At 55.1% G+C, this 50,751-nt stretch overlaps 3 protein-coding genes across 7 annotated transcripts; 2 read left to right on the forward strand and 1 right to left on the reverse strand.

The window, feature by feature from the left end:
• The first annotated feature begins 3,952 nt into the window (after positions 1 to 3,952).
• Positions 3,953 to 16,001, forward strand: KIAA1614 (KIAA1614 ortholog). 4 transcript variants are annotated; one of them, XM_054073678.1, is made up of 10 exons: positions 4,832 to 5,222; positions 6,832 to 7,449; positions 8,006 to 8,069; positions 9,275 to 9,427; positions 11,753 to 12,996; positions 13,072 to 13,192; positions 13,933 to 14,137; positions 14,587 to 14,699; positions 14,799 to 14,983; positions 15,354 to 16,001. In XM_054073678.1, exons 1-10 carry the CDS (start codon positions 5,177 to 5,179, stop codon positions 15,545 to 15,547), a joined length of 2,943 nt encoding a protein of 980 aa, XP_053929653.1. In that variant the 5' UTR covers positions 4,832 to 5,176; the 3' UTR covers positions 15,548 to 16,001. The 4 variants fall into 4 exon arrangements, with proteins under 4 accessions (XP_053929652.1, XP_053929650.1, XP_053929653.1 ...); XM_054073677.1 differs by lacking the exon at positions 4,832 to 5,222 and adding an exon at positions 3,953 to 4,058 and having other exon boundaries at positions 11,753 to 13,192; XM_054073675.1 differs by having other exon boundaries at positions 4,830 to 5,222; positions 11,753 to 13,192.
• A 1,093-nt stretch (positions 16,002 to 17,094) lies between these two features.
• Positions 17,095 to 31,922, reverse strand: STX6 (syntaxin 6). 2 transcript variants are annotated; one of them, XM_054073681.1, is made up of 8 exons: positions 31,774 to 31,922; positions 28,760 to 28,929; positions 28,073 to 28,167; positions 26,374 to 26,436; positions 24,060 to 24,182; positions 22,626 to 22,732; positions 20,938 to 21,036; positions 17,095 to 18,997 (listed from the first exon to the last, which is right to left on the reverse strand). In XM_054073681.1, exons 1-8 carry the CDS (start codon positions 31,893 to 31,895, stop codon positions 18,841 to 18,843), a joined length of 936 nt encoding a protein of 311 aa, XP_053929656.1. In that variant the 5' UTR covers positions 31,896 to 31,922; the 3' UTR covers positions 17,095 to 18,840. The 2 variants fall into 2 exon arrangements, with proteins under 2 accessions (XP_053929656.1, XP_053929657.1); XM_054073682.1 differs by having other exon boundaries at positions 18,857 to 19,381; positions 20,942 to 21,036; positions 31,774 to 31,921.
• An 11,691-nt stretch (positions 31,923 to 43,613) lies between these two features.
• On the forward strand, positions 43,614 to 44,791 carry IER5 (immediate early response 5). The gene has a single exon (XM_054073139.1). The coding sequence runs from the start codon at positions 43,737 to 43,739 to the stop codon at positions 44,367 to 44,369; it is 633 nt and encodes a 210-aa protein (XP_053929114.1). The 5' UTR covers positions 43,614 to 43,736; the 3' UTR covers positions 44,370 to 44,791.
• The last annotated feature ends 5,960 nt before the right edge of the window (positions 44,792 to 50,751 follow it).

A 50,751-nucleotide genomic window follows, 5' to 3' on the forward strand; every position in this document is an offset into this window, starting at 1 on the left:
CAGAGGTTACTGGTAATTCTTCCTTTCAGAGGGAAGATAGAATGCAGAGAGGCCTTCTGAAGCGATGCCGCTGCCCTGGGAGCGCTCTGCTTTCCTGAGAGGGGCATGGCTGGTGGCCTGTGTCCTCTGCTGCTGCACTGCCCAGCCACCCCTGACCTGATGGAGAGAGGCAGGTTGCGAGTTACTAAATTCTTATTCTGTAATTTATCACATCCTTACGAGAAGCAAAAATTCAATGTATCTCTCTGCTGCTCTGATCTGTCTCCTCTGTTCTGCTCTTTCCTTTCCCTTTTTCTCTGCTTTTACTGTCAGGAGAAATAAGGGGAAAAGCGGGAGCTGGTGTGCTACAGCTAGCAAACTTCTCCTAAAATAAAACACCACTCTTTGGGCAATGAAGATGCTCTCTCTAGGGGAAGGAGCACTGTTGGCCTGGCTTTTAAAGGCTCCCAGTTGCCCAGTGCTGTGCCTGCCTATTCCCTCCCTCCCAGAGATTTCTGAGAAATCAGGCGTGCAGATTCTTCCTGAGAGCGAGCACTAAAGCCGGGATGGCTCTGTGTCTACGAGAACATCTGGCCAATAAAGGGAGACGTAGTGAAGCTGAGCAGATGGTGAGAGAAAATAGCCCCGTCGCTCCTTGTGAGCAGGGTGAGGGAGCAGGGACAGTCCCGGGTGGCTTCGTTTTGTGAGGGGGCTTAGCTGATGGGTGCTTGGAAACAGTCCTGGAGGGAAAATTACAGGGTGATGATCCAGGAGTATGGACAGCAGAGTTAAAAGGAGCTGGGATCTTTTATCCAGTGCTTTAGTTGGGATATAGCGGGATGGAAAGTGGAAGCTGCGGCAGGTCTGTGCTCTAGTTGCTGTGAAGCTTTTGGGTGCTGAGCTCTCCTCTTTTGGCGATTTTGTGTGCCAGAGGCTTGTCGGAGGTGGTGTGTGGCTCCAAGGATGGTGGGGAAGCTGCTTTTGTCTGGCTGAAACTCTTGCAGAAATTCCTATTTAAGGGGAAGAGAGGCCACAGTGTCACCAGTGAATTTTGGAAATTCCCTTTGAACTCGCTCTGTATTGATTTCCCACTGCTTTCCATCCTTCCTGCTCTTCCAGGGGGTTTTGGGTTGCAGGGGGTTAGGATTGGCAGCATCTGGAGTTTATTTGCTAGCTGGAGTTCGCTCTGCAGCTTTGGCCATATCACCAGAACGCCCATGGCCTTCTGCCTGGGAAAGGCAGTGCCATGAGCGAAGTGGCAGTGGGACAGGTTTGGGCTTTATGGACTCAGCAAGCAGGAGCAGGAGCCGCTGCATCAACAGGAACAAATGCTGTGCCCACCATGTTTTGAAAGCAATGCGTTCGCAGCCCTCGGCCCTGTATGTATCAAATAAGCTCCTACCTCTCAAATCCATGCTCATTCCCAAAGGCAGCTGTTGCTCATCCTATGCCTTTCCCTGCCTCGCTCCTTGCCCTTCTTGTTCTGTCAGTGTCTTTGTGATTTGTCCGAAGCCAATGATAAGCAGGGCACATGGAGATGACCGGCAGCAGCCTTCGGTGTGAAAATCTTGAGGGGAGAAAGTCCATTGTGGAGCAGAGTTGGATCCTGCAGCAGCATCCCTAATAACTTTTTGTGCTGCTTGTTCTGCTTCCTGACCGGTGCTCGGCCACCGCAGCCGTGTGGGAGGCAGGGAAGGGAAGCACGGTCCTAGTTCAGGAGATAACAGTCCCTGGGGATTTTACTGCGGATCTTCCAAGGAGCAAGTGCGACGGCACAAAGCCTTTGAGCTTTGCCTCTGTTTAGAAGAGCCAGGGGAATGTGACCTTCTCCTTCTGCCCTGCTTGCCGTGACTCTGATGAGGGGGGTTTAGCAGCCCCGACATGGGACCGGTGTGTGGGATGTGCCCTGGGACTCAGGCATGGCTTGCCTTCTGTTGGGAAAACACAAAAGCCATTTTGCTCATAAGCTCGCTTCCGTGCTGCATCCCATGTCCTCCCTCCTCTCCTCAACCGTTCTGCTTTGCACTCGCAGGGGGAAGATGATCTTCTGCCTTAAGCATTATTATTTTTTGTTTAATTTTGCTTTTAATTCCAGAAAGCAATTGGATTGTTTTATCTCCTTGGAAAAGGGGCTGGGGCTCCTGGGGGAAGAGTGGAAAATCCCTCCGGTAACTCTGCAGCAGTCGCAGTTGGGCTTGGTGGCTGTCGCCTCATTAAATCCTGTCTCCCTTACATGATGCCATCCCCAATACCGCACCTTGGCATGAGCTGTCAACTCACCACCACCGTGGGGTTAAACTGGTGTGTCGGCATCCCTCGGGGATTTCAGTCTCTGTTGCGGCGTCCTGGGTCCAAGAGAAATGCAGGTTTTGGGGGGAGAGAGCAAAAGGCTGGTGATACTGGGTGTACCCAGATGTTGATGCCCCAACCCTGTTCCTGTTGGGAATTGGAGGCTCTGGTCCCAGCCCAGCCGTGCCGCGGTGGGTGAGAGTCACCGACCCTGCCCGGGAAGACATCCTGTGGGCTGACAGTCCCTCAAGCTTTAGAAACCAAATTGCAAACTCATTTACTCCAGAGGAGAAATTGGGCAGCCTGGTAGAACTTGTGATGACCTCTCCGTCCCGTAGGTCCTCTTGGCCGAGGATCGGCATTTGGAAAGGGCCTGGGGTGGAAATGCCAAAGTTCCTCCCAGTCCTGCTGCCGTCTTCCTCTCCCTTCCCTGCTGTGTTGGTCTAAATGATCTTTCTATGAAGCCCTGTAGATGTCAAAAAGTAATTATGGAGTGTGGTTAGTCCTCTGTGGGTGCTTTCTTTCTTTCCTCCTCCTTTCTCTTTTGCTATCCCCTTCTCCACTCCTCATTTTTGGCTAAGTGGAAAAGGTGAGGACAAAGAATTGCCGCTTGCTTGGACTCATGATGTATCTGTGACTGCGCTATTAGCTGTCTCCTCTTTCCTCCCCAAATGGATATAATTTTTGAAGTGTGGAATACCCTTCTTGATTAGTAGGTTTTAAGACAAAAAATAATGCACAATGTGATACTGTTTCATAGTTTCTAGGTGGTTGTATAAAGCAAAGTTACTGTGATTGTGTTTTTCAAAGGAAAAAGTGATTGGTTACGAAATCTGTCCTTTTTTCATTATTACAAGCTCTTTGTTTTCCAATGATCTCTTTTTTCCATGGTCTGTGTGTCTTTCTTCCCACATCCCGCCCCCGATGCTGCACCCACTCACACGGTGCCTTTGCCGCTCGGTGAAGATGCTGCTCTTGCACCCTTGGGAGATGCGGGCGGGCACTGGTGGCCTGAGGTGGGGGCCGTCTGCATCCCAGGAGGAGGTGGAGGTGCTTGGCGGAGGGAGAGGTTTGAGAAGGGGTTGGAGGTGGGCAGGAAGGCTTCATGGGAAGGTGCCCAGGGCTCAAACCCAATGTGCTGGGAATGATGCTGGAGGAAACCTCCTCCCCAGACCATTCCGTGCTCGCTAAAGGCTCTTGTTTTTTCTGGAAGCCTTTGGTTGCCTCTCTCCCACTTGTCTCTGGTCCAAGGCGTTGTCCTGCCTGCGCAATGGGTGACCGGAGGCTAAGCAGCCCAACTCTGGGTTGTCTGGGGTCTTTGCTTTCATTTCACTCTCTTAAATCTCTTCATCATCTCTTGCAATCAATCTTCCTCCAGAAGAGAGCCCAACGCCTTGAAATCATTCCAAGCCTGTTGCTGCTCACACCAGCCGCTTCCCAGAGTTTTAATCCTGCTGTAAAGCCTGACTTTGCTTCTTTCTTTGCCTTAAACATTTTGTCTGAGGGCTGGCCATTTGCACACTTGTTTTGTGGCGGCGGCAGCAACGAATAGCGGAGGGGGTGCAGCAGCGCGGCTCCCCGAAGACGGAGCTTGGGGTGTACCTGAGGGTCTCGGCACCGCTGACTGCGCTCAGACCCCATGTGCCGATGGGGGGCAGGGACTGACCTGAGTAAAGGAGCCACGTGGCGCTTTCACCCACCGCTTCGATGGGACCAGCCTGGACCACACAGCCTGGAAGAAGCTGCGTCGGAGACCACGTATTCACAAGGAGCTGCTGCTGCCCATTGATGTGGGGATTCCTTCTTTTTCCCTTCTCTCTCTCTTTCTTTCTCACTTTCTCTCTCTCCCATTCCCTTACTGCTTTCCTGATGTGGTATCGTTGGGGGGTGTGAGTTGGATCTGAGTGACCTTGGCTGGGTTCGCGGATCAGATTGTGACCTGAACAGGTTGGGATTTGTTTCCTGCCACTTTGGGAAGTTGCACCCCTACTTCTCGCCCATGCACCCAAGTATTTTGGTCTGTTTATCTTTGTGGGAGCTAGAATAAATACTGCTTTTGATTTGTGCCCTGAGAGTGACCTTGTCGGCCTCTGGATTGCTGCACAGATAAATGAAACCCCCCCCCCATATCAGCGTGTGGCTCGTGGATCCGGACTGTGACACTTGGCTGGTGGCAGGAGCCCGGTTGCCTTTGCTTTGGAACCTCACTGGGAGGATCTGGGATGCTGGATCTGTCCCTGAGATCTGCAGCTGAGGGAACTGGGGCTGTTTAGCCTGGAGGAGGGTGAGGGGAGGCCTTATTGCTCTCTACAACTGCCTGAAAAGAGGTTGTGTGGAGACGGGTGTTGGTTTCTTCTCCCAAGTGACGGGTGATAGGACAAGGCGGAATGGCCTCAAGCCGCGCCAGGGGAGGTTTAGATTGGACATTATGAAAAAATTTCTCCTCAGAAAGGGTTCTCGAGCACTGGCAGAGGCTGCCCAGGGAGGTGGTGGAGTCACCATCCCTATAGGGGTTTAAAAAGTAGGTAGATGAGGTGCTTGGGGACATGATTTAGTAGTAGACAGGTGTGATTGGAGTTGATGATCTCTAAGGTCTTTTCCAACCTAATGATTCTATGATTCATGGAGCAAGGAGTCATCCTGGTCAGCCCCGATGCTGCTGTGGGGCAGGAAGCCCTTGGGCTCAGTTTTGGCCGCAATGGGGCCCTCAGGGGTGGTGGAGGACATTTTAAGAAGATAAAAGTGATTTCTTGCCGCTTGTGCTAGTGGGGGGCAGCACAGCCAGAGCCGGGAGGATTAAAACAATTTCATAATCCTGGTGATTTCCTTTTGATCGGGATTATGAAACCAATCACGAATATCAAAAGCCACGGCTTAAAGCGGCAGCCGGCGCGGGGCCGGGCCACCCATGGCTCCCGCAGCACCCCTGGGGACGGCAGCCCCAGCACCCCCAGGTAAGCGGAGCCTGCCCGGGGCCCTCATCCTGCCAGATGAGCTCTGTAGGGTCTCGAGGGAGGCGGGTGGGGGTGCATGGGGGGCTCTGCAGGGGTTGTGCTGCACGCTGGCCTTGGGGGGGTTGATGTATGGGTGCCCGAAGCTCCGCTCCCACTGCCCTCCTGCCTGGGGGTGCTGGGTTGGCGCTGCTCGCCCTGGGGTCCAGGCAGGATTTGACCTCTGGGAAAGCAGGAAAATTTAACCTGTCTGCAAACGAATGATGCTTACAGAAGGGTGTCTAAAGCCAGCAGGCTTTGCTGTGGATTTGAAGGCTGTTGGAGAAAACACTCCAATCCTGGCGGGATGGCATCTGCGTCCCTTTGGTGCCTCCTGAAGCCCCAGCCCTGGCGCAGGGCGGGCGACTGCCGCTCCCCACAGCAGGCCCATGGAGCTGGGCTGCCGTCCCTCTCCTCTCGCCTCCCAAACCCGCAGCCCAGACAAAGGACATTCCTGAGAGCCCGCCAAGGCGGCTGGGCTCCCCTCTGTCCCGGGGCGTGGGGTTCTCCTCTCTGGCGGGGTCCCCTCCACCCTCACGCCACAGTGGCTTTGTGCGTTGGGTCCAGGCGGTGTGGGGCAGGCGGTGTGGGGCAGGCAGTTTGCCTTTGGGTTGGGGCAGGACTTGGCTGGTGCCTCGGTGTGGGGTGCGCAGAGAAGGAGGAGGAGGAGGAGGAGGAGGCAGGGCTGGCCACAGCTCCACAGCCCAGCCAAGCAGCTGAGCTGGGGCTCTGCTGAAGGGGCTGGGATTTGCTGGTTTGGCCTTTTTTTTTTTTTTTTAATTTTTTTTTTTCCCTTCCCTGCTTCCTTCCCTTCTTCCGCCTTCTTCTCCCTCTCCGCAGCCCTCTCCCGGTGCTGCTCTTGGGGTAAGGACAGCCTCCACCTCCCACCCATCCCGCTGCTCTGCCCTGGGGCAGTGAGGCTCTTGGTGCCTCAGGGGGTGCTGGGGATCTGGGGGGGTCCCAGAGATGCTGCCGCAGCCTCAGCCATGCAGGAGGCTCTTCCAGGGGTACCAGTAGAGATGGGATGCTCCCAACGGGATGCAGGTCTGCCACCGGGACCACGAGGCTGGTGCAGGACACAGGACACACGTGACCTTGGGAGCTGGGTGGCAGCGCGGGGTCGGTTGGGGTCTGGCTGGCGGCATCTTCAGTGGGCTGCAGCAGTGAGGGGCTTCTGTCCTGTGGAGTTCTGATGCCCTGATTTGGCTCAGAAATTGCCCCTTCCTTCTTGATCACCTTACTGGGTGCTTCGGGGCACCCAAAAGAGCAGGGGCAGGCACCCACTCTCCTGCTCAGCCCCTGGCCACCGGCGGCAGGGAGCCACCGCTGCCCCATTCCACCTGCCCCAGGGGCGCTGGTGTGGCGTCAGTGCTACAAATGGTTGGCCACATCCCTGTTCCCTTCCCTGCTGGACTGTTCCCTGCGGTGGCATCCCTCATCTTTGCCCCCCGGGATGTGCGGCTCTGTTCCTGCTGTCTGCAGCGCCTCGGGCAGGCAGAAGTCGTGCTGTTTACAGGAGGTGCCAAGGTGGGCACAGAGAAGACACTCAGCCACCCGGGTTCTTTCCCCACAGGGCACATGGAGGGGGGCTCTCCCCCTGATTCGCGGCGGGCACTGCGGCCCCTCAAGCAGCACAGCCAAGCCCCAGACCTGCTGGAGCACCACGAAGCCACCCACAGTCCCCATGCCATCCTGGAGAGCAAGGTGAAGGCGCTGAAGGAGAAGCGGGGAACCGGCAGGCCAGGGACCCCCACGGCCACCCCAGAGCACTCCTCATCCAAGAAGCCCCGACCGCGACGGGGAAAGTCGGGCACGGATGCAGCAGCGGTGGAACCACGGGCTCAGCTCCGCACGTACCTGACGGATGGGCTACTGAACGGTGGTGGGGAGCCTGCGGCCACCAGCCCCCCAGCGCCCCGAGCCGGCATCCCGGGGCTCTGGCGGGTGCCGACACCTCGGGGAGATGTGCCGGGAGGTACCGAGCTGCCACGAGATGAGAGCAGTGGGTCCCGGGGCTCTGCTTTCTCCCGTGAGAAACCCAAGGAAGATGAGGCACAAACCTCGCCGCGGGACCAGGGGACTCCATCTGTATTGCCCACCACGGTGGAGGGCTGGGAGAGGCTCTCACTGGCCGAACGGGTGGAGAGGAACCGGCGGCTGCTGCAGGAGGTGCTGGGCCTTGCCGTGCTGGGTGCGTACTTTGGGCAGACAGGGACTGTTCCAGTAGAGCCAGGGGGAGTGGGAAGAGAAAGCCTTGGGGTGCAAGGGGGGTCCTCGATGCTGTCCTCCATCCCCCTGTGTGTGCTGCACCCACTTCACCAGCAGCTGTAGGAGATGCCCACAAACAAAATAGGGTTCTTCTTCACTGGGATTCTCTGGGCCCTGCCAATTCCCTCCAGCATCCTGGTGAGGAATTTCACTGCTAGAAGCCAGAGCAAGAAACCCACTTTCTGGGGCACTTGATATCTGCAGGCATTATCTTCCCTTTGCAAGCTGTCACCAGAAAAGGGAATTAATTTATCCTTTGGAAACGTCTGCCCTGATGACCCTGTGGTCCCCCACCCCCACAGCCGCACTCCGCATGGGTGCTGTTAGCCCATGTCCTGCTCCTCTGGGCTCTCTCCAGAGCTGAGCAGCTGGGACAGCCCCAAAAAGGGTGTTTGTCAGTGGAGCTGTGGGGCTGGGGGTACAGGGAGGGGGGCTGGGCTGGGAGAATCAATCTGACCTTTCCCTGTCCTGTGTTTCAGAGGTGCCAGCAAGCGATGGGGACTGGGACACAGGCGTCTCGCTACAGGATGCCAAAGGCTGCAGGTAGGTCAGACCCAGCGTGGCAGAGATGGATATTTCCCTCTTTCCCCTTTCCCAGTCTTGTGTTTTAAATGCACCCCATGAAGCTGCTCTGGGGCTCAGGAGGGCTCCTGGGTGTCCTCCAGCCTGGCAGATGATGGGGGGAACGAGGAGAGGCTCCGGCAATGCTTTGCTACAGGTGGGGCAGGAGGGTCAAACTTGAGCGTGGTGACCATGGGCACCTGGGCACAAGGGACCCAGCCAGGACCGCTGGGTGGGAAGGGAGCTGAGGGAGAGAAATTCGCTCTAGGTGCTTAAGAGGATCGAGGCAGCAGACGTGTGTAATCTTGTTGAACTAATGATAAACCTTAGAGATACAGACTAAAAATACAGAGATGGGACAGGCAGGTGAGCCAGGCAGCGGCACGCGGGCTGGGGAGCAGTGCGGGGGGCTCAGGGGCTGCGTGGGGGAAGCCAGTGAGCAGGGAAGAACCCCCTGTGTTGTGGTGACTGGTTCTGCTCCGCTCTGGCAGCCGGAGTGAGCTGACAATGGCTGGGTGAGGGTTGAGAACTGGGCACGCTGTGCCCCCCGCGAGGGGCAGGAGGCTGGACCACCCCGACCTTGCGCTGGGGTGTGGCACGCACCCACCTTCCCGCCACAAAGAGGTTAAGGCCAGACTCCCCGAAGTGACTGCCTGAGCTGATTAAAATAATCAGGGGGATTAGGGCCATGGCCAACGGGGAAGGCAGCGCTGGAGCAGGGCTGTGCCCTCCCATAGCTGATGCATCCTTCACCCTGTGGCTGCTGGGGCTGGGGGTGCTGGGAAAGATGCCTTGCAAGGAAGGGAAGGCAGCTGAGCTGGGGGGTCACCCCAAACCTACCTGTGTTTACTTCACCGTGGGACTTACAGTGCTGGGGACTGGAGACAGCGTCTGCCTCAGTTTCCCCATGCACCTCTCTGCTGCCTGTGGTGCAAAGTGCTGCCTTGGTTAAACTGGTGCCTGAGATGTGCAGGCACTGAGCCTCCACCAACATCCCCAGTGCGAGCTGTGACCCCTCTTTCCCTGCCTGGCACTGGCGGGCATGGCAGCTCCTGTGCGTCTGTGCCCCAGCACGGCAGCCAGCCGAGCCCCGCTTTCTCTGGGCAGAGCAGCCTGGTCGTCACTGTTAAACCACGTCTAATCCCTGTTATTTTTTCCTAATCCCCCTCCCCGCTGTGGGGCTGCAGGGCCTTTGTCCCCCAGCCGGAGCTGGAGCTGAGCCCGCGGCACGAGCAGGCCAAGCAGCTGCTGCAGCGCGCCCGTATGAAGGCTCGGACGAACCCCCTGCGTGCCAGCCACGACATCCTCCTCCTCTCCACTGCTGCTGCCCCGCGCCCCAGGTCAGTGCCAACCTCCCTGGCCGCATCCTGCCACCCGACTCTCTGCTGTGGTGCACTTGGGGGTGAATCTGGGTTTGATGCGTGTGCTGAGTGTGCATGTGTGTGCAGAGCGTGCACTTGTGAAGCGTCTGTGTGTGTGCAGGTATGCGTGTGCAGAGCAGGTATATGTATGTATGGAGCATGTCCATGTGTGTGCAGAGTGTGTCCGTGAGTGTGCAGAGCAGATGTGTGTGTACGGAGCGTGTCCATGGCATGTCCATGTGTGCAGAGTGTGTCTGTGTGTGTGCAGATCATCTCTGTGTGTGTGCAGAGCATGTATGTGTGTGCAGAGCATGTATGTGTGTGCAGAGCAGGTATGTGTATGTATGGAGCATGTCCATGTATGTACAGAGCATGTCTGTGTCTGTGCAGAGCATGTCCCTGTGTGTGCAGAGTGTGTCCGTGAGTGTGCAGAGCGGATATGTGTGTGTATGGAGCGTGTCCGTGGCATGTCCATGTGTGCAGAGTGTGTCCATGTGTGTGCACAGCAGGTAGGTGTGTGTGCAGAGCAGGTATGTGTGTGCATAGCAGCTACATGTGTGTGCAGAGTGTGTTCATATGTGTGCACAGCAGCTACGTGTGTGCAGAATGAGTCCATGTGTGTGTATAGCAGGTACGTGTGTGTACAGATTGTGTCCACGTGTGAGCAGAGCAAGTACATGTGTGTGCATAGCAGTTACGTGTGTGCAGGGCAGGTATGTGTGTGCAGGGCAGGGACACGCGTGTACAAAGCAGGTACACACATGCAGGCACATCCGCAGAGTGTGCACACGTGTGTGCAGAGCCAGGGTCTGACCTGCTGCATGCAGCCTTGCACGAGCAACCTCCTGGTTGCCGGAGCATCCCCCTGTCCAGACATGCACGAAGTCTTTGCAGTGAAATATTTGGGGGTGTTCGTTTGATAACGTGGAGGCATTAATGGTGTGCTCCTGGCTGACAAGGAGTGCGTCCCCAGGGGAAGCTCAGTGCTGGAAGGCTCTATCACAGCCACAGCTCACCGTGTGTGCCAGGTCATAGAATCATAGAATCCCTTGGCTGGAGGAGACCTTTGAGATCATCAAGGCCAACCATACCTGAAAAAAATCATATCCCCAAGCACTTAATCTACCCAGCTTTTAAATACCTCCAGGGTTGGGGACTCAACCACCTCCCCGGGCAGCCTCTGCCAGTGCCTGAGAACACTTTCAGTGAAGAATTTTTTCCTAATGTTCAATCTGAACCTGCCCTGGTGCAACCTGAGGCCATTCCCTATCACCTGTCACTTGGGAGAAGAGCCCAAGACCCATCTCTCTACAACCTCCTTTCAGGCAGTTGTAGGTGGTGATAAGGTCTCCCTTCAGCCTCCTTTGCTCCAGGCTAAACAAACCCAGGTCCCTCAGCTGCTCCCCATGAGACTTGTCCTCCAAACCCTTCACAAGCTCTGTTGCCCTTCTCTGGACACGCTCCAGCACCTCAATGTCTTTCTTGTAGTGAGGGACCCAAAACTGAACCCAGTGTTCGAGGTGCAGCTTCACAAATGCCGGCTCTCTCCAGTACAGGGGCAGAATCCCTCCCCTGGTCCTGCTGGCCACACTGCTTCTGGTACAGGTCATGTGCAAGTCAGGGTTCCCAGACTGATTAACCACACACCTCGGTGTGAGACAAAGGCGGTGGAGGTTGGGCTGTGTGAGTGGGACGTTGCCACAGCCTCTCATCGTTCCAGCTTCAGGCAGCCCAGGCAGAGGGCTGGAGGGAAGCAGGGCTGCAAAGACCATTGAGTGGACTTCCCTCCTGCCTCATCTTCTGGATGGGGCTGGAGAACAAGTCTTACGAGGAGCGGCTGAGAGAGCGGGGTTGTTTAGCCTGGAGAAGAGGAGGCTGAGGGGAGACCTTATTGCTCTCTACAACTACCTGAAAGAAGGATGTAGAGAGGAGGGAGCTGGGCTCTTCTCCCAAGTGATGGGGGACAGGACAAGGGGGAATGGCCTGAAGCTCCACCAGGGGAGGTTCAGGCTTGACATCAGGAAAAAATTCTTCACGGAAAGAGTCATCGGGCACTGGCAGAGGCTGTCCAGGGAGGGGGTCGAGTCACCTTCCCTGGAGGTGTTTAAGGAACGAGTGGATGAAGTGCTTAGGGACATGGTTTAAGGAAGTGTTAGGAATGGTTGGACTCGATGATCCAGTGCGTCCTTTCCAACCTGGTGATTCTATGATTCTGCACTGGGTTTCCCCATCGTGCCCTGCTTTCCCAAGGAAGCCGGGCAGCCTTGCAGCTTGTCTGTGTCTGTCTGTCTGTCCCCATGCCAGGGAGACCAGCGGGAGGCCAAGCATTGCCCCGCGGGATGGCGGGAGCCTGAGCGACTCATCAAGTGGGGAATCAAGCTGTGGGCGCCCAAGACGGCCCCGGGGACCCTCCCCATCCCGTGTCCGCTTTGAGGACGAGTCGGTTCGAGACGCTGAAGTGCGATACCTGGAGCGGCTGCAGCTGCGGCACCGACGGGCACTGGGATCGGTGTTCTCTTCCTTGGAGCCAGACGATGGTGGGCAGCCAGGGAACAACGGGGCTGGCCAACCCAAAGCCCGGAGCAGCGACCTCGTGGTTGGGGGCAAGTGCAGTGCTTGTGGCTCTTTCCTCGGTGCCACCACTGGCCGGAGTGTGGATACACCAGCAGCAACCGACACAGTTGAAAGCAGCCCTGCGGCACAAGGAAGCGTCCCAGGGGACGGCGGGGAGCCGAGCGCTGCCAAGGCAGAGACCAAAACTAGGGCTCTGGGCCCCCGTGGGTCTCCCCTCTGGATCCTCCCCTCCCGGCAGCGCATCCACACTGAGAAGATCAAGGAGACGTACATTGGGGATGTCACGTACATTGATGAGGTGGACTCAGCTCTGGAGAGCACGGACACCTCCGACAGCTGCCGGACGGACAGTGAGGAGGCAGGACCCCGCAGCCCCCATGCCCAGGGGCACCGGGACCTCCGGGCTCACGGGCACAGGGCCCCTCGTGCCAGCCCACAACCGGAGACACGGGCTGGGAAGGGGACATCCGTGTCCAGTGGTGGCCCCAAAGAAGGAGATGGAGGTTTGGGCTGCACTGCAAGTCGTCCAGGAGCTGTTTGTCCCCTGACACTGAGCAAAGCTGGCAGCCAGGAGCACGGGGAGCTTCACCAGCGTCGGGGGAGCAGTGAGAGGGTGGGAAATGCTGCTTGTCCCCCGCACAAGACCCCGGACCTCTCCTCGCAGCAAGGGGCCAGCACCCCAAAGCCAGGTGCTCACCTCCCTACTCCCCCTTCCACCAAAAAGGCCTGCTCCCAGGTGCCTTGCAGGAAAGCCCTCTTCTCCGGCAGTGGCCGCCGGGCATCGAGCCAAGGAGCCAGGGGCCCAGACCCCGACAGTGAAAGCACTGGGCACCCCCAGCCTACCAGGTCAGGGGAGCGACGGGGTCCCTGCAGCCCCAGGTGGCTCCCAGGGAGTCCCCTCCGTGCCTTGTCCACCAACAACTGCAACAACACCCACGGACAGGACGGGCAGGATGCCCTGGGGATGGGCAAAGGTAAGAGCCCCATGCACAGGGTGCCCCAGGGGTCCCCAGCAAGGCAGGGATGTGACTTCCTCACTGTGGTTACAGGGGCACCGTTGCAGCCCACCGCTGTGCCCATCACCCCAGTGTCCCAGGAGGCTTCCCCCGGCGAAAGTGCTGGAACCTCTGGAGCACAGCAGCATCACCCAGCCAGGAGCACAGCACACGGGTGAGTGAGAGCAAGGGGCTGCTGCCATCCCACACCACACGACAGGTCCTGCATCCCTCAGCATCCCTCCTCAGTGCTGGCCCTCCCTGAGGGTTCTCGGTGGGATTCTGCCTCTTGGCATCGAAGACCTCCCCAAAATCGCAATAAGGAGGTGACAATTTTGTATGTGTGTTCAAAGTGGGTTTTGGGAATTTATGTTTCCCATCCTCAGCTTGTTCTGCGTAGGGGTTCAGCAGCAAGTGTGATGGTGCGTGCCCTTGGAACTGTTTAGCTCAGTGCCGGGTTCATCGCTTTGGGGAAAATCAGCTGCTAAGCTCTGCCAGCCCCAGAGCTGCTTTGGGGCTCACCAAACACTGTCCTGCTGGACCTGCGCCTGGGCGCAGCGTGTCTCAGCCTGGCAGCAGGATTTGGAGACAGTGCTGGGTCTTTCAAGCCCCTTGGCAGGATGCAATCCCTTCAGGCAGAAAGTGGGGGAGGTCTGAAAGGTGTTAAACCCCTGTAATTATGGGGAAAATGGATAGGGAGTGCTCTCTGGCTCCTGAAGCCATCCTTTGTGCACGCTGGGTTGGTGAGGAGGTGGCTGCGCCCTGTTGCACCCTGCACCCCAATCTCGCCATGCTGCAGCTCACAAGGCTGGCAAGGTGGGCGCAGGATGCACCCCCAGCCCCGAGGTAGCTGCCAGTCATGCTCCCCACCAGTCACGCAGCAGATGACCATCATCATCATCCCTCTCCATCCAGGGACCTGGGGAGGCCAGCAAGCCGCAAGAGCAGCAGTGCCTCAACGTCGGGGCTGAAGAAGCTCCTGTGCAGCCTGAGCCAGAGCACCAAGCAACGCCTGGGCCGCTTCCGCTGCTACAGCATGGAGCAGCTCCCGGTCCCCGGGAGCACCCCTCCGGATGGCGCTGGCATGAAGAAGTCACCCTCCCTGCAGTCCCTGCAGCTGGTGAGCCAAAATGTACCCCCAGTGCGGAGAGTGTCTGGAGGGGAGGGAGTCCCGCTGGAGGAGGGGTGCTGGGCTTGGGTGAAGCAGTCCTGAGTGTCAATTTGTGGCCCCGGAGCCAAACGGAGAGTGGGAGGAGGAAGAGGGCGTTGGAGGAGGTAGAGTGGAAGAGCAGATTTGGGGAGGGCAGATGGGGTGATTTGGTTTTGGGTCATGGCTTGTGTGCCCCAGCCAGCTGAGCAGTGAGGTGTGTCCCCAAGAAACCTGCTCCTTAAGTGGGTGTCCCATCCCGGCCCTCTTCAGCAGTAGTTTGGGGATAGCTTGGGTCAGAGGACAGGGAGGTGGGATACTCCCATGCCTCCTGCTCCCTGGGGGCATGCTGACAGGTGAAGGTCTGTGATGCCGCACAGCGTTCCTGGTTGTCCCTATCTCAACTGGGTGCTCTTCCCCAGGTGTCACCCTTCTGCCAGCCCCAAAAAGCCTCCTCCATCCAGAACCTGCGCCCCTTCCTGGGCAAGGCGCCCCGGGCCAACGCCTACCTCCTGCCCCAGACCGCAGCCGACAGGTAGGAAGGGACACAGTCTGTCCCCAGGAAGGCTGTTTTGGGGTGCTTGGGGACCCCATCACTTGGTACCCGCTCACCTCATCTCTGCTCTCCCCACAGGAAGGGGGGCTCAGGGCCACGGCGCTCGCTAAGCGTGGAGGACATCGGGGTGCCTGGCCGGCTGCGTGCGGTGGGGCGCGTGGTGGAGGTCTTCCCTGATGGCACCAGTCAGTTGGAGCTGCAGCGACCCCCTCATGGCGCCTTTGGGTTTTGTGTCACCTCTGGGCACGGACGGCCTGACACAGGTACAGTGGGGCTGTCCCAAAGTGTTCCCTGGACCTCAGGGGAGGCACCGCTCTGTCCCTCCATGGTGCCTCTCATCCCTTGCTAAGCGTGAGCCTGGGGATGGGTGGAGAGGGTTGCTTCATCACTGCAGCGCCCCAAGGGGGTGATGGTGGATGGGGGATGGATGCGGCCACGTGTGCCTTTGGCCACACAGCATCTGTGTGTCCATCAGCCCTTGGCTTGGGACACGCAGCCCATCCCAAAAGCCCTTGATAGTGAATCGGTTGGTGTTCACAGACCCAGTGTACAGCCCTTGCACATTAGGGGCACGGCCCCCAGCCATGGGGTGCAGGATGGGGGATGTTCACTCACACCTGTCCATCTCCATAGGTGTCTATGTGCAGGAGATGGCGGACGCTGGCACAGCCAAGCTGTACGCGGGGCTCCTGGGCGTCGGGGACGAGATCCTGCAGGTCAACGGGGCGGCTGTCTCTGGGCTGGGGCTGGCCCGCATCCGGGAGCTGCTGCTCTGTGAGGACACCCTGTCCCTCCGCGTGCTCAGGCACCGTCCACCACCCCGGTAGCACCAGCATGGCTCTTGGAAAGCCCAGAGGGAAGAGAAGGACAATGTCCTGGGATGCTGCAGGATGGTGCAATGTGGACCAAGCTGCCCCACTGCGTTGAGCTCTGCCCTGCTCCGGCGCAATACAATACTCGGCTCCCTGCTGCAGTGGAAGCAGGCAGGTTTTCCAGTCCCAGGGAAGCAGAGTGGGACCAAGAACCCTCCCAGAGAGTGTCCAGTGATTCCAGGAGCTGCCCCGAGTGTGGGGACAGGGACTGCTGCGGAGTCAGGGTGGGTCTGTCCTGTTGGTCACCAAGGTGGCCAGCGCAGGGATGCCCCATCCCTGAATCCCCAGGAGGTGTGTGGTTCCCTGCTGGTGCTGGAACCCTGCGTCCACGGGCTGGTGGGTTTCTGTTAAATTATTTCGAACAACAACAAAAATTATATATATATGTAATCATAAACCATGGTGCCCTTGGCTGGGGCTGGGAGGTGACACTCGGCTTCAGGGGTTTGACGTGTCCCAGCCCCAGGGTTTGGGGCTCCTGGAGGACGAAGGAGCTGGGGATGCAGGTGGGTGCTGGGGAGCGTGCGGGTGCATTCCATGGGGCTGAGCACCCCCAGGGCCAGTATAACCCCAGTGGGCAGCTGATCAAGGGCACCAAACACACATCCTGGCTGTGGGATGGCGTAGTGTGTGGTCCCAGGACAGGCTGATGGGATGCTGTCAGCTGAGGGCAGGAGCTCTTTGGGGCCCAAGGACCTGTTTGGTGTGTGGGGTGGGGAAATGGGGACAGGGCAGGGGGTTTCTCCTGGGGTCAATGCTCCCCAGAGAGCTGTGCTGGGGAGCGGGGGGGTGTCTCCTCATTGCCACCCCGAGGCAGCCTGTGTTTTGGGGGTAGGTCTCTGCCTGGGCTCTGCTGCTGGAGGTCCCATGGCCCAATCGCCCCAACAGCCGCCTCCTGACCACGTTGGGATGCTGGGAGGGCTCAGGAGGCAGCTGGGGGGCTCAGCTGCCCACAGCACTCCTTCAAGAGCAGAATGACTCCCATTTCTGCGCCAGTGAGCAGTGTGGTGGGAAGCATGGGGTGACAGGGCTGCTCTCCTCTTCCTGCCAGCACTGCGCGGCAGTGGGGCCTGTAAGTATCCATCACTAATTACAAAGGGGTCTGTGCTCCTGCTGTTGCTTTGGGGATTTTCTGTTTCCCAGCCGCAGAAGGCGACACTCTTGCTGTGGCGCCAGGGTGGCTGTGCAGGCCGGTGAGTGGAGCAGGCGCCTGCACTGGAGGGACCATAGATCCCTCCCGCCGGCTGCTCTTCCTGCCCTTTGCACGGTGGTGCCCCCACATCTGGGCAGCAGCTGCTCGCGGTACAGAGGGGACCCCAGAAACTGCGGTTGTTGTTTACGCCTTAAAAGCCAGGAGGGGTGATGTTCGGCAGATGCCGGTGGGAGCTTTTCCTGCTGTGCGGCGCCAGCAGATCTCCCTGCTTGTCCCTGAGCAAGGGTCACTGCAGGAACAACCGGTGATGTCTGCTGCACCGCGCCGGGCAGCAGCAACGCATTTATTTAGTGTTAAACAGAGGGGCACCACCAATAGCAGAAAAAGCAAATGTACACAGGAAAAGGACCAAAGACAGTTTGGTGGCTTGCAGTGATGCCAGCAGCTCGGCCACCCTCTGACAGTATGCCGGACTCACGAGGGAGTCATTCCCGGAGGATGCACAACCATACTGAAAGCAGCGCAGGGACTGGAGTTGTGCAAATACTGGCTAACTGTGAGCTCTGCTCCCTCGTCAGACTCGCGCTCCCAGGAACCTGCTCTTGGAGAGGTATTTAAGCCCAAGGAGCCGCACAGAGACTGTGACGGCCAGCCCTGGAAAGGAGACACGGTGTACTTCTTGCAGCATAACCAAAAGAGAAGAGGTGCTCTGCAAGGATGAAGAGCAACTGCTGAATAATGAGCACGGCCTGGCACAGAGGGCACATGTGCGTTAACGAGAACACCCGCCCAGGCCTGGCAGGGCAGCTCGGTCTCAGCCCCGGTCTGGCGCCCAGCTGCGGAAGGCACAGTGCCACCGGCTGTCGGCACCTGGCGCCTGTTGGGGGGACAGCAGATCACACAGCCGCTTTGAAGGCAACCACAAACGCGGTGGGGAGGAGTGTTCTGTCCGGGCTATGCATCCCGGAGATAGAGCTGTCTGGTGGTGAGCTTCCTGCTCGGGAAAGACAATTTTCAGGGGCGATTAGCAATTTCAGCAGAAGTCTTAGCGTCAGCACCAATTAACTTCCTCCCCAAGCCCCAGCTGACAGCCAGATGGGGAGGTGTAAGCAAGCCTGTCCTGAGTCTTTTGGTATTTGCAGCTTATAAATGGGAACAGGCTTTAGCAAGAAATCGTTTTTGCTCTCCTGAAGAGTCACCCCATATTCCTGCAACTGGTGTTTGAAGCACGGACCCCTGGTCCACTTCTCTCCTGAGCAATGTCACCAGGGTGAGCTTTCTTCACCACATCTGGGGATCGAGCCCCTGGCTAACACCTAGTTTACTGTACAAGGGGGACAACTAGGCTATCCAGGACTGCCGAGACAGCTCGACTGACAAACAACTCCAAAGTAACAAAAAGACTGGGAAGTAATACCGAAATGAGACTAGCTTTCAAACTCTTGCTTTTGGCTGCTTACAACGGAGGCATCCAAAAAAATAGAGGCTGGGAAAAATTAAGACATCCTATTTACAAGTTCATATGCACTGAAAACACATAATTGAGCCCCATTTCTTTGACAATGAGGGTTGTGCACCCGCAGAGAGAACGTGGCTCAAACGGTCATCAAAAAATCTTTAAAGTTTTTTTTTTTTTCCTTAAAAAAAATAAGTTATTTTAGACCTGACAAATCACTTGCCAAAGGGAAGCAGCTGTTAAACAGAAGCAGTTATACAAGGGCAAAGAAAGCATCAGTCAATGAGCTTTAGAGGCTTGTACAACGAAGGAGGCAATTTTAGAAGCTTTAAGAAACTCACTCTCCGGCTAACGGTTGTTTGCCAGCTTTCAGCGTGCACCAACAGCCCAAGTTTAAAGCTCTGGGGTCTCTAATCCCACCAGGCCGTCGATGGCAGGATGCTGCACTCTCCGGCTCACTGGCAGGCAAGCTTTCTGCTGCAGGGCACTGGCTGTGAATGCTCTGCTGCAGACTCACTGTGGTCAGTGGCACAGAGCTGCCCGAGGGAGGGAGAGAGGCAGCGTGGGGCAGGGGTGTTCGGCCAGGGCTCTCCTCCCTCGCCGTGGGGGTGCAGAGTTTCACCGCCCCAGCTCCTCCCATTAATGCCTTTGGCCAGCAAGCACCCGTGGGCTGGCGAGGTGGTTTGTAATGCTCAGTGAAATCATTAATTCCTCCCTGCCGTCCCGTCCTCCCCAAGGCTCGCTGCTCTGCGTCCACATCCGACCACAGGCGGTTTGGGACCGCTGCAACCGGCTCCTACCTGCGTGGGGTGGAAGCACAGGGGTCAAGTCCCCCTCCAGCTGCCAAGGTCCAGACCTGGAGTCCAGGTCTGGAGGGCACCACACCGGGGGAGGAGGCAACTCCAGTCCTCTAACCCCTCTCCCCAGGGCCAGGTGAGACATCGGTGGAATCGAGCCATGGTCCTCAGAGGAAAGCAGTGAGAGCTGGGTGCGGGTTTTCTTATCGGAGATCTCTGTGGGCGGACGGAAATGCTCAGAGGTTAATTTCCCCGTGCTACGGGGACGAAGGGGCGGGGAAGGGGCATCCGAGGAAGTTCAGTCCGTCACAGGACAAAAAGCAGGATGAGCACCACTACCAAGATGATGAAGAGGACGATAATTGCACACCACTGCCGTCGATCTGGAAGAAAAAGTATGTATCAGCGTTCCTGCTTTAACAAAGAAGGAAAATAGGGGGAGAGCTTTCCTTTGCTGTACTGCTAGGAGCCCAATTTGAGCTTAAAGAAGGCAGAAAAAGCCAAAGCAGCAGCTCCTTTGGCAACACGCCCCACTGCAGCTCATGGGGTGACAGCGTTACTCCTCCAGGATATACCTGATTTTGAGGACAACTGTGGGAATTTTGAGGCTTCTCCCCAACCGAGTTCAAACGGATTTGATAAGCCAGTTCAAAAGCAATTGGGAGGAACAAGCAGGGAGCTGCTGCGTGTGGCTGCTCATTCACGGAATAACCTGTTTGCTAGAGGAATAAGAAGGTATTTGGTGAAAGCTGCCTGAACGAGCTCTGCCAGGAAGAGCAGCGGCAGCTCCTCTTAGAAGAGTGCTGGGAATGAGCTTTCCCCTGGACATCCTTCCACCTCGCTGGCCCTGTGTATGCTCCACAGAAGCACAACGCTGCATCACCTCCGAGAGCTGCCATCTCTCTGTGGCTACATCTGCAATGGCAGAAAGCAAACCCCTGTGAGGCGATGGTGCACCCGACTCTGAGCACGGCAGCTATCCCAGGAAAAGCCCCAGCATGGGTGATAGCAGAAATGCTCTTTGAAAACCATCAGAAGCTCTCTGCAATAACAGAAGCATTTTTCCCAGAGGAAAGCAGAGATATGCAGGGTTTGCCAGTGGTTACACTGCTACTGGAGACTCAAAGTGCACTGTCAACACTCCAAACAGTCTCTTTAGGGCTGTATTTCCACAACTCCATGAATGCCCCCGCCAGCCTAATCCTGCAGAGCAGGAACATTTCTCCTCTCAACTTGTTGCTGGTACCCATGGTTAGGGTAATGGAGAAGGCGACCACTGGGGAGAGGCAAGCGGTGGCGGGGGACTTCCCGGCAGGCACGCAGGGCTTCCTGTTTGCTCTGCCCGTGGCGCCCTGCCAGCCCACCAGCTTCGCACACAGCCTTATAAGGACTTTTCTCATGGGCTCAGCCTCCCCCTTCGTGCAGAAATCGCCTCTTTCCTCCGCCAGCTGAGAGATATATCTGACTGACAACACCCCTGCGTCCCGCAGGCGCCAGCAGCTCCAGGACAGGTGGGAATTGGGAAGGGGCTTGCCAAATTGAGCATTCACTGCCCGGGAAGCCACTCGCGGTGGTGAGTGTTTTATGGCACCTTGAAAGTTTTTGCTCAGCAGGCAGCCCAGGAAACTGCAGCAGAGCAGGAGGCTGCAGAGCTTCCCCTCCCACCATCCAGAGGGGGATTTTCCCACTGTGGCACTAGCAGCACAAATAGAAAAGTATCTGTAAATAAAACAAAGGCAGAGGATATGCTGCAGAGCAGTGTCTGGGCAGGAGCAGCTGCAGGGCTTGGAAGACTTCCCCCCTTTTTTAAGCACAGAGAGCTGCTGCCTGCCCTCTGCTCGGGTGTGGGCTGGCTGTAGGTGGGAGCACATAGCATCCCAGTCCTAAGATCCAAGGGCTTGTCTCTCCCTTTGCAGGGCTGGATCCCACCTTCCAGGACCTACCGCTTGTCATGTGAGACACTTTGGCCAGCTTCTTCATGACGTTATCCAGCCGTGAATGAGTGCTATCTAACTCGTGGGAGAAGTCATCCAGCATCCTAGGGAGAGAGAAGCACGGCACTCATCAGCAAATAGCACAGCCTGATCACACGCACTGATCAAAGCAGTGATGGGATCAATGTATCACACCTTGGTGGAGAAACACAACTTGGCCCGGTCCCCTGAAAGCACTCATGGCAGGGAAACATCCTGCTGAAGTAGCAGCTTTGCTTTGGTGGAAGGTGGGAAGCCATTTGGGACTCCTGTTGGACTGGTCCCCTCTGCGTGGGGGGAGCTCTACATACCCCTGCAAGGTGAGGAGTTTTTTTTTTTTCCCTCCTTTTAAAAGGAAAGTCTCATTTATAATCTGTGATTAGCAGAGAATGATTAGATAGATCAAGGTGTCAGCTTGGACTTCATCTTCTTGTTCAGGGCTTACAGCTGAAGCTAAAATCTCGTTCCAGTCATGTATCAAGTGGGAATTGGACTTGCAATTGCTTTTAAGGTGCTTTTTAAGCTCTGCATGGAAGTTACCCTTCTACTTCCTCCACACAGCAACTGTAAAGGATCTAATAGCATTCCCAAAGCTGTGTTCTGCCAGTGCCAAGAACTCATCTGAGGAGAAATGAGCAGCTCCAGAATTAAGATACCTATCCAATCATCTCTTCCCAGCAGGAATTTAAAGTTAAATATGTTTAAAAGAACATTTTCCTTCATTTGGAGTTCTAGGGCACTTGTTAACCTTCCTTCAATGGGGAAAGAGTTATCAAAAACTCATCGCAGGAGGTATCTGCTATGCCTAGCAAGCATTGATGGGTTATGTGATCATCTGGAACCAGACACATAACATTAGTGTGTTTCCATGAGAGCAGAGGACTCTCTTGAAGCAAGACTGCAAGACTTCATACAGGAGGTAGGTTTAAAGTTCCTCCTCTCCATCAAAGGAGACATCACAAGGGATATAGCCCTCCAGTCTCCTATCAGCCAGGGGTTTTAGGCATGAACTCTTCAAGACTCTCCAGGAAACAGTAGCTGTTAGTCTATATAACTGGAAACTTTATGCACTGGTTTGCAAAGGACGCTGAATTGGGAAAGAAATCTAACTTATGTGTAAACGGTAGATGCAAATGACTTTGTGAGCTACCCTTTAACCCCTTGCGTGGGTGAAGGTTATTTTTAGCTTTTAACTATGAATAGCAGCTCTGTGCCGCATGCTTCAGAGTGGAAGGGCAGAGCCGACAGCTCCTGGGTCAAGCAGCTATCGAGGGCCAGCACAAAACTCTGTGGAGTAGGAAGTGCCCAGTCTCTCCATCACGCAGCACCTCCCCTCATCCATTCGGCACTGCTGGCTGCCTGAAGCCAAGGAGGTAACTGTGTGCCGGAGAAGGAGTGCATAAAAAGGAGAGAGAAGGAAAGGTAACCTGGCAGCTAAGCCTGCCCTCGGTGCAGGGTTTCAAATGAATGAGACTGCGGTTGGATCCTTGGAAATGCTCTCCACTGCCTAAAAGCAAAGGCCAGCTAGGAAGACACTGGCTGAGGGACTAGAAAATCCAAGGCTCTAACAGGGGCAGAGATAAGTGTGTGAGGACCCCATGCTGTGCTGCTGGCAGCCCCATGCTGAGTTTTTGGTGCCTTGTCTCACACTTACACCGCTTGCTCCTCCAGCTCGCCGCCAATGCGCTGGGACATGTTCTTCAGCACCCCAATGCTGCCAGAGACCAGCTCCAACTGCTCATCTTGCTGCTCCACAATCAACTGGGGCCAAAGAGAAGGGAAACCAGAAATTCATTACAGGTCTGCCACCTCCAGCAGCTGGGTCGGAGCCAGCTGAGCTGGTGGACAGATAGTCGCTGCTCAGCCTACATCAGCTGCAGAGCCTGGGCACAGACCAGGATTGAGGACAGCGTTCCTAAGAAATACTGGAGAAGTGATTGCTGCAGGAAGGCCTGCCCAGCATGGCATCCCTGCAGCACAGCAGGCTGCGGTCTCCTGATCTCCCTGTAAATCCAGCCTCAGCTCAGCCATGTCCCTCCCTTCCCTGCTGCATCCACCGCTAAAATGATTCTTGAAAACCACAGGGCCTGGTCACTGAAACCTCCGTGAGCCCCTCTGCCCGCAGCAGGCATGGCAGCAGGCACCAGGGAGCCATGATGATGCTGTGCCTGGGAAACACAACCTGGAACATGCTCCAGCTAATGAAGCGTTAATGTGAGTAAAAGCCTGTTGATGCTTCAACAGCTAAAAATAGCAAGCCTGGCTCAGAATGTGCTAAAGGAATAGGTCTGTTGATGTTTTAAGTCATTTTCAGGGCACAGTCACGCTAAGGATTAGATTTACCCTAGTTACCTACTTCTGAATCTATTTATCTTCCTAGAGTCACTAGGTAAAACCCATCTGAAAGCCGGGGCAGCATCACAGGTCAGGAGCTCAAGTAGAGTTTGCCACCTCCAAGAAGCTGCCTGTTTAAAGGCCTGCGTCTGGGTGGGCTGCTGCAGGCAGGTTTGCATGCTGCTTGTGCGGTTCTCCACACAAATTCCCTGGCGATGGGGAAGCACCTTGCCAGGGTTCTCGCAAAGCCCTCGCACGCACAGGCTTTCTCACAAATCTCATGTTGACAAAGGCAGGAAAAGGAAGCAGGCACGTGCTCCTGCTCCCAGCCTGTTCTGATGAAGACACACAAAAACAACAGCAAACATCAGCTCATTTTTTTAGCCAAGGGGAAGTTGCACAAGAGAAACAGGCACTCTTATCGACTGCAGTGCTTCTACTCTTCCAAGGAATTCAGCAATCCTTGCTGTACTAAAACTTAGCGTTCTACATCTTCCAGATCATGTTGTTTGCCTTCTGGACAGAGCAGAAGCAAACCTCAAGCATTAAGATCTCTACTCTACGATGCATCCAAAGCTGTGCTGTAGGGGAAATGCATGCACAGGTATACACGGCAAAGAGGAAAGCTGTCAGGCTCCTGGACCCACACCAGCCAAGGATTGGACTTTTTTGGCTCTTGCAGCCTGTACCTTGTCCCCTTGGTTCCCATCTGGCAAACAAAGCTACTCAGTCCGTGCAGTGCCATCTGCCCTACCTGTTGTTGAGCTTGCTGCTCCTCGATGAAGTGTGAATTTGCTAATTGCAGCTCCCGGTCCAGACGGCTGTATTTGTCAGCTCCAGAGCTCCAACTCTGACTTCCGCTTTCTCCCAGGAGCGCCTAAACAGATGCAGAGAACCCTTAACAACATCCTTGTGTCTGCTCATAGCCCATCTACAGGGTACAGTGGGAAGGCAGACGAGGTAATGCTCATGTACACATGGACACAACATCCTTTTCCTCCCGTTTTATTGCTACCCAGCCAGAGTGCTGTCATCAACTAAACCAATGCAAGGCCAAAACACCAGCCTGGAAGCCTCTGTAGCCCGACACTGCCGATATGCCTCTCCAGCAACAGGAGTATGACTGACAGTCAGTGTAGGCAGAGCACAAAGGACTAGCAAAGGTCTGCTATGACAGGTAAGCTAGAAAGTATCCCAATATATTGTGTTAACAGATGTATAGCTCAAACTGAACACTGTGCTGCTAGTAACAGGGGCTTAAGAGGGGCTGGATAAAAGTACTTAATGAGGGAGCTGACAGTAAAATACTGCTATATATAACCACAGCAGTCTTGTAGGCTCATGTTCTTTGATTCAGGCTACCTATTCCTCTGGCATACAAGATTAACCTTGCTACCTGGTCTACAACCCAACCAGAGAGGCTTGCGCAAAGCCAGCAGAGACGTGGCTTTCCTGCTGACTAACTCTGGTCCCTGGAATGGGTATGACAAGAGCAACAGATACTAGAGGATGAATGTGGCCTGCAGGTGAGGAGCTGCACCTTGCAGCACTGAAAATGGGATGGGGAGCTCTGCCCACCAGCGTGAAGGTGAGGCTGACTCGTAGAAAACTGCCCTGCAGCTTCTGGTCGTGGGCAGGAGAGGACATCTGAGTATTTGTGAAGAACAGCAAAACAATGATGAGGCTGCTCCAGCAAGCTAAATAGAAGATGATCTCTATGGTTCATCTGCCTTATGAGGTTCAGAGACGGGTGAGGAAAGCTGATGGACTGACTGTGCAGAAAGTTAGCAGGACATCTTGCTTTGTCTGCCCTGCGACACTGAGTAGCTCTTGGTTCTGTCCAGTTCATATCAAGTACAGCTACTGCTTATTTTAACATGTTGCATCAGTCTCGCTGCAGTTTCAACAGAAAGCCTGTTTGCCGGCCTCAGGCTGCGAAGGTCAGAGTCACTACCAGTGACAGAGGCACGCTGAAAAGCTGCTACAGCCCAGCACAAGCTTCGAGGTCTGGAGGGAAGGTGAGGGGCTGGGGAAGGGAGAGGAAGATGACAAGGGGAAGTCAGCTTTCCTGACCAGATGTAGCCGTGAGAGCTGGACCACATGGTATCCTGCAGCCAACAGGAACTTCACACAAAGGCAAGCAGTGAAATGCAGAGACAGCTACAGACTTGTTTGAGCAAGGGTACAAGGGACTTCACTTCTTCAAGTGTTTGCCAAGCACATTAATTAACCCTATAACAAGCTCAGGAATCAGCTCTGGGCTTCCCAGCAGCTTGTTGCAGTTTATAATTTTTGCCCCATGTGCCAAGATTGATGCAGTCAGATAAATTCCTTGTACGAACTGCACACCAGCTTTTACTGAGGCAGCTCTGCAAGTCAGCTCTGAGATCTCCTTACAGTCGCCCCATCTGCCAGGAGGGAGCACAAGCTGCATCTATTTCTATTCCTTAGATTACAAGTGCGACAACCTGAGACTCTTTGAGCTTCTTCCATCTTCTTACATGGCTAACTATTACGAGAGGCAGCTGTGTGAAAGGATATTGCAGCATCTTGGCTCCTAAACACAGCAGAGTGCAGGATTACATTCACTGACATGGATTCTCAGTCTGTTTCCCCTGAGGAGGAGGGAGATTCCCTTTTCCGCAGGATGATGCAACACTGACAGTTGTACACAACCAGAGCTGAAGACAGAGACAGATGGTGAGTGCTGACTTACTGCTTTGAGAGAAAGGCTTGGAAGAGGGTGGTAGCAATGTGCCCGAGACAACCAGCTCTCTCAGGTCAGCAAAACAGACACAGTTCAAACACCCAGCTTCACTGCGGCGCACAAGCCCCTTCCCAGAACAAAGGATTTTAAGGGAACGAGCTATCGAGGGGATATACATTGCAATTACAACTTCTACGCTGTTTTGATCAACGCTATACATTCAATGTGGGGCCTCAGAGCAAGTGAAAATGCAAGTTTCACCTAACATATACCTTAAGACAACAGCTGCTAGAGCTGAAAAATCCTCTTCTCAAAGTACCAGACACTGCATTCACCTAACTTGCCCACTTCTGGTTCTCACCTGTCTGCTTCTCCTTTCAGCCAGCGCTTGCACAGAGGAGTTTGACATCTGATCCTTCATTTCCTGTTTGTTTAACAAAAGAAGTAGTATGTGAGCATTGGATTTGAGGCAACAGGCAGTTTCAGCATGCTACAGGGCTGTCAATAGCCAGCAAGGCTTCTTTAGGGGGACTGAGGGACAGGAAGCATGCTTTTAAAATGTACAGTATTGAAGAGCCTGAAAGGATGTTGTAGAAAACTTCACCACAGTTCATTGTTTTACTAACACGAGAATCAACAGCTACGGGAAACTTTGGAAATATTCTTTATTTCCTGCTCATTTTGCTCCACTACAGAAAGAAAAAACTTTCATTTGTTTAATAACAAGCCAATGTTCCCTCTGACAGATGTAAGGAAGAGCCGTTTGGTTTTATACTGCACAGGATGAGACAGATTTCCCATCCAGCGGCGTCCTATCCAACTATGCCTACATTTTCTCTTTTATCAATTAAGTTTTGCTGTTGAGTTCCTATGGGAGAATGCTACCCACAGAAGGCTCCTCATCACAAGGTAAAGCAGTCTAGTTTTTATAAGGTAGATTAGCAAGTAGTCAATGCAATCTAGCAGGGGTTGATCCACCAGCACAGCTCTGATGTCAGCAGAATGTTTAGAAGTGTTTTACCGTTTTACCGTTCAGAGACGTGGAATACGTCACTTAAGAACACCAGATCCCACAATGCCACTAATGAATTTAATTTAACAGTAAGAGACGCTGCTCCAAAACCCATTAGCCAGCAGTTTTCAGCCAGGAAAAGAGGACCAGAGAGCGGGCTTGCCTGATCCTGCCCGCTTGGGAGTGGACTACACTGAGAGCAAGGTAGTGAACACACACCTGCTACCTGGGGCCAGTGTGGTTTTGGGATCCGTTCCCAGGCAGCAAGCCTTCGGAATTCCATCCAGACCACAGGACTGCAGGTAGGGTAACAAGCTTGCTGCCAGCCACAGCAATGCATTTTGTGAAGCAGGAGTATCAGAGTCATGAGGGGCAGCAGAAACCAAGCTACTCTCGATGTAGCTATTAATAGGGAGAAAACTTCCTAACTAGCAGCTTGCTACCAGGCACTGAAGTTCTGGGGAAGATGTTTCTTCTCTATATATTACCACCAACTTGTTAAAATCCTCCTTTTGCTTCTGAAGTGTGAGTTTAAACTAAAAAATCTCTTCCGAGTTAAAAATAAATCTAGTTGTTGTTTGGGTAGTTTTGTAGAGGTAGGAAGTTCAAGTCACCGCATCAATACTGCTGGGCTTTAACCATCTGCTGGTGTTCAAAGTGGACTCAAAGTGTTTTTAAATACTAGAGCTGCAAAAGCACAGGACAGTCACGATTTCCTTCAACTGTGAAGGGAGGTTCCAGCCACCCCTGCATCGCAGCAGGGTCTTTACTCTTCCTTCCCAGTTCTGAGAGGTTCACAGGTTCGCTGTTGTAAGCGAGGTGTGAAACCCCAAGGGGCAGCAGCAGCAAAGGGCGGTTCGTCATGGGCACCTGCACTCCCACAGCCCCAAACTTGTCTGGGCAGCCCCAGGAGGGAAGAGGAGGAAGCTCCGGAGAGCAGGTAGCAGGTTTATTCTCCGCTCCCCACTTCCACATGGAAATGGCCACAAGTTTTCCTTTTTTTCTGAACCACTGAATCACCCGCCTTGCCTTCCTCCACGTTCCTTACCCTGACCACCTGCCGCGTGCTCGTGATGAAGGCTTTCCTGATACCCAGCTCCGTCGCATCGAGGTTGAATTTCCGTGGGTTTGCCTCAACGATGCGTAGGCAGTGAGTCAAGGAATCTCTGTTAGCAGTTCTGAGTAGACACACAGACACACAAACCTCGAGTGTGCCGCTGCGGGCAACTACCAAGTGACCACTGCGCTGTGCCTTTTCCCAAAATTTGATTAGGAAAGTGTGAAACACTGGAGGAAAAAACAGGCATGGCAGGAATGTACTGTGCAGTACACAAACCAGTGTGAGTCTTCTCTCTCCTATTTTTTGGTTCTCTGATGCTATGCAATGCTTTCAGGAGCATTCAAACACAAGGGAAAAGGAATAATTCTGGAAGCCAGCCTAGAGTACGACTGACTACACAGAAATCCAAATTCATACAACACAATAGGCTTTCCAGAACAAAGCATCTTAGAATATACCTTATCAAAAGGAAAACAAAAAGGGGAAAGGAAAACCCTTTTACTGAAAGCATTTGCCTTAATTTCTCACTTGCAGTTTGAGCAAAGCTGGTGTAAATGCAAAATTCAATCCCAAATAGCCCCGATTTCTGCAAAAAGTAACTACTGCCCAGCACTGGCGCTTGGCTACTTAGTTCAACTTGGGACCTGCACACCCAAAGGACCACAGAAAGGATATTAATTGTTTCATCCAAGTCTTCCAGGTCCCACTCAATGCTCCGCAGGTTATTCCTGAGCTCATTAGTGGTCCAGTCGATTTCTTCTCTTGTAGCGATGGAGGGATCTTGCAAGAGCTCTGTCCACCTCTGGAAGAGCCCTTGGGCGGTGTTCACGGCTTTCTGCACCTCCCTGCAGCAGGGGTGAATAAAGAGAAGCAAAGGGACTACCATCACTGGCTCTACAGCACTCATGGTGGGATGGCCACGTGTCCAGCTGTGCAGGGAAGCACAGCTTTCTCTCACCTGTCTTTCCTTCAAACAAATTTTAGTTTATTTTGTAAAATAAGGATTTGCCATTCCTGCTGGACAATCCCGACTCTTGCTGCAGCACAAAGTGCTGAGCAGCAACAAGTTACAGGACGGCTGTTACTGAAGGGACCTGTGTGTTCATGGGAGGTTTCTATCAGGTGTCACACAGGCAAGCCAGGACAGAGTGTCTCAACAAGGCAGCTCTTTGGCATTTAATCTTTTGCATTCCTCTCAACAGCTTTCCTCTGAGGACTCTTGACTACCTATGTAAGGTACCCCAAGGGCACAGAGAATTACAGGAACCGTCCTCACAATACAGCCAGGCAGACTGTTGAATGCAGCACTGTTTGTTTTAATTCAGCACTTAAAAAATACACAGTTCCACCACACTGGCTTAGGGAACAGAAGTCTTTTCTGCTGCTCTAAGCTTTTTGGAGACACGTGCATTCACAGCCTAGGAAGGCAGGCTTTGCTGACAGCACTGAAAGCTGCTTTGATGGCTTGGAGCAAGCAGGTCTGTAAGTTTGGGTCACAGTTTGTTGGTGTGGTTACTTATCTTTACAAACTCTGTAGTCCTGAGCTGTGAATCAATCCTCCATGCTCCAGGGGAGCCAGGATGAGGGACGGAGAGGAGACCAGACTTTGCTGGTGGAAAGGGGCTACCACGAGCCCAAGAGCTTGCACACAGCATCCACATAAGATGCAGGAGCTTGTTTCCAGTGAAGAAAAGCTGTTTATCGGCAGACAAAGCCCAGGACAGATTAACTGGGCCTGCATCCAGAAGGGGTGCCAGGACTGCTGCTCTCTTTGTTACAACTCAGCCTGAAGTATGCAACTTTGATGTCTAAGGTACAGTCTCTCAGCACCCTGAGGCACGTCCCTCCTTGGTCCTGTTCCCTCTCTTGTGCTAGCACTAACGCCCTTGTAGCCCCACAGCAAGCCAGAACCAAATCAAGAAGCTCATCCAAGTTGAAACGGATCAATGTATTTAGGCAGATCAATTTTCTGTCCCAGGTGACTGTTCAAAGCTGTCTAAGGTGCAGTTTCTCAGTACCCTGATGCACAGAATCGTAGAATCACTAGGTTTGAAAAGACCTTTGAGATCATCAAGTCCATCTGTACCTGTCCGCTACTAAACCATATCCCTAAGCACTTCATCCACCCATCTTTTAAATACTGGCGGGGATGGGGACTCCATCACCTCCTTGGGCAGCCTCTGCCAGTGCCTGAGAACCCTTTCAGTAAAGGAATTTTTCCTGATGTCCAATCTGAACCTCCCATGGCACAACTTGAGGCCATTCCCTCTCGTCCTATCACCCATCACTTGGGAGAAGACACCAACACCCACCTCTCTACAATCTCCTTTCAGGCAGTTGTAGACAGTGATAAGGTCTGCATGTTCCTCCTCGTCTTGCACACCCACGACTCTGAGTCTCCCACATTGAGTGCCCTGAAGTCAGCAGCCCACACTGAGGATCTGGCAAGCTTCATTCCCTCCGCTGTTTGCTAGCAGAAGTTTGGGGGGATGTACCCACAGGCAGGAATTTGAAGCAGAACTGGATGTCCTCCAACAGGAGGAGTTACAAACACCAGGAATGCAAACTAAATGTAACGCTGGTGGCTCCACCACCAGCTCTTTCCACCCCAACCTGTTGGGTAATAATTAACGCTGGGAGCGGGAAGCTCTCCGGAAAGCATGACAGGACTCCCCACCCACAGCACCTGGTATTTTTTCCCCTTAGCACCAGTAGGGCCTGGCAGAGCGATTTGCTCTCCCTGGATGTACCAACCCCCTACCCACACCTCTCCTGCTCACGGGGCTTCTCCCAGTGCTTCCCTTAGTGCCCTTGTGCCGCTTCCCTGCGACACAGGGCAGGTGAGCGGCCTGTGGCAGAAGCTGGGTGGTTTGTAGAGATTACGGTGCTTCTCACTGTATTAATTAGAATCATACAATAGTTTGGGTTGGAAAGGGCCTTAAAGCCAGTTTCAGCCCCCCTGTCATGGGCAGGGACACCTTCCACTGGATGAGCGGCCTCAAGCCTCGTCCAACTTGGCCTTGAACTCCTCCAGGGATGGGGCAGCCAAAGCTTCCCTGAGCAACCTGGGCCAGGGCCTCTCCGCTCTCAAGAAGAATTTCTTCCCAACATCTAATCTAAATCTTCCCCCCTCCAATTTAAAGCCATTCCCCTTCATTCTATCACTACACACCATTGTAAAAAGCCCCTCCCCAGCTGTCCTGGAGCCCCTTTCAGTGCTGGAAGCTGCTCTAAGGTCTCCCCGCAGCCTTCTCTCCTCCGGGCTGAACAACCCCAACTCTCTCAGCCTGTCCTCACAGCAGAACTGCTCCAGCCCACGGACCACCATTGTGGCCTCCTCTGGACCCGTTCCAACAGCTCCACATTCTCCTGATGCTGGGGATTCCAGCACCGGACACAGGAACCCAGGTGGGGTCTCAGGAGAGCGGCTCAGAGGGACAGAAGGATTACAATGCCCGTCCCCTTCCGCCTCGGTCGGAGCTTTTGTCCGGGCCCAGGCCGCAGCCTGTCCCCAGCGTGGTCCCCGCTCCCCACACGGAGCCCCGGGGCCGCTCCCCCCCGCCCCGGGCCTCCCTGCTGCGGGCCGGCAGCGCCCAGCCCCTCCCGGCTTGTGGCCGCCCCCAGCGCCCTCCCCGGCTCCCCTCCCCAGGCCTGCGGCGCGGGGCTCGTCCCTGGGGGCGGGCGCTCACCCCTTCACCACGAAGAAGGGGTCCTCCATCGACATGGCGCTGCCGCCGCCACCGCCGCCGCCCGACACGCCCCCAGAGGCCCCACCACAGACCACGCCCCCGACCGCTAGGCCGCGCCCCATCCAGTGAGACGTCGGTTCACGCCCACCACGCAGACCACGCCCCCCACGGCCGCACCGCCCACCGTCAGGCCACGCCCCCTGTGGCGAAGTTATCCACTCAGGCCCTGCCCCTCAATTAGACCACGCCTCCTGAAGGCCATTTAGTCGTCAGAGCACGCCCCTTGGCAGCTAGGCCACGCCCCTACCCAGCCGCACGGCCCGCCGCCAGGCCATGCCCCTTCAATGCAGACGGTCGCCTATCGGATCGCGCCCCTCAGTCAGGCCACGCCCCTGCCCATCAGGCCCCACCCCCTGCCCGTTAGGCCACGCCCCAACCAGACGCGCTGCCCACCTCCAGGCCACGCCCCCTCCGCTAAAATGTTAACTGTTCAGGCCACGCCCCGTCCGCTAAGATGTTATGCAGTCAGGCCACGCCCCTCAGGCCACGCCCCATGTACTCCACACCTCCCTCTAGGCCTCGCCCCCTCTGCTAGGACACGTCCCGTCAGGCCACGCCCACAGCCAAGCTACAGTATCCACCTCCAGGCCGCGTTCCAGCAAGGCCCCGCCCTCTTCGCCAGACCACGCCCCTCACCGCCGAGCTTCATTACTAGACCGCGCCCCTTTGTCCCAAAGCCCCGCCCCTTCCGTCAAACCCCGCCCTTTCTTCCCGCCTGGGGTGGTCCGCGTCGCGGGTGTCCGTGGGAGCTGCGAGGCTGCGGGGTGCGCTGCTGTAACGGGGACCGTCCCGGCTCCTCCCGAGGGCTTTTCCTGCCCCGGGCAGCCCGGACTGCTCGGCACCGATGGGCGCGTCCCGTCCCGGCTGCCGGGTGTCCGGCAGGAGTGGCTCGGCTGGGCTGCGTTCCCACCCGGCTGGGGAGGAAGAAGGGGAGAGCGACAGGCAGTCTGCTCTGCTGCCGCTACCCTTCCTGCCCCGGGAACCAGCAGGCACCGCTTCCTTCCTCCTCTCCCTTCCGCGGGGCGACAGCATTCCTTGGGCTCTTGGCTTTTGTCCATGTCAGGGTGAGGACACCCATTCCCTCGCTGCCCCTTCTCGTGGGGTGAGAACAGCCCTTTGGCTCTTGGCTTTTGTCCGTGCCAGGGTGCGGACCCTTTATTCTCTCCTTTCCCCCTCTTGTGGGGTGAGAATAGCCCTTTGGTTCTTGGCTTTTTTCTATGCCAGGATGAGGACACCCATTCACATTCCCTCATTCCCCTTCTCGTGGGGCGAGAACAACCCTTTGGCTCTTGGCTTTTGTCCATGCTAGGGTGAGGACACCTGCCCCCTCCCCGCCCCCCAGCCATTCCTTCATTCCCCGTTCTCGTGAGGCAAGAACAGCCCTTTGGCTCCTGCCAGGGTGAGGACCCTCTATTCTCTCCTTTCCTCCTCTTGTGGGATGAGAATAGCCCTTTGGTTCTTGGCTTTTGTGCATGCCTGGATGAGGACAACCCTCATCCCCCCCCCCCATTCACTCATTCCCCCCTCTCATGGGGCGAGAACAGCCCTTTGGCTCTTAGCTTTTGTCCATGCCAGAGTGAGGACCCCCTGTTTCCTCATTCTCCCCTCTTTGTCCATGCCAGAGTGAGAACCCCCTGTTTCCTCATTCCCCCCTCTTTGTCCATGCCAGAGTGAGGACCCCCTGTTTCCTCATTCCCCCCTCTCATGGGATGAGAACAGCCCTTCAGCTCTTAGCTTTTGTCCATGCCAGAGTGAGGATCCCCTGTTCCCTCATTTCCCCCTCTCATGGGGCGAGAACAGCCCTTCGGCTCTTAGCTTTTGTCCATGCCAGAGTGAGGATCCCCTGTTCCCTCATTCCCCCCTCTCATGGGGTGAGAACAGCCTTTTGGCTTTTGTCCGTGCCAGGGTGAAGAACCTCTGCTCCGTCACTCCCCCCTCTCTTAAATCTTTCCTTGCCACTCAGCTGTGAGCACAGATGGCCCTGGGCTTAGCCAAGCTGGCAGGAGGGGAAGGGTTCCCATGTACATAGAGATGAACTGCCGCTGCGCAGTCCTCTGCGTGAGGGATGTCCTTGTCTTAATCCAATGGTCGATTTTGCAGAGGGTTGGCCAAGAGAGTGCTTTCCAGCCCCGCATCCCTAGCAAAGGCAGTGCTGGTTCAGCGAGGGAGCAGGCACAAACCCCGTTTGGCAGAGATGCCTCCTCAGCAGGTGAACTGGATACCTGGCTTTTGCAATCGCAGCAGCTTTACTCATGAGTGTGGGGTGGGAAGGCTGTGGCACATGTAGAACCGGTTTCTGCAGTTTGCGGGATGAGAAAGCTGCCTCCTACTCTGGCCAGTCCCACGCCTGGGAAGCTGCAGCTTGCCAGGTGTGGTGCAACAGGCGGCTTGGGTTCACTGGCCCTTCCTTGCTTCACCTTGGATGGCTTCTTTCCCACACCAGCAGGTTTTGGAGGATCCCTGCCAAATGGACTTGTTCTGAGCGCAGGAGGTTCCCTCTGGGAAAAAGCAGAGTGCTGAGGAGGCACCGGGCCACTTATATGTGTCCCTGTCCCCCAAAGACCTTGGAGTCCCCAAAACTCCATGATCCTCCCATAATTTCCACCTCTGCTTTATGGTCTTCAGAGCTCCTGCCTTTGGCATTGCTGCCATTCCACATAGAATCATGGAATTCCCAGGCTGGAAAAAGACCTCTTAGATCATAAGCACTAGGATAGGAGTATAACCACTCCTATCTGCCACTAAACCATGTCCCTGAGCACCTCATCTACCCATCTTTCAAACCCCTCCAGGGATGGTGACTCCACCCCCTCCCTGGGCAGCCTCTGCCAGTGCCCCATGACCCTTTCTGTGAATTTTTTTTTCCTGATGTCCAATCTGACCCTCCCCTGGTCAAATGGGCTCTGAGGTGACAGGTTGTGCTGTGATGTGTGGGACACAATAACTCACCTCAGCAAGGACGCCTCTCTGAAGCAGCTCAGACAATGCCATGGCCTTGTTGCTCTGGTTTGGAGGGATTTGGTTGTAGTAGTTAGGGTGCTTAAAGAAGTGGTTTGTTCTGAGAGCGCACCGGGGGTTAGATTTGTTCAAACGCTGGTGAAAGTCTTGCAGGAATGATTTGCAGTGCTCTCCTTTCAGCTTGATGAGGCTGCAAGGTTCGCCTCACCTTGAATGGTTGGACTCCATGATCTAAGAGGCCTTTTCCAACCTAATGATCCTATGATTCTATGACCTTCTCCAAGCACCCCCTGAAAACTTCACCATGCTCAGAATGAAAAAGGAACGAGCTCCTATAGCCTCTGTGAGTTACTGGCTAAGAGTTTCAGAAATACTTCCATAAATTATGTGCGTGCTTTATTCACTTAATTGAAAATACTTTTTTTAAATGCATTTGCGAAGAAGTGTAAAGCTTCGCAGAGCTGTTGGGGGCTGAAAATAAGGCGGCGCTAGTGAAATGTAAGGCAGTCACAAACTTTCTAAGAATAAAGACGACAGCTTTTTCTTTGATGCTGGAAATTAATTTACATGAGGTAGTAAATGATGTAGATTTTCACATGAAAGCCTCTCCAACCGCACTGCTATGTGTTATTTAGAATGAGGGCATTTTTGCCGTTTCTTGTGGGAAGCTCTGATTTTTTGGTTTGGAAGCAGAGGGGAGTGTTTCGGTAGCTTTTCGGTGTGCTTGGCTAACCAATTCCTCCCTGGGAAAGGAGTTCTCGGTGCATGGTGCACAGCTGCAGGACTGGTCAGGAAAGATCTGATTAAACACTTCTGCACCAAAAAGCGCCAGCTTGTCAAAATCCCAACCATCTGTAGGAAAGAACTGGGATCATGGAAACTTTTATCAGGAAAATTTTTACGGTGTGTGTATACACAGGGATGTGTGTGTGTCTGTGTATGTGTGATCCCATACACATTGGTAGCATTGTGCAAAGAATATCCATTCCACACGGAGGAGATGGCTTTTGCTGTTGGGGATTGGTTTGAATTTGGGTTTTTAAAGTATAGGGGATTTTTATTTTTTTTCCCCCTGCAGAATAGGTTTTGCAGCTAAAGGAAGACGTGATAAAACAAATGGGTTCCAGATGCTTTGGTGTTTTTCCTACTTGTTTGCATTTTTAGTGAAAGTTGTTGGAGATTTCCAGTGGTGGTTGTAAGAGAAGACTTCAGGCAGTGACAGCTTGATACAAAACACTGGTCTGTAGCTAAATATTCAGTTGTGGTGGGCAGCAAGGGTTTCCCTCAAACCCTGAGGGTTTCCCTCAAATCCTACCCACTCATAACCCTTCTGCAATTGTAAATGAGTTTCGTGAACCTCGTTTTTACAAACACGTGGAGTCTTCACTGTAAAGCACAAAGGAGACAGACGAGGCTTCAGCTGTGCGATGGCATTGTGCCCTGATGGTGGCAGCTCTAAGGTGTCAAGAGGTCACTACTCCTTGCTTAGAAGAAGGCTTGGGTGCTGGGTGCTCCTGATCCCATGTGCTGGAGCTGATGGAGCGGGTTACCTTGGGCTTGCAGCTGTCTAGGAAGGAGTAAAGCCTGACTAAAGCTTTTCCCATGGTCATGGATCTCCTCCTGTTGCTGTCTCTTGTGAGCTCTCTGTTGTCCACGAAAGGTGTTTTCATGCCACAGCCATACCCTCAGTTGGGTTTGTAACAGTGCAAAGCCTGTGTGCAGCAGAGATGTCAAACCCTGGCTGGGCAACCAGACAGAAAGGGTAAAAATGCAATCGAGTATAGCATAAATGAGCCAAAGCAGGTGATAATTCACGGTAGGACATGAGATGACTGTTCAAAGTAAGGATTGTTTTGGAGAAAATTAGTTTTCCTCTTCATAGTGAATGAGCAATCGGTTGTTCTTTAATGAAGATGAGAATGGGAAATGAAATGGAGCAAAGGCGGCATCACTTTCTGCAGGGTGAGCCTCTGGAACTGCCTGCCACAGGATGCCAGGGATGCTGAGAGATTCCCTGGATCCAAAAAGAGATTAAATTACATGAAGTGCTAGACTGCCAGAGTTCTCATTACCTTATTAAATGGGTGAAATTAGAAGGAACTTTTCCCCGGCAGCCTTACCCCATAATCATTCCTCGTTATCCCTGTGTCCATGGATGACCTGGCCAGGGCTTTAGGCTCCGTCAAGCAGTCAGCCCCCCAAACCAGGTGAAGGAGAAGGTGGGCATGGTTCCCATGAGAGGGAAGGGGCACACAGATCAGAAGGAGCAGGAATGCCTGCTGCAGACGCAGCCATTTCATTTTGCAGGTTTCCTTGATGGTGGAAGGGAGGGATTTGACACAGAGAGGATCTGCTCTGCCCTTGCTGCTCCTGTTGGCAGTTACTGAGGACTCAAGGTTGCCTCCCGGCATGCCTTTGGACTTCTGATAAGCACAGTGTGTGGTGTCATTTGCTGGCAAGTCCCAAGGACTCTGTTTCTCCCGTTTTGTAAATATCCTCTCCTTGGAGAACAGCTCCATGGCTCTGGAGTATCATTGTGCGACATCCCTATCACACCGAAGCGGGAGTCAGTCGCACAGAGGACACATCTGCGCTCTGGGATGTGCACAGGGCTGCAGTCTTCATTTGCCCACTGGCTAAAAGGAAGGTGACATTGAGATACGGGAGAGAGAAGAAAAATAATTAGTCTGAGTCTCCTTTGGGCAGGAGATCTGCCCCGCGGTTTGCCGAACTGTGACTTCAGTTAGCTCTGTGCGGAGTTTGCACAATTAATTTGGGATATTTAACCCCGTGCTGGGCTGCAAGTGAACACCAGCGAAGCTGCCACCTTCTTTAGCAAAGAGTTTGTTGGGGAGCAAAATTCCTCCAGCAAAATGCCTGGGCTTTGCTGGGCAGCTGGAGGGTCACTGCTGGGCTGATTCCCAGAGCTGTCCTGCTTTTTTTCCCCTGGACACAAGGCACCTTCTGTCTGCGTAACGAGGGTAGTGAAAGCACACGGGCTGTGGGCCTCCACACTTCTTTGGAAATGGCACAGGACCCATTGCAGGCGTATCAGGGAGGCGAAAAAATACAGGAAGGTGAACTACAATGGAAGGGTTGTCTGATAGGAAACCCCGGACAAATAAATGCATTTTTTTTCCCCAGGAAATCCAAGCCACTTCCATAAAACACTGAAAGATACGGGGCCACATTTTTTCCAAGGGAAATGTCTGCCTGAAGAAGTTGATAGCTGGGAACGGGTCTTTTTCCCCCCTGCTTTTTGTTGGAGGAGTAGCAGGATTTCTTATGGGTAGGGGTCTGGGTCACGGATCTCCGGAGCTGGGGAGGGAAATCCCAGGCCAGTAGCTCAGAGTAAGAGAAAGGAAGCTTTAAATCATTTGTGTAGGGGGAAAGGGAGAATCCCAGGTCACTGGTGAAAAAAAAAGATGTGGGAGGAAGTCCTGCCTGCCTAGGGTATCTGCACTATCATCTCTGCCTACGGAAGAGGGGTTTTAACCCTGGAAAACCCCTTTGCTTTCTAGTAGGGCTGCGCTACAGGCTCAAACCCACTGCGGTTTGAAGGGTGGGTGTCTCGGTGCTCTCGGAAGCTGAAGGAGCTGTTTTCTATCCTTTCAGTTTAGGTTTGTATCGATTTGTTTGTATTTGCTTGCGCCTGCTGTGTTTGGTTTTCATTCGGCAGTGATTAGCGGTTAGCACTCTTCTTGACTGTGTTTTGGGATGTTTTCCAGCTCTTCTGACCTTATCTCCAAGTATGGATAAAGCAGAGCGGCTGGGAACCCTGGGGGATTAGTTGCTCTATCCCATTGCAGCTGCTCCAGGCTGCATCCCTGCAAATCACTGATTTTCTGAAGAAAATACTCCAAACGTGCCGCCTCCTCTTGAGCCCCTCACAATTCAGATGTGGCTTATCCCCATCTAGAAATGAACTCGGGCTGGGGCTGCAGATGAATCCATGTTTGGAAATGTTCCTCCTTGTCCTGTTTCGCTTCTGTCAGCAATCTCTGGGGATGTGCCTGGATCTCCCCTGGGCTTCGGCTGTCCTGAAGCTCTGTTTTTGCTGCAGGCAGCTGTAGGTGCAAAGGCTTCTGCACTGGTGAGGGAGATCTGGCTGTTTTGTTCTCATCGTCTTCCCAGGAAGGGTCTAACTCACAAATCCTGGTCCGAATCGGAGAGGGGAGGGGGGGATGACACCCTGCAGTGATGCTGGGACAGCCAAGAGAAGTGATGGATGACTTCAGCCTGTGCTTTCAAGAGACCTTAATTTCAGCATCCGTCCTACCCGGAGGCTTTTCCACCTTTTCCAGTGCAGCTAGCTTCCCCCTGGGGCCCAGGGTTGCACATTTGGTGACAGCGAGGGGCTGCTGGGGGGTGGGGATGTGGACAGGCGCCTCCGTCGAAACAGGATCTTGCTAACCACATCCTCAGCCCCACTGCTGCGGCCGGAGCCGTGCTGCGTGCCAGATGGCTGCATCGCTACGGCTCCCAGCCTCCCTGCTGCTGCGTGGGCTGCGGACGGGGGGGACAGGACACAGGAGGACCCCAGCCGGGGTTTTGCGGCCGTAGCTGGGGATGCAGGCAGCTGGCACGCAGCCCACGCCGCTCGCGGCCAAGATGCAATGGCACGAATCCTCAACGAGCTTCCTGGTGTCGAAGGCGGATTTGAACGCCTCCGAAAAAAAAAAAAACCCCGATGGTACGCACAGCCCTCTGCAATTATTATTTGTACCACAAGCTGCTTCCTGCCCTGAGCTGCTTTTATCTCATAATGTTTTCCTTTCCAGGTGGGGCCGCGGGCTCCCCGCTGCTCGGCCTCCGGGGCTGCCTCCTCTGCCGGTTTGCCGCTCGCGGGTGGAGAGGCCACCTTTGTCTGCCAGCCCGTCCGCCCTCCTCCTCCTGCCAGAGCTATTTCTGGAAACAGCAGCTGAGCCGGAGGATTGTTAATTGTTCATCAACCCCCTTCCAGCCTGGTTAGGTCACATGCGGAGATTAGAGCCTCCCGTCACACCCTTTCCACCGCCTCCTTCTCCTGTGACCCCCCCTGACCTACAGGGGTGGGGGGCAAGGACCGTTCTGTGGGCAGATCATAGAATCATAGAATCACCAGGTTGGAAAAGACGTCTTGGATCGAGTCCAACCATTCCTATCTGCCACTAAACCATGTCCCTGAGCACCTCATCTGCCCGTCTTTTAAACCCCTCCAGGGATGGTGACTCCATCCCCTCCCTGGGCAGCATCTGCCAGTGCCCGGTGACCCTTTCTGTGAACAATTTTTTCGTGCTATCCAGTCTGACCCTCCCCTGGCGCAGCTTGAGGCCATTCCCCCTTGTCCTGTCCCCTGTCACTTGGGAGAAGAGCCCAGCTCCCTCCCCTCTACAACCTCCTCTCAGGTAGTTGTAGAGAGTAATAAGGTCTCCCCTCAGCCTCCTCTTCTCCAGGCTAAACAACCCCAGCTCTCTCAGCCGCTCCTCGTGAGACTTGTTCTCCAGCCCCTTCACCAGCTTCGTTGCTCTTCTCTGGACAGCATCCAGAGCCTCAACATCCTTCTTGTAGATGGATGGACACGACATGCATCCGACTGTCTGGGAAGCTGGTTCCACCGAGGCGATGGCTCCCATGCCGTGCTGAGCCGTGGGTATCGCGGAGAGGCTGAGCTGTGGGTATCGTGGAGATGCCAAACTGTGGGTATCATGGGGATGCTCTGCTTGGAGGGGAAGCCGAGCAGGGTCGCCCAGCAGTGGGAACAAGCTCCGGGTGCAGGCAGGCGCCCAAGGCAGGCAGGCAGACAGACAACAAAGCCACCCCAGGGCTGACCTCAGAAGCTGCCATGTGACTCTGCCTCAAACTTACTAAAGCATGACATCAGCCTGGGAGGGAAAGGCAGGGCTGCCACCAAAATACTGCCTGGCTTAAACCGGCTGCCTGCACGCTGCCGGGACGGCTTCTGCTCGCACCGCTGCCCGCCCTCTCCTCCTGCCTCCCTCTTGCCATCCGTGGGAAAGGCAATCCTGCTCCCATCCCTTTGCAGAGGGCATGGAGCAGGGCAGATGTCAAAGCAGGGCTTTGATGCCCAGGGAATGAAATGTGCCCATAGCTGTGCCGGACACCAGGCATGGTGTTAATGGTGAAATTGGTGGTAATGGGCAGTAGCTGCTTGGCAGCGTGTGCCTGTGCTCTTCCCTGCCAGCTCTCAAAGTCCCCTCTCTGAGCACTAATAAATAGGGAGGAGGGACCACTTGGTACCCATCCCCACCAGACCCATCCCTGGCCAGGGCAGGGGAGAGGCTGCTGGCCCGCCTGCTCCCAGGCAGGGTAGGTAAGCAAAACCTGAGGCCTGGAGAGAAATGGTGCCTCATGCCATGGAGGTGAGGTGGTGAGTGGCAGAACAGGTCAGTCCGCTTGGATCCAGGCATCTTTACTCAGCAGAGCTCTCACTCCATGTCTCCACCACCCCCATTCAGCTTTCCCCAGCCAGTGGGGCAGCTTTGCACCGCCGTTCCTTGTCCGTGTTCCGATTTAGGAATATACCCAGCTGAGATTGTCAAACCTGGCTTCATCCTTCTCACCGGGGTCATTTCTGCTGAGATGCAGGTGCCCAGATCCTGCAAAAAGCAGTCCCAGAGCAATGCCTGGTGATGCAGGAGCCGTTTTGCACAGATACAACCGAATGACATGTGGGCCGCAGGTGGTGGGCAGACGTACCGGCTGCGGGCGAGGAGGTGTGACTGCAGTCCCAAACATCTGAGCCCAGACCTGCCCCGGCTGGTTAGACTGACCTGAGGGCTTAGGCCAGGGTGTTGCCTGCCCTCTAAGGCGCGAGGAGCAGGTTTGGCTGGTCTGGAAACCCTTGGTTCCCACCACCTGGGCTTGCGTCCCTCCAGCCTCCCACGCCGGGCGTGGGGGACAGCCCCGCTCTCTGCCCCGGCGCAGGCACGGGGAAAGCCGGGACCGGCTGGTTCAGCAGGTGTTTTGGCTGTGCGGTTGAGCATGCCCTGGTCTAGTCGTTGGAGATGGAGCATGGCAGGTTTGTGCAAGAGAAGGTGGACATTTTGAGATGTCAGGCCCTAGGTTGACGTGCCGTTGTGTTCAACATCCAGAGAGTGGCATTTGAGGTTTTCCAGCTGCTCCTGAGCTGGAGGAAAACATGCTTTTGGTCCGAGCATGGATTTTTTGGGGGGAAGGCTCCCGTTTTCTCAACTATATCTCGGTGTGGCTGAATCTTCACCTGTTTTTTGTTATTGCTGTGACCAGCCACCCTCTTGTCCTTCCAGCAAGCCAGCATGTGGTGGCAGATCCTGCTGGTAAAGCATCATGACAGGCTGTGGCTCTCCTTTTATCACTGGAGAAAAAGGGATGGAAGCAAGTTGTGATGTGTCAACTGGGAATAGAGAACAGTACTCCAGGGCAGCATGCTGAACTTCCTTAATTTTGGGCCCTTTCACTTCATGCCTCTTTGCAGATGGTGGTTGCTCCTTGGTGGAAGCAGGAATGTTCCTGCTCCAAGCCCTGAAGTACCCCCTGGCTTGCCCAGAACAGGAGCTGCATGGAGCTTTCTTGGAGGCTTTCTCGTGCCTAGACCTGCATCTGGAGGTGGTGGGTTGTCTCCTGTGCCCCCCAGCCACCCAGCTGGCCCTGCCATTGCCTTTCACGGCTAAGTCAGAGTGAGGTTTCAGTTCCCAAACCAAGTGCTCCAGGCTGTCATGGTCCCCATCACCATCAGAGATGCTGGTGGCCTGTCCTCCTCCCTCATCCTCCTTTGTAGCCTTTCCTACCCTTGTTGTAGATCTTCCACCAAGGTCTAATTCCCCTTTGATTCTTTCTCTAATGCCATGAGATGTCAGAGATCGGTGCTGAGTTTGGGAGAAACATTTCTAACCTGTGCAAAACAGGGGTTGCTCTTGGTTTGGGTTGGGATTTTTTTCACCCTCCAGGAATGTTTCAGCTCTTTTGACCAAAATTCCCACTGCTGCCTTTTGGTCTGAACAAATCAGTGTGGGGTGCAGTGAAGCTGTGAAGCCTGGAGAGCTGCAGAGGTGGGGTGCTGCAGATCTTGGGGTGCTGTGAAACCTGAAGTGCTGCAGAGGTGGAGTGCTGCACATCTTGGGGTGCTGCAGAGGTGGGGTGCTGCAGATCTTGGGGTGCTGTGAAACCTGAAGTGCTGCAGAGGTGGAGTGCTGCACATCTTGGGGTGCTGCAGAGGTGGGGTGCTGCAGATCCCGCGGTGTTGCACATCTTGGGGTGCTGTGAAACCTGGGATGCTGCAGAAGTGGGGTGCTGCAGATCCTGGGGTGCTGCAGGGATGGGATGCTATAAATCCTGGGATGCTGCAGAGTCTGGGAGTGCTGTGAAACCTGGGGTACTGCAGAGGTGGGGTGCTGCACATGTTGGAGTGGTGCAGATCTTGGGGTGCTGTGAAACCTGGGATGCTGCAGATCCTGGGCTGTTGCAGATCCTAGGGATGCTATAAATCCTGAGGTGCTGCAGATCTTGGGGTGCTATGAAACCTGGGATGCTGCAGAGGTGGGGTGCTGCAAATGTTGTGGTGGTACAGAGCTAGAGTACTACAGAGCCAGAGCGCTACAAATCCTGGGGTGCTACAGAGCCGGGGTGCTGCAAATCCCGGGGTGCTGCAGCGGGTGGACCCCACCACCCCTGAGGCTCAGGCGTTGCCCCTTTAAGAGCGCTCTCCGCGGGGCTTGCGTTCGAACCCGCTCCCCCGCCTCGCCATTGGCCGGTGCGGGCGCGCGGGGCGCCGGCGGCGGTTGGAGCGGCCGGCGGCGCGCGCTGATTGGCGGGCGCGCAGCGATATAAAAGGCGGCGCGGTGCGTGGGCTTTCCCTAGTCGGCGGCGGGAAGGCGCGGCGTGTGGAGCTACAGCGCGGGCGGAGGCAGCGGCAGGAGCGCATCTCCACCGACCCACCCACCCCCTTCTCTACTTCTCCGACCCCCATGGAGTTCAAGCTGGAGGCGCACCGCATCGTCAGCATCTCGCTGGGCAAGATCTACAGCGCACGGGGCCAGCGCGGCGGCCTCAAGCTGCACAAGAACCTCCTGGTGTCGCTGGTGCTGCGCAGCGCCCGCCAGGTCTACCTGAGCGAGCCGGGCTGCCCGCCCGAGCCGCCCCCCATCGCCGCCCCGGAGGAGCAGCCGCCGCCCCCGCAGGACCAGGCGGCGCGGTTACCGGCGGCGGATTGCCGGGAGCCCAGGCCGCGGGGCTGTGGATGTTGCGGAGAAGCGACCTGCGGCGCCGCCGCCCCCCCTACGCCGCCCCCCTGCCCTCGGAAGCGAAGCGCCGGCGAGCGCGGCCAGGCGGGTTCCCCAGTGAAGAGACCCCGCCGCGAGGTGGAGGAGGAGCCGCCGCCGGGCGAGCAGGAGGACATGGAGACGGGCAACGTGGCCAGCCTCATCAGCATCTTCGGCTCCAGCTTCTCGGGACTGCTCAGCAAGGAGCCCAAAGCCCGCCGGCGGGACCCTCGTGACGGCGGGGATGCGACGGAGACCACCGAGCCGGGACAGATCTGCTGCGACGAGCCGGTGCTGCGGACCCTCAACCCCTGGAGCACGGCTATCGTGGCTTTCTGAGCCGCAGAGACTCGCCCTCCACCGCGGGGAGGGGGCGGACAGACAGACAGACAGACGGACCCGGAGCCGGCACCCCCTCCCCCCCCCTCCTTTTTGCTGCCGGGGCGGAGGGGCCCCCGCACGGGAAGGACCGCGGGGCGGCAGCGCTTCCCGGAATTCCCCTCCCCGGGGGAGGCGCCCACGCCGGGGGCTCTCCCACCAGGTCATATTTTAAGCTCGGAAAGTATTAAGTTTATTAAATAAAGTCTATATTTTGGAAAGGTTTAGGGTCAGAACTATCACATGGTGCTTTTAAAAAGTGTTTAGAGAGAGGAACGAAGTTTTACAGGCGCTCGGATGGAAAGTCCTTCAGCCTGGTCGTTAGGCTTGGCGACTCCCGGCCTTTGTTGTATAAAGGCTTGGGGCTCCCGTAGGTTTTTGTTTTTTTTTTTTGTACAGTGTTCTCTTTCAGTGATGTATCTTGTTTTGTATAAAATGTAATTCTACGTGTACAACACGTATTAAATATTTTCAACTGTATAAGCGTAGTGCCTGTTTGTGCCCCCGCTTGGCTCGGGAGGAGGAAAGCAGTCGGGGTGTGGTTGCTGCGTGTCTGTGGCTGGATCCACCCTGCCTCGCCAGAGGCCTGGGGTGGGTTGGACTCCAGCTGCTCCAGGAGCCGGGAAGAAAGGGAACCTCTGTCGGGTTGGCTGGAGTCCTTCCCAGGAACTTCCAGGTGCTCCCGTTCTCTCCTGCTGCAGCCTTTGCCTGAGGCTCCCGTGGCATTTGAGGTCTTTGCTCAGAAAGTACCTAATGTGCAGAGTCACTCTGTCTGTGGGCGGAAAGCGGTTGCTAAATCCCAGAAGAGCAGCTGGGCGCAGCCGTGGCCCTGTGGCATGGCCAGGCGCAAGGCTGGCCTCGGGCTTTGCCCGCTCCAAGGTCCAGAGGGTGGGAGGGGATCCTTCCCAGCTGCTGCTTGGCCAGAGGTGTTTTACAGTGCCTGCTGTTTGCTCTTGTTTGTGGAATGGTTAAAATTATGAATATTGGGACTTTTTTTCTTTTTTTTTCTTTCATTATCAGCAAGACTGTAACTGGGTTAAAGTTCCTGCTCTTAAGGGTGGGGAGAAAAATTTGGCCTCAACTTCACAGCGACTGTGGAGTGCCCTGAGGCCTTGTAATTAGACTGAATTGTGGGGGAACTTTTTTTCCTGCTTCTTGCTGGGAGATTCACTGGAGGCTTCTCTGCTCCTAATTAACGAACTTTTCAACTGAGGATTGCATCTCTGGCGAGTCAAGGAAGATGTTTGTGTGCTGTGAAACGCTGCCTGGGGTGTCTGGCTGAACCTCAGGGGCCCAGCTCGGGTGGGAACGCTGGGGGGCCGTATGGGACATAAGCGATGACCAATGTGGTTCTTGACCAATGTGAAGCTTTTTGTTGTTGCTGTCTCTGGTGTTGGGAAGCAGTGCTGTCCCTTACAGGGGCAGTGGGTTTTTTGCAGCCTGTTTCTGTAAGAACTGGAGGTGTCAGGCTTGGTCCTCCTCATGCACTAGAAAGGCAAAAAGGGAAGGACATAGAATGGGAAAGAAGCCTTCCAGTCTGGAGTGGCTTAGAAGGAGCTCTGCTAGTTTGTGTACAAGTCAGTAGCTCCCTGTTCTTAAGTAAAAGTGAAAGTCCTGTCATCTTAATTTTCTTGGTAATTGCACTTAATGGTGACGTACAGTTTTAGTCTGGTAGACAACACCGAGGAAACTGTGAGTGATGAGACATTTCTTTCCACTTGATGACCTTTGGGTGGTGACAAAAGGGCCTGTCCCTGCTTCACTTTGTACAAGTGCCCTCCAGGAGAACCCAACAGTGTGGCCATCAGATGGGAGCTGAAGTCACCTTGGGCCCTCTCCAGTAAGAGGACAACAGCAGGAAGAGGATGATGGCCTCTGAGGACTTTCCCCCAGCTCTCCTCCTGCTCTCTTGCAGAAGAATGCTCTGCTCTGAGGGCAGAGCTTGCTCTCACGGGTCAGAAGCTGGGCTGAGGGGTGGAAACAGCGTCCTGTACGACCGTGGCTTGCTTCCTTCCCAAGGCAAGGGAGGGAGGGCTTCAGCCTTGCTGCTCGTTTGCCAACATCATCTTCATAGCAGCAGATGGTTTTGCCCAGGGCTTGCTGTCAGTTCCTGAGTGCCAAAATAGGATGGGGGCACTCCTGCTCTTGGCTGTCAAGGAGCTGATCAGGAGCAGCTTGATGTGTCTAAAGGTTTTCTGGGCAGCCAGCTGCTGGAAGAGCATCTGGTCCAGTTGGTTCCTGTGTCCCTGGTCTCCCTATGCAGCTAAGACCCAGCCTCCCTTTGGCACAGATCGCCGGCAGTGCTACTATCTGTCCCATCTTCCGGAGAGGGGTTGTGCAATCACTTAATTGCTGTTGGGCTCTGGAAATATGGCAAAGACTACCCAGAGATGCCAACGCAGCTCCCTCTGGCTGGTGTGACCTCCCTGTGAAGCTATCTAAGGTGAGCAAGTTCTTACTGGCTGTGTCCCTGAAAGACCTGATCCATCTCCATCAGCTGCTGTAGCTGTCTCTGCTGGGCCAGTGTGTGCCTTGCTTGTTCCCATGGCTGTGTTTTTGTAACGCGTGGGGTTGGCTCCCTGGGACGTGTGTGTCCCCAAGGAGCTGCAGGTGGCTGATAGTGGATTGGAAAAATAACAGATGAGAGCGGGCAGTGAGCTTTGGCTGCTTATAGAGGGGTCTGTACTTTGCTGGAAAATTAATCTCCAGTCAAAAAAGACACATAATCACCATGCATGTTACTTTAGGAATCTGCTTTTCTGCTCTTTGCTTTGTATTTTCTGTCCCTCAGTGTCTTTTTATTCCTGTAACTACTTTTACCTAAACAGGGTCTGTTTTCCTTATTTTGTCTGTTCTATCATGCTGCTTCAATCCCTGGACTTTTCTCCCTGCTGATGGCGCTGCCTTTTGATTGCCTAGAGATGAGCATGATAGGATGGGACAGCCAAGCAGGGAAGGGGGAATAAGCTCAAGGAGAAGCTCAGGTCCCAACGCCGCTGCCCAGGCCAATGCTGATGAAGTGAGAAGTGCATAAATAAGCCAGATAAAAATAAAAACTTCCATCACTTGGAAGAGAGGGTGACTTCTATGGAAACTACCTCACGGGGTTGAGGAGGATGTGACTTAATGGCAAGATGCAGGATCCTCACCTTCCTATAATAGCAGTGAGCTGTTAGAAGCACTTGTCCAAGCTGCTCCAACCTCCTGAGCTCAGCTCCCTCGAGAGCCTGGGAGAGAAGTGATGGGAAAACCCCTTAGCGTAGCTGGAGGGTGGGATAAATGTTGGCGGAGGATGCTGGAAGCACAGTGGCCGGGTTGTCCGGTGATGCTGAGGGCAGAGGGTGAGAGGTAACCAGCGAGGAGGAGGGATGGCCCGGTTGCAGTTTCCCTCAGGGATACCTTCTGGAAGGAGGGAATGATTTAAAACAGGCTCTTGCCAATAAGGGAGTGTTAGTGGTGTGAATCATCTCAACCTTTAAAGGGATGGATGTACATCTGGCCTGGGACAGGGGCCAGCCAGAGGCCGGAGGAAGCCCACGGGGCAGAGAGGCAATGGGCAGCAAAGGACTGGGACTCCCAGGAGGCTCCAGATCTCACTCCAGATGCTCTTGTTCCCTCCTGGCCTGACATGACCTGGCTTTATCCACCTATCCTGTCTCTCCTGGGGCAGGGGAAGGGGGGAAGGCGCTGCACACTCATTGCTGCAGCATCCTGTGTCAGCGCTCAGGAATCCAGTGAGCTGCTGGGAGGGAGGAGAGGGAGGCAAGCCAGCGCTGCGGGGCTGCGCGCCTGCTGGGGCCTCTCCCCACCGGAGCAGCCCTGGAGGGGAGAGGGGAGATGCTTTGCCAAGGGCAGGGCTTTTGGGAGGAGGGAGGGATGCAGAAAAACTTTGACGCAATGCTTCTTCCTTGAATGATGGCTCACAAAGCTGGTTAGAGGCACATCTGGATCCCTCCCAGCCACTCGCGGGGCTTGCGTCTGTCTCCGATGTAATATGTTTGCTGGTGATGCTCTGCCAATATATATTTAGGGTGGGTGGAGGGGGTCCCCAGGTCCCCAGTGGGCTCGGCAAGGCGAGGGCTGGCCTGGGTGCTTGCAGGGGAGCAAGGGCTTGTCCTTGCTATTCTCCTAGGACAGGGATGGGCTTGGTGTTTGCCCAGGCAGGGGGGCTCCTAGCCCAGGGTCAGCTGTGCCGCAGTAGGGAGAAGGTAGCAGAGCTTCCTGGCAGGGCTGACCCCAGCGGCAAGCCTTGCAAAAGAACCCATGGCTTCTTCCAAGAAGCATCCAAGCACATTTGTGAGCTTGGAGAGGGGATGGCTGGCAGGAGGAGAAAGTAGGAGAGCTATCCCAGGCCAGCACGGGTGCTGGAGGCAGGTTCAGGGCAAGGTGAGTGCCAGGATGCAGTGACAAACACAAACAGCTCAGTTCTCCTGCTTTTCTGGTTGTGATTTCTGCTCCTGACATGCAAACCCCGCAGGCCCCCCCTCCTCTTCTCCCCAGCTGGGCGAGGGCTGGCGTGGCTGCGGTAATGAAATGCAGAGCTGCTGGGGAGAGCAGGGGCGGGAAAAGGCTCCTCTGTCTGAGGTTTTGTGCCTCTGGTTTCCTCTGGCCCTCTCTCCCAGTGGGGTGATTTGTTGGTGATGGAGCCTGGGGAGTGGGGGAGGGAAGGGCTTGGAGCTGCAGGCAAATAGTCATCATGTGTTTCCCAAGCACTCAGGCGAGGTAGAGGGGAAAGCAGGATGAGAGGAAGGTAAACTGCCAAGACAGGGACCATAGAGCATCATTTACTGGAGTTAGGCGCTCCTGAGCCTGTCCCAGTTGCTCCGAGGTGGTTTTGAGCACTTCGCACACCAAAGGATCTGCTTTGTGGTGGAGGAGCTCCCATTCCATCCTGATTTCCCCACCTTCCCTCCATCCCAGATTCCCTGCTGGGCGGGCAATGAGATGCTCAGACCTGCCTGCAGGCAGCTGCTCCGGATTGGCTTTTCTGGCTCAAGAAAGGGTTTGCTTCTCTGGTGTGGGTGAGGAGGAATGAGGAGGATGGTTTGTCTTTTTTTTTCCCTTTCTTGCAGCTGTGGGAAGCCAGCAAGGCCTTTCCCAGAGTGGTGGAGAAGTGGAGGTGCTGCTGACCTGTTTTCAGGCATGCATGTGGAGCAGCTGGCGGCACTGCCAGGCTGCGACCTCCCTGGCTGCAGATGCATTTGCTGCCTGCAGCTACCCTGGCTCAGCCTAGCCTTTCCCATAAATCAGGCTTTGGGATCCTCTGTGTTCCTCTGGCTCTGCTCCTGTGTGCCACTCCGGATGCTGATCCCGCTCCGGTGTGCTGCTGTGTTGTAGGCTGACCTCCTGCTTGGGAGAAGTAGGCAGGGCTGCCTGTTGTTCACACTCACTGCTCTGGTTGGGAATGTGTGTGGTTTCCTAGCGGGAAGGTCTCCTCCTCCTCCTCTCCTCCACTGACAGCGTCTGACCTCAGCTGTCATCCCTGGTGGTGCAGAGGATTAATCTGAGCCTCGGGACAGGTTGAGGCATGTCCAAGGAGGAGGAGAGCTTCATGCGTACAGACACAGAGGAAGGAACAAAAACAATTCCGAGGGAAATATTTTCCTGCTGCTTTTCCTGGCAGCGAGCAGAGCGTGAGGAAAAAAAAAAAACCCTCGCTATAAATTGCTTGCAGGAGTCTCAAGCCCCAGATTGGCTTTCCTTTGGCCTCCAACAATCCACGAAGCTCTTTTGCTGCCCCAGACCCACATGGGGAAAACGGCAAAGGTTGTGAGCCCCCCAGCCTGCTGCTGAGCATTCCCGACCATCCCTCTGACACCCACCGCTCCAGGGTGCACGGAGCCAACTTGAGAGTGTTTAAAAAGCAAGAGGAACATCCCCACTGGTGGACTCTGCCCTTTGCCTGCTCCGGGCTCGGCCATCCTCCTCCTCCTCCTGCCTCTGTTTGCTTTGGCAAGTGCTGGGGCTTCACCCCACCAGCAAAGCCCTGGGCCAGGCGGAATGGGAGGGGAAGCGGGAGCCGTGGGGTGCAGAGATCGCCTGCGGGGAAAGGAGAACAGGGAGGGAAATGGAGAAGTAGGTGGCTGGCTGGGCGGATGGGGCACGCCAGCTCTGCTGTAAAGGGCAGGAAGGATGCCGCTTGCTCGGAAATCTGGAGGGTGGGCTGGGAAAGAGCAGGAAGGAGGAAGTGTGTCCGGAGTGGGGTGCAGGGGTGGGAGCCCCAGTACTGCACCAGGTTTGGTCTGTGGGAGTACCATGGGTGCCTACTCCCCTTGTCGCTGGGCTGGGGTCTGGCATGCTGATGTGCCCTGCTCCGTGCCTCCAGCAAACAGAAGGATGCAGG

The sequence above is a fragment of the Cuculus canorus genome, chromosome 8 (assembly GCF_017976375.1).
Source record: "Cuculus canorus isolate bCucCan1 chromosome 8, bCucCan1.pri, whole genome shotgun sequence".
Classification (NCBI taxonomy): domain Eukaryota; kingdom Metazoa; phylum Chordata; class Aves; order Cuculiformes; family Cuculidae; genus Cuculus; species Cuculus canorus.

Bases quoted from the DNA above. Each gene is read 5' to 3' on its own strand.
- KIAA1614 (XM_054073675.1), top strand. From the start codon at position 5,177: ATGGCTCCCGCAGCACCCCTGGGGACGGCAGCCCCAGCACCCCCAG. The intron at 13,193-13,932 runs GTGAGTGAGAGC...CTCTCCATCCAG, and splicing joins GCCAGGAGCACAGCACACGG to GGACCTGGGGAGGCCAGCAA. The intron at 14,138-14,586 runs GTGAGCCAAAAT...GCTCTTCCCCAG, and splicing joins CCCTGCAGTCCCTGCAGCTG to GTGTCACCCTTCTGCCAGCC.
- STX6 (XM_054073681.1), bottom strand. From the start codon at position 31,895: ATGGGGCGCGGCCTAGCGGTCGGGGGCGTGGTCTGTGGTGGGGCCTCT. The intron at 26,437-28,072 runs GTAAGGAACGTG...TTAAACAAACAG, and splicing joins GCACGCGGCAGGTGGTCAGG to GAAATGAAGGATCAGATGTC. The intron at 21,037-22,625 runs GTAAGTGTGAGA...CTCTCTCCCTAG, and splicing joins GAGCTGGAGGAGCAAGCGGT to GATGCTGGATGACTTCTCCC.
- IER5 (XM_054073139.1), top strand. From the start codon at position 43,737: ATGGAGTTCAAGCTGGAGGCGCACCGCATCGTCAGCATCTCGCTGGGC.